The sequence below is a fragment of the Nycticebus coucang genome, chromosome 4 (assembly GCF_027406575.1).
Source record: "Nycticebus coucang isolate mNycCou1 chromosome 4, mNycCou1.pri, whole genome shotgun sequence".
Taxonomy (NCBI): domain Eukaryota; kingdom Metazoa; phylum Chordata; class Mammalia; order Primates; family Lorisidae; genus Nycticebus; species Nycticebus coucang.
Genome location: NC_069783.1, coordinates 100,782,235 through 100,854,323, shown reverse-complemented (window position 1 = coordinate 100,854,323; position 72,089 = coordinate 100,782,235).

Below are 72,089 nucleotides of genomic sequence, written 5' to 3'. Positions count from 1 at the left end.
GCTATTCCTAGATCATTTCCACCTATAGTTTAATTTCGTAACATTGTCCTAATGTGTTAACATGCTCAGCTTATCATGCCATTTATAAGATCAAATGCCAAAATTTTTGCCTTTAAAAATTTATTTAATCAATGAAGTTATCAACTTTGCTTCCCCTTCTTTTTATGGCAACATTTTCTGATATGTATCAAAAATCTCTGAAAAAAATAAAATTAATTTCATATGTGTACAAATTGTATATATGTGCAATTTATGGTTATAAGTTGTATAAATTGCACACTATTTTAAATTGCACATGAACTTTAGGGCCACCCTGTATATAAGACACACACACACACACACACACACACACACACACACACACACACACACACACACACGGCTGTCCAGAAAGTATCCAGCCATTGTTAAATTTTTTTCATCTATTTTTCATATTACATGGCTGGATACTTTCTCAAAAGCCCTCATACATCATAAAATGTAATTTATGTCCAATCTTTCCTCAGTATTCATGGATGATTTATTCAAGGAATCTCCATGGATACCAAAATTCATGGATGCTCAAGTCCCTTATATAAAAATCAAAATAAAGGCTATGTAAATAATTGTTACACTGTTTTGGGCTTTTAAATATGTATTATTTTTTATTGTTGTATTTTAAATTTTTCTTTAGAGATGGGGTCTCACTAGGTTCCCCATGCTGGTCTAAAACTCCTGGCCCCTACCCATCTTCCCATCTTGGCTTCTCAAAATTCTGGGATTATAGGTGAGGCACTATATCCAGCACTGGTAGGTAATTTTTACTAGGCAGCTAAGTGCAGTTAATTCTGGAACATGACGCAGGAACTCAAAGGTTGTGAAGGTCACTCAAGATTATTTGTATTGTGACAGCTATTAGGCCTACATCCACAGTTTTACAAATATTTCTATTTTATATATTATTAATGAACAAATGCAATTAATCTGAAGGACATTTGCTTAGCCTATTTTTTAACCAAACTCAAATTGTTTAGTTTTGAATTTGTGATTTGAAATATCTTTAAAATTTGTGATCTGAAATATCCTGAAGTATTCAGAGGTAAAAAGGTTTGACTCACTCTCAATGGTTCCAAAAATGGTGCAAAGCGAAGTAGAATCCCTCGCTTACTTTTAAAATAATATCAATTTGACAAAGTTAGATGCACCATCTGTTATTATAGAAGTGGTTGTTAAAATTAAGTCTTTAACCAGGATTTCCTGGAGCAATGGTCAAATGCAGAGCTAGAGCACAGAACGTGCAACATGACCCTGGAATATCTTGTGCCAGAAAGTTAGAGAGTGTTTATGAATGCCCAGGGTGTGGCACAAGACACAGGAGGAGGAAAGCATGCAAATGAATGGAAAGCGTAGTGCATATAATCCACTGAAAAAAATAAGAGTTGACAGGTGCACTTTGGCGGTGGGGGGGAGTTTGCACTTATCACAGAAAGCCAAGGAATAAATATAGAAGGAATAACAGAGTTAGGAAATCGTCTGTGGAAGCCAAAACTAGTATATGAAAGTTTAATGAGGAAACAGATACTGGCATGATCTCACGGTATCTTGCTAGAAACTGCTTATGAATTCCAAAGTGAAAAATGGACATTTTATAGTGGAAAAACTGGCAAATACCATGTTCACCAAGGGATCAGATTTAGCAATACCTACAGCAGGAAAATTAGCATTAGGCACCTTCTGATGAGATAGTCTAAGCAGATCACAGCATTACTGCTAGAGTATTATTGCCAAAAACATATAACCTGATTCTAATTATATGAATATATTTGTCAAACCCAAGCTGTGGCATAGTCTACTAAATAACTACCTTGTACTTGAAAACAACATCAAGATCAAGAAACACAAAGACTATTCCAGATCAAAGAAGACAAAGAGACAGAACAACAAAATGCAATGTATAATTCTGGACTGGATCTTGGGCTGGGAAAAACAATAGCTATACAGGACATTTTTAGAACACTTGACAGAATGTGAATATAAACTGTGAATTAAATTATGGTATTGTATGATGTTAAAATTTGTGAGTTGAAATATCCTGAAGTATTCAGAGGTAAAAAGGTTCCACTCACTCTCAAATGGTTCCCAAAATGGTGCAAACACAGAGAATGATAAAGCAAAATGTTTCATAATTTACAAATCTAGATGAAAGGGATGAAAGCAATCCTTGTACTTCTGGCAACTTTTTATCTGTTTGAAAATATTTTAAATTGTTGGGCGGCGCCTGTGGCTCAGTTCGTAAGGCGCCGGCTCCATATACCGAGGGTGGCGGGTTCAAACCTGGCCTCGGCTGAACTGCAACCAAAAAATAGCTGGGCGTTGTGGCCAGTGCCTGTACTCCCAGCTACTCGGGAGGCTGAGGCAAGAGAATCGCTTAAGCCCAGGAGTTGGAGGTTGCTGTGAGCCGTGTGATGCCGTGGCACTCTACCAAGGGCCATAAAGTGAGACTCTGTCTCTACAAAAAAAAAAAACTTTAGAGAGAAATATCAACCAAATGCAATGAGTAGACCTTGTTTTTGTCCTAAATGAAACAAACCAGCTCTAAACAGATATTTTTAAGACAACTAGGAGAGGCCAAATACGGACAAAGCATTATATGATACTAAGAATCATTTTTAAGTCCACATTTACTAGTAATACATTCTGAAATAGTTACAAGTGAAATGATATAATGTCTGAGATTTGCTTGGGATTTTTTAAAATTATTACAGGAAAAATAAAAGGCATGGAGATAAATGAATTAAAATTGCCAAACTGTTAACAATTGTTGAAGCAAGTTGGTGGTTGCATAAGGGTTCATTACACTTATCTCCTCTTTTTGCATGTGTGTGCACATTCCCACAACATTTTTTTAACCTTACAGAGAAAACAAAGAAAAATCTTTTCCTGAAATATTTCTCTGTGGGATGACTTTATAAAAAATGGTTAGTAACCTGGTTGCTTTCATTTTCTCTTCAACTTTGTTTTGCCAGTGAGAGGTACGTTTTAAAGAAAGCAATGCTTCTCTGTGAAAGATATCCAGGGGTGTCAGTCTTTTTGTTTTTCTTTTTTTCTGCTGCACATTGGAAGAAGAATTGTCTTGGGTCACACATTAAATACACCAACACTGACCAAAGCTGATGAGCCAAAAAAATAATCCTCACGTGGCCTGCAAGCTGCAGGTTATATACATACATAAGCATGCTCTTCATGTGTTCTTACATTGCTAAAGAAATGTAACGCTAGGGGAAAAATACTCAAAACATTTGTGTCTGCATTATATCCATTCTCTTAGTGATAAATCTCTGTAATGTGTGGCTCAGACGACTTCACTCATCTGTCCCCAGAGGTAGGCGGATAAGATAATCCTGCCATAAGATTGTCAGCGAGCCATCAGCTGCAAGGGGAGTCTGCTGGCTCAGGCCTGCCCAGGTCGTGGAGGTGGCGGTGGCAGATGTCAGCAGGGGCCAGTATCCTCGGTTCTCTCAGTCGGAGGGTTGGGACTCTCGAACTGCTTTCTAGAAAACGCTAAGCTGGAGTGAGTCCTGAAGATCAGGAGGAAGTTCCTTGCCCAGCCTGTAGGGAAGAAAAGTCATCCGTGGCAAAAGGTGCAAACTCGAGCAAGGGCCTCGGAGCAAGGAACAGCTGGTACCCACAAGTATGTGTTCCAGGCAGTACAGCAGGATGGGAGAGGCAAGGCAGAAGGCCAGCATGGACGGGAGCAAGGATGCAAAGTCACAGAGGACAGGGCCGGCACATGGAGCTGCTTTCTGGAGAAGGGGCTGGGCTGGGCTGGGCCAGGAGACCTTGCAATGCTCAGGGGAAAGACGAAGCAGCCTGCCCAGCTAAGGAATGCAGAGGGGAAGGTGTGGGGAAATAGGACCCATTGAGCTCTCAACAATGAGCCTGTCACAGAGACCAGGAGGACTTCCAGAGACATGAGGAGAGAGCTGGCCGCAGAGACAGCTGGGGTCACCTAAGCAGAAGAAAGATGAGAGCAGGTGCGAAGGACAGAGGCAGGAGGGAAGGCCCGAGGGGTGGCCAAGGAGAGGGGAAGGTGGGAACAGAGCAGCTGACTTCTCACCGGCAAATTGGGGGTGTCTGCTAGGTTTGTGTGTCCGCTGGATTCCAGAATGTGGGATGGAGTTGGTGACCCAGAACCGTAGGGTGCTCTTATGGACTCGGCAGCACTGTGGTTCCATCAGGACACCACCCTAACTGATGGAGCTGTAAAAGTGGGACGAGTTGGAATCCCTCATTCTTCTGTGTCTTATGTGGAGTTCAAAGAATGTGGCATGAATCCCACATAATGATGGTTTCCAACAAACTTTGGGTCAATTCTTCACAAATATTTCTCCAAATAACCTTCACTGCTGAGTGAATGCATAAATCACTTAATATTAAAATTCATGCCTTCATAACCTCATTATCCTTCCACCTACTGACTAAAGGAAAGACACTTGTCCTAAGGATTTTATGACAAAACCACTTTGAATGGAGACTGTAAGTCTTAAATTTCAAAAACTATGGATTGATACAATATCTGACTGCTTTCACTCTAAGGGGGCTTTCCTCAGCACAGTGGGAGAGAGGATGACTGTGACCTTTGTTTCCTAAGGTCTTGGTTTATCATTTTCTTTTTTTATAGCATTAAGAGGGTACAAATGTTTTCAGCCACACAGATCTCTTTTGTAACACTTGAGTCCTGGCTATAGGTGTGTTCACCACCCAAATAGTGTTCACTGTACCTGTTAGGTAGGTTTTGAGGGCTAGGTTCTCAAGACCTCACCCTTCCTTCCTCCCTATTCTCCCTTGCTTGATTTCCTTTGAGTTTAACTTGCCTCTGTGCACGTATGTGCTCATGGGTTAGTTCCAAGCTCATCAGTTCCAAGTTCAAGTTCCACCACATGAATACATGTGCTGTTTGTTTTTCCATTCTTGAGATACTTCACTTAGGAGAATTACTCCCAGTTCTATCCAGATGTTGCAGAAGTATTAATCCATCTATCACATGGCTGAATAGTACTCCACAGTGTACATATACCACATTTTATTAATCTATTCATGAATCCATGGGCTCTGTGCTTTATTACTTTCACTCCATGCAGTGGTGTGAGATAACTATGACTGCACTTGGAATCAGGAGCCCCAGGTCTAATGCAGGACACTCCTTGAGTACCTGTGACTTCATTAAGTTCCCTAACTTCTGAGAACTTCAGTTCCCTCCTCACTGTTTGTACTGGTTTCCTCTGGATTAACAAATTTTCACAAATTTGGTGGCTTAAAAACAACACAAATTCATGATCTGACAGTTCTGAAGGTCAGATGTCCAAATAGGTCTGAGCAGGCTAAACCCAAGGTGCCTGCAGCAACTGCTGTCCTTGTGAAAGGAGGGAGCTTCAGTGTCTAGTAACATGTTATTCACAATACTAATATGGGAGATGGAGAGATTTGTTTTTATATTCCTAAATGTTCTCTAATTTTTTAAGCTTCTAGAGCATCTCTGACCAATAGAAATATAATGTGAATCACTAGATAATTTTAGAATTATCTAGTTGCCACATTGCAAAGAAATAGGTAGAATTAATTTTAATGCTGTTTTATATTTAATCTGTTGTATATACAATATCACTGCAACATACAATTAATATTACAAATATTTAATGAGATACTTTGCTTTTTTCAATTTTTCACTCAATCTTTGAAATTCAGTGTGAGCTTTATGGGGGCAAGACATGATTGCAAGAGGGACTTTACCTAACAATTGCAATCAGTGTAACCTGGCTTATTGTACCTTCAATGAATCCCCAACAATAAAAAAAAAAGAAGAAATTCAGTGTGAGATTGTCACCTAGAACTTATCTCAATGTGTACCCTGGCGGTTTTTTTTTTTTTTTTTTTTTGAGATAGTCTCACTTTGTCACCCTCAGCAGAGTCCTGTGGTGTCATAGCTCACAGCAACCTCAAACTCGTAGGCTCAAAGTGATTCTCTTGCCCCAACCTCCCAAGTACCTGGGACTACAGGCACCAGCCACAATGCCCAGCTATTTTTAGAGATGTTTCTCACTCTTGCTCAGGCTGGTTTTGAACTCATGAGCTCAGGCAATTCACCCACCTCACCCTCCCAGAGTGATAGGATTACAGCCGTGAGCTACCACTCAGTGATCACTCACAGGTAACAATTTGCTACAGAAGCCAACAGCACAGTGTTAAAGGGTATTTCTCTTTTATTAAACAATCACTTACTTACATAATTCAGAAGATCTCAAAATTTAAGTATCCTTGTGAATTTTCATATTTAATACACCTTTAATTCTAGAATTCTTGCTGATCATTAGTTTGTTTGAAAGAGTCAAGGAAGAACTAGATTACAGTATGATTTTTCTTTCTTTAAACCAGTGTCAGGCTTTACACCCGTCAAAGATCAATGGGTTTAATCCCCCAGAGTATAAATGAAGCTTATTTTTTCCCCTTGCACTGGAGTTCACTCTGTTAAGGAAACTGTAAGTGCTCAAAAAGTAATTTTCTCACCTCAGGCTAGCTATTTCTTTACTATAGTTTAAATAACTTTGAAATGAATCTTTGCATCATTCATCATAAATAATTTATCTTAATAAAATTTCAATCTTTACCAATGACAGGAAAGCACTTCGTTTTATATGAGCTGGGTCTATTAGCTCAGTGGAAAAAAAGTTGTGTTTGCTAGTGAAGGCCATATACGCAATGAATAATACCAAGATCCATCTCATAAATGCAAGATTTGGGCAGGACTCTATCAGATGGGAAAGGGGAGGGCGAGTGGGAAGACATAATGCTATCAGTTCTGCTAAAACAGCCAAAGGTTCATGCTTTAATGCTGCTGTCTCATAGCATTATTTTCATGTTGAAAAAAGGCACATCGTAATTTAGAAAATAAAGCCACAGTCCATATCATCAGGTTTCTGTCAACAAAAACATAGCAACCAGCTGGTGTATGATTCATTTTTCATGAGAGTATTTTTAGATTTGTTTTGACTTGTGTTCCAACTGTTCCAGGGTAGATTTTGAGAAATAAAAATTAGTGCACAAAAGCAGAGAGTAAATAATGAGTAGAGTGCTTAGAATCAACTTACTGCTGCCCGTTAATAGTTCAGCAGTCACCACTTATCATGCTAGAGAGAAAAGAGTGATCTTCAGTCTTTGAACACATTCTCCTGAAAGATTGCATTTTATAATATGCATTATCCAACCTGAAAATTGAAATTACAGTACTCAAATTTGTCTTTCCCTAAGACGGTTGGTCTTTAAGTAACAGGAGCACTTACTAAAGAATAGCCACCTTATAGTCATGCTTTCATTTATAAGAGAATGTGTGAAGTATACTTCAGACTCTGGTGTAATAACTAGTTTCAGCCCGACCACCTCATGCTGGATAACTAGAAAGGCTAGACAAAATAAAATAAAAATCTGTGTGAAGATTCCAGAAAGATGGGAAATCCAAGAAAGTGAGCCCAACATTTGATCTGACTTTTCTTCCTGGAGACATTTACCAGTCAGACAACAGAGACTGGGATTCAGGCAGTCAGGACAGAGACCATCAGATGAAAAACTAAGCAAGGCTTGGCACAATCAAGGAAATCAGGGGAGACAACTAAGGCTATTTTCTTCTTGCAAAAACAAAGGACCCTAATAAATACCCAAACTTTTAGTATGAATCCCAGAAGGGCTCTACCGTAGAGAAAAGTATGCCAGAGGTAGACCACCCTCCCGCAGAATGAGGCCCAGCTTCAAATTATCTCAATCTCTGATTTTATTAAGGACCCACCCCTCCGGGAAAAACAAAAGTAAATTCTCTCTTGAGGAAGATAACATCATATTATCATCAGTTTCAGATTAACTGCAATTATACATACCAAATATCTGGCATGTGTGTAAAAACAACCAGGGACACAAAAAAGACAGATGCTAACTGAAAATTAAGAGATAAAAACATATACTAAAGAGATTTCCAAGTGACACCGATGTTAAAATTTATCACTCACAGACTCTGAACTATGATTTATCTTTTCAAGAAATTGAGTAAGAAAGGTTTCAGCAAAAAGCCTAAAATAACAAAACATTATATGAAATTGTAGAACTAAAAAATACATGATTGAAACCCATGAGCGGGTTTAGCATAAGATAAGAGACAGATAAAAATAGCATTAGACAATTAAAAGATAACTCGGCAGAAATATGTCTGAGAGGAGCCTCAGGATAAAAGAGTAGAAAATTCATAAGAGATCATTGAAGACATATGAAATACAATGAAAGGGCAAAGCAAAATGATACAATACACAGTACTTAAAAGAGACTCACAGTTCAATTGACAGTGAACTTCTCACCAGAAATACAGAGGCCAGAAGACAGGGAATATCTTATAATGATAACAGATGAAATAGATAAATTCTTAGAAAAACAACTTGCTAAAACAGATGTGAGAAGTGATAAAAGATCTGAAAAGTGTTATATCTAATACAGGAATCAAAGTTAAAACCTGCTGACAAAGGAATCCTAGGTCTAGATGACTTCACCCATGAATTTCTATGAATATTTATGGAAGAAATAAATTTCTTCAAAAATTGTCTCGGAAAATAGAAAAAGAAAGAGCCACTAAATGTGGGGCTAACCTGACTATCAAAACTCAAGTGTATCACATAAAATGAAAATTATTGACCAAGCTTGTGAACATGGATGCAAAGCCCTTGAAGAAAATATTATAAAATCTAACTCAGCAATATAAAAAAGAACACAACCAATTGGGATTTTTCATGGAATGTAAGGCTTCTTTGACATTTGAAAACAAATCAATGTATCTCCCCACATTAATAGAGTAAAGGAGGAATATATATGATCATATCAGCAGCATGAACTAGATACAGTATGATTAGGCCAGTCTCAGGCTTTACACCACTCAAAGATCAATGTGTTTAATCCCCCAGAGTATCATGTGGTCGTATCAGCAGCATAGCAAAAACACTTGATAAAAGCAAATACTAATTTATTCTTTTTAAAAAGGTACCAAGAACATATATTGAGGAAATAACACTGTCCTCAATGGCGGTAGGAAAACTAGAGATCCTTATACCAAAAAATGATCCGGAACCCTATCTCTTATAAAATCAGCACCAGATGGATTAAGAACTTAAGCATGAGACCTAAAACTATAAAACTACCAAAAGAAAACACAGGGGAAGTACTTCAGGACACTAGTCTAGGTAAAGATAGTATGGCTAAGACCGCAAAAGCAGGGGTAACAAACACAAAGATAGACAAATGGGACTACAGTCAACTAAAAAGCTTCTGCACAGTAAAGAAGGCAATCAACAGAGTGAAGAAAGAAACACGTGTTGAATGGTAGAAAATATTTGCAAACTATTCCTCTGATGAGGACCTAACACCTAGAATATAGAAAAAAATCCAAGTTACTCAACAGTGAAAAACAAAAACAATTAATACCATTAAAAAGTGGACAAAGAACATGAATAGACATTTCTCAAAAGAAGATATATGACATATAAATACCCAACAGGTCTATGAAAAAATGCCCAGCATCACTAATCATCACTGAAATGCAAATCAAAAGCACAATGAGATTACCACCTTATCCCAGGTAGAATGGCTATAATTAAGAAAACAAAACAAAACAACAACAACAACAAAAAACACATACTGGCAAGGATGTGGAGAAGAGGAAACTCATACACTGTTGGTGAAAATGTTAAATTAGCAAATCCACTGTGGAAAATAGTACACAGATATTTTAAAAAATTAAAAACAGAACTACTATATGATCCAGCAATCCCACTACTAGGTATTTATCAAAAGGAAAGGAAAATCGTGTATCAAAGTGATACTCGCACCCTTATGTTTATTGCAGCATGATTCAAATTAGCAAAGATTTGGAATCCTAAGTGTCCACCAAGAGATGAACAGATAAAGATAATGTGGTATATATATATATATATATATATATATGTGTGTGTGTGTATGTATGTCTATGTATATATATATATAGTGTATATATGTGTATGTATACATATATACACATATGTATATTTTATACATATATACATATATATATACATACACAGTGGAATAATATTCAGCCACTAAAAAAATAAAACCATATCATTGCAACAACATGGATGGACCTGGAGGTCATTTTGTTAAGCTAGACACAGAAAGGCAAATATTACACGTTATCACTCATGTGCAGGAGCTAAAGAAATTGATCTCATGAAGAAGAGAGTGGAAAGGGACAGGGGAGGGGATGATGAGAGGTTAGTTAATTGGTATAAATATACAGTTGGATAGAAGGAATAAGTTCAAATGCTCAAGAGCAGAATAGGGTGACTATAGTAAATAACAGTGTATTGTATATTTCAAAGTAGCTAGAAGAGAGGACTTGAAATGCTCCCAATACATAGAAATGACAAATCCTCAAGATTATGGCTACCCTACATCCCTGAACTGATAAGGACACATTCTATACATGTAATAAAATAATCACATGTACCCCATAAACATGGACAAATACTACATTTCAAAAAAAAATAGCAAAGTAGAAATGCAAACATTCACTTAACCTGAAAAAAAATTATAAAAATATATAGTTAAAATGCAAGAAAACAAAATTAAGAAAACAATTTCATTTATAATAGTATCAAAAAGAATTAAATACTCAAAAATGTGACAAAAGAAGTATAAAACTTGTACATTGAAAACTACAAAACATCACTGAAAGAAATTGAGGTTGAAAATAACAGAAAGACATCTCGTGTTTATGAGCTGAAGGACATAATATTGTTAAGATGGTAATACATTGATTTTGTGTCGAATCTGCAACACAATGTGAAAAATACAAACTGCTTTTCTTTTTATCACGCAACTGGCTGGGCACAGTGGCTTCATGCCTGTAATCCCAGAACTCTAGGAGGCTTAGGCAAGTGGATCATTTGAGTTCACAAGTCAGAGATCAGCCTGAACAAGAGCAAGACCCCATCTCTAAAAAATAGCCAGGCACCAATAGTCCCAGCTACTTCGTAGGCTGAAGCAAGAGGATCTCTTGAACCCAAGAGTTTGAGGTTGCTGTGAGCTATGACACAACAGCACTCTACCAGGGGCAAGAAAGTGAGACTCTGCCAAAAGAAAGGAAGGAAGGGGCGGCGCCTGTGGCTCAGTCGGTAAGGCACCGGCCCCATATACCGAGGGCGGTGGGTTCAAACCAGGCCCCGGCTGAACTGCAACCAAAAAAAAGCCGGGCGTTGTGGCGGGCGCCTGTAGTCCCAGCTACTTGGGAGGCTGAGGCAAGAGAATCGCTTAAGCCCAGAAGTTGGAGGTTGCTGTGAGCTGTGTGAGGCCACGGCACTCTACCAAGGGCCATAAAGTGAGACTCTGTCTCTACAAAAAAAAAAAAAAAGAAAGGAAGGAAGGAAGGGAGGGAGGGAGGGAAAGGGAGGGAGGGATGAAGGAAGAGAGGGAGGGAAGAAGGGAAAAGAAATTGACAATGATCCTAAAATTTATATAGAAATGCAAGAGAACAGCCAAAACAATCTTGAAAAACAAGAACAAATTTGGAGGACTCTCACTTTCCAACTTCAAAGCTCACCACACAACAGTATCAAGATGGTATGGAATTGGGGCTAGGCACAGTGGCTAATGCCTATAATTCTAACATTCTGGGAGGCTGGGGCAGGAGGATCATTTGATGTCAGGAGTTTGAGATCAGCCTGAGCAAGAGCAAGAGACCCCTTCTCCAATAAAAAGAGAAAAATAGAAAAATTAGCTAGGAAGGGTGGTGAGCATCTGTAGTTCCAGATACTTGGGAAGCTGAAGCAGGAAGATTGCTTGAGTCCAGGAATTTGAGGTTGCAGTGAGCTATGATGATGTCATTGTACTCTAGCCAAGTGACAGAGTGGGACTCTATCTCAAAAACAAAAAGGATTGTGTGGAATTGGAATAAGCATAGACATATAGATCTTGAAATCAACCTTACATTTATGGACAAGTGATTTTTGACTAATTGGTGGAGAAATAATAGTATTTTCAACAAATGGTAGTGATACAGCCAATTTCCATATGTAAAGGAATAGAATTTGACCCTGACCTCATACATACACAAAAATTAACTTAACATGGGCCAAAGGTTTAAATGTAAGAGCAAACACTATAAAATCTTAAAAGAAAACATAGGGGGAAAGCTTCATGATCTTGGGTTGAGCAAAATTCCTCTGTTACAATACCAAAAGAACAAGCTGCAAAATTTTAAAATAGACTTCATAAAAAATAAAAACTTTATACTTCAAAGATAACATCAAGAAAGTGAAAAGATATGCTAAAGAAAGTGAAAAAATACATGAAGTCATATACATGAGAAAAGGGCTTGTATATAGACATATAAACAGCTCTTATAGGTCAAAAGTAAAAAATTCAAAAACTGGATAAGGTTTGACTCGATATTTCCCCAAAGAAGATACGTGAATGGCCATTAAGTACATGAAAAGATGCTCAACATCATTAGTGATTGGAAAAATGCAAATCCAAATCATAACAAGATACCACTTCACACTCACTACAAGAAAAAAGAGACAGCTAATAAGTATTGGTGAGGTCAAGTCTTCTAATAGGAATATAAAAATGGTGCAACAGCTTTGGAAAAAAGGTTAGCAGTTTTTCAAAATGTTAAAACATACAGTTACTACATGACCCAGCAATCCTAGTCCTGGATCTATACCCAAAAGAAATGAAAATACGTTCCCATTGCACAAAAACATCGTAAATAGATGTTCACAGCACTGTTATTTATAATAGCCAGGGTAGAAAAACCCCCAAATGTTGATCAATTGATGAATGGATGAATAAAATATATTATAGTCCTACAATGGAACATTACTTGGCCATAAAAAGGAATAAAGTGCGGATATATGCTACAACATGGTTGAACCTTGAAAATCTTTGCTAAGTGAAAGACTTTGCTCAATCCATTCATTTAATTTGAATAGTTTTTTCTATGGATTTAAACAATTTTCTATGCACACAGCCATGTCTTATGTGTGCACTGACCATTTCATTTCTTTCTAATCACTAAAGACTACATTCATTTCTGTGATTTGCACAATACATGCAAACCCCTGGAGACAGAAAGAATACTTAATTTTACACTTTTCAAGAGTGAGTATTATGGTATGTGTATTTTATGTTAATCAACCTGTTATTAAAAAAAATAACCATAATTGGGCAGCGCCTGTGGCTCAAGGAGTAGGGCACTGGTCCCATATGCTGGAGGTGGTGGGTTCAAACCTAGCCCCGGCCAAAAACAAAAACAAAAACAAAAAAACAAACAAACAAAAAAAACCCATAATCAACCTACCTAATGGTTAAATATTGAAAAGTTTGTTTTGAGAGAACCATTCAAGCTATCACCAAATCTAGTGTATTAAAAATTCTAAGATGTGCAGTAAGTCATAAAAATAAAATATATAAAGATTCGGAAAAAATGAAATGGTCATTGTTCACATTCAACATGATTGTGTACATAGAAAAAATGGAACAAACCTCTGCAGCATGAAAAAAAAAAAACATAAATAAACTCAAACATAATTCTGAACAAAGTAAACCAGGTACAAAACAATGTATAGCGTATGATTCCATATGCATTTCAAAAAAACAGGCAAAGTAAGGCTCTACTATTAGAAGTCAGGACAATGGTTATGTTATCTTTGTGAAAAGGAGAAGAATGGAAGTTTCTAAGGAGCTTGAGCTGAGGATTGGTTACAAGATGTGTTTATTTTAGAATAAACTATTTAACCATGCACTTATAGTTTGTGTAATTTTCTATAAGTTTGCTATAAAGATCAGATGGTTAGATAGGTAGATAGATAGATAGATACATACATAGATAGACAGATAGATAACCACTGACTATTGAGGACCTGCCTCTCCCAGGATTAGCCTATTCTCATGGGAACTGTGAGTAATAATCTATCTTTTCAATGGCAATTATCTCCTGATCTGTTGGATATACTATGCACCACATTTTCTATTAATACATTACATTTGAAGGCTTGGCACCCATAGCACAGTGGTTATGGTGCCGGCCACAAAAACTGAGGCTGGCGGGTTCAAATGCGGCCTGGTCCAGCTAAACAACAATGACAACTGCAACAATAAAATGGCCAGGTGTTGTGGTGGGGTGCCTATAGTCCCAGCTACTTGGGAGCTGAGGTAAGAGAATCGCTTCAGCCCAAGAGTTTGAGGTTGCTATGAGCTGTGACACCACAGCACTCTACCGAGGGCAACATAGTGAAATTCTGTCTCCAAAAAATATGTATATATATTACATTTGAAAACAATATCTTCCCCTTATCTGACTGTATAAACCCTAGTCTGCATGGAAAGAGGAGGAACAGGGAGACTATGGAATGCACACTCTACTATCAGACAGGACCAGTACTCAAGTTTGTGCACATGATGCACTATACACTCTTCTCATGGTTATTACAGGTTTGCAAAATTATTCCAACAAATTTTCTGGCAAGTGGCTGTACAGTGTATAAAGAAAAGGCTGTTTCTTACACTTAGCATATCATAGTACTGACTAGAGGTAAGCCTAATATCAGGTGAGAAAAAAATCATATTGGTTTTGGCAAAATTTTCCATTGGCATTAAATGGGAGCCTTCCAACTCCTTCCTCCTCCCCACCCACTTTCCATATTTGTAGGACACCATCTCTGAAGTACTATAGTTTTTCAGAATCATATGCCAATGATTTCAATCTAAAGCACTAAGTGATACTAATAGCCTCTAGTAATCGAAGCCTAAAGGATAATCCCTCTGGGAGTAATTGTAATTTAAATAGAAACAATGGACATTGTTTAAGATTACCCAAATTATTAAAATTAAAATCATGCAATCACAAATAATAGGGTTATTTGAGAACACATAAGTATTTCCCCAGGAACCTCTCAAATCAGATTGTGTTAGGCCTCAATATTGGTCATCCCTAAGTAGCTGTTCAAAAGGAAAAATTAGCACAAGTAAATGGGACTTTGGTGTCATCCTACCCAATGACTTTTAGTTGTATTCCTCAGAGCCCTCATGTTCGAGGACAGCTCTATGCCCAGGTAACGATGAGAGGCATTAAAAAAAACTCATCTCCCTTTCATTTGAGAAAAGAATCTATGCTCCAGAGATTTGACCATACCTATATTCTTGGGCCAGGAATTATAAAACCCACTTCTTCTAAAAATAAAGGGAATGAAAATTTACTCACAGGTTCTGTCTCTTTGATTTTAGTCTACTAAGAATTTCTAGAAATCCTCTTCCAAATACTGTAAAGCTTGCCCACAAGTTTACTATGACAGAGGACAGATTCTACTCCCTGTGGAAATCTCTGTGAAGGGGCTCATGTGCTTCCAGAGAAGTGATGAGGACACCCATCACACTTTGGTGATTTGGATTTGGTTGAAAGTTGAAAAGCAAATGCTAGGACTTCATTTAATGCCATAAATTTTTATCACCATGCTATCATAGAACCCAAGAGCCAACTATTTGAGCTGGAAAACACCACTCTACTGAGTAAGCTTCCTTCCTAAGGTCCAAACACAAAAGACTCATACAAACAGGATTTGAACCTGATACCCCCAAAGGATTTTGCCAATGTTTTTAACCAAGTTGCACGCCTTTAAAAAAAATAGCATTAGATCAGCAATAGCCTTAACAGAAGTATATTTAGTCACCTAGTCTATTTGTGCTGCTGTAACAGAATACCACAGACTGTATAACTTATAAACAGAAATTCTGAGTTACTGCACCAAAAAACTGAATGAACATAAATTTATTTTCTTAGAGTTCTGGAAACTGAGAAGTCCACGATCAAGGCACCAGCACTTCCTTTTGGCTGGTGAGGGCTGATCTCTGCTTCCAAAAAGGCACCTCATTGTTGCACCCTCTGGAAGGGACATGTGCTATGTTCTCACATGGCAGAAGGCAGAAGGGCAAGATAGCTGAATACTGTGTGGGCCTTTCCCACTTTATGAAGGATGACTCTTCATGGCCTAATCACCTCTTAAAGACTTCACCTCTTAATCCTATCACATTGGTCATTAATTTTCAACACTTGAATATTAGATACATTTAAACCATAGCAATTGCAATGGACACGATCTAGTATTTTCCAAAATGATATTTCATAGCATTGGTAAACTGCATCAGAATTGGTTCTTTTTATCTTCTTTGAATATAATAAATTATAACAAAAGGTAAAAGGATGACTATGGTTATGAATTGAAAAGTAAAATTCCAAGACTGTAATTTTGTCAATTGACCCTAGTGTTTTGTTATTATTGTTGTTGCTGCTGTAGAGCTGAATAAATAAATTCAGTGGAAACACTTTTAGACTGCACATATTACAACAGTATTCCAGACCAGTTTTGTAGTTTATATTTGCTAACTAAATGCTCTCAATCAGCGAGTCACAAGAAATTCAGCGATAAACAGAGACAACACCGGGAACTCATCTCACATAGTCCTTGCTAGCTAATGGAGTTGGTTACAAAGAAGACCCATCAAGAGGCGTCAGTGTGCACTTCTTTTACATGGGTATGTAAGTCAGCATACTCTCCCTCTCCTCCTGGAAATTAAATAAAAGGAAAAGGAAAAATATTTTAAACTCAATTTTTAGTATAACTATTAAAGTGAATGGAAATAATTTCCTTATTCTGAAAGAAAAGTCAAAAAAATAGATGCCATGTGGAAGGAAAGGCATGGTAAAAGCACAAACAGGTGGAAAAGGGCTCAGCAGGGGCACAATTCAGAATGCACCATAAAAATATGTGCTATGCTGTTGACATGAATAGCTCACCCTAAAAGGGAAAGAACATATCCATTCTCTGTAACAGTGGTTTGAGGAAATAGGAGTAAGTAAAGCCAGTAGCAGAAACATTCTTAGTCTCTGTTATTGGTTCAGAGAAGCAGAAGAAACAGGGCAATAAGGAATCATGTGTGAGTCCCATATTTGCAGGAAACTCTCTTTCTTGGTGGTGGCAGAGATGAGAGAGCCTTTGAATTATCTCCTTTAGAAAACTAACCTGGTCATGCCATTGTCATGCTCTAGTTCTCAACACTTCCACACACACATATACAAATATCCAGCAAACAGCTGGCTCATGAAAAGCCAATCAATTCAATAGTAATAATAATATTTTTTGAAAGAAGTACATAATGTTGCTACAAAGATACTGTAAGAATCAATGTAAAAACCTTATTGAAAAATGCACTTTAATAAGAAAGACCACAAATAGAAATACAGGGATTCAGAGTAGATGTTGTGAAATAAATATAGATGAACTGTGAGTTTGGCAGAATTCAGAAAGAGGCAGAAGAAAAGATTCATCACAAATTTGAACACAAAGTTGGAAGCTGCATAAGGAGACGATATTTGGAGAAAAACTTTAAAAATATACATACATAGAGTTAGAAATGAGAAAAGAGACCGAAATGATTTTTCAGAAAAATAAAAAAGAACTAGAGAGAAAAATAGAGTAGCTGGAAGACCGACAAAGATAATTAAACAAGTTTATGATTGTCCCCAAGAGAAGAAAACAAAAACAATGAAATACATAAATTTAAAAATATAATTTAAGAAATGTTCCTGAAATTAAAGAAGGTTGTTATCTACAAATGACACACTTTTTGCTAGGAAAAAATTAATCCAGAAAGGTCAACACTGGGGCATATCATGGGAAATGCAAAAAAAAAAAGAAAAGAAAAATCACTTACAAAGGAATTCTATTACTTGGTCACAGAAAGATTTATACCAAATAATAGTAAAACATGATACCCAAAGAAAGTAGAATCCATGATATATCCAAGCTGCCCTCAGAAATAAAAGCTACAGATAAATCATTTTCGACATGAAAAATCTCAAACATCGTTCCTAATATCCTTCCTGGAGATGCTTGTAGCAGATTAAACAGTTGCCAAGCCAGAGCTGATTGAGGTTCACATTTGTGAGCAGAAGGACTGGCGATCAGTAATGAGTGTATTGAACTTTAAGAACAAGGCTGAAACCTACCGGGGATTAGAAGTTGGGAGTGATAAAATAAAATGTAAAGATTATACATGCTTTCAAAAACTTAGGAATGGAGAAAAGTGAGTACACTAATAAATAAAAATAAAGACATTTAGTGCTTCACTCATAGGTAATAACTAGGAGTCAGAGGATTTTTCCTAAAGCTAAAAAGATCATGTAATAAAAGTCTAAGTATATTTAACAATACAAGAGTACATGCTAAGAAAGAGAATATTGTTGATTAATATTTGGTAGCAGTGGAGGGAGGGAAGGGAAGAGAAAACACTACATTTCACCTAAGAGGTGATTAGAATTAGAATAACATATAACTAAAGAAAGAGAAGACTGAAGTTATTACCTAATCATATAAATATTGTGGTAAGTACCACAACAAAAATACAAATATTCCTAAAAACCAAAACCACACACACATCACATACACACAAAGACCACAGAAAAGCAACAGTTTAGTGAACAATGTAAAGAATAACTATCAATGTAGAAAACTCAGGGAGCTAGAGGACAAAACTAAAACCAAATATCTTCACTTATAAAATCAAACAAAATTTTATTAAACAAAAATTATCTTTAGACTATATTACAATGTGAAAATCAATTCTATGATACATACAGAAACATGCAATTGGCAAATAGATAAATAAACAACAATATTTATAGGTGTCAGTCCAGCTGTAACTTGTAACTTGGAGACTCTCAGATTCCTTATGAGTTCACTCATAGGACGTGATTGTTGGCGGGTCTCAGTGGGACTGAGGGCCACAGTTCCTTGCCACATGGGCTTCTCAACAGACCTCCAAACATGGCTGCTGACATCCCCAGAGCAGGTTGAGAGAGAGAGAGAAAGAGAAAGAATACCAAGATGGAATCTGAAGTCATTTATAACCTGATCCTTCGTATAGCCAAGGGAAAGCAGCGCACTGTCACAATGATGTGGGGAAGGCTCTGGCATCACCAGAGACTGAGACTGAGACGGGAATGACTGAAGTGCACTCTTCCAGCCACTGCACCACCTGCTGTGTGACAAATGGCTCCTGAGCTCTTCACTGCTCAGAGCATCTGAAAGATGTGGCACATGGTCAACAACAAGGGGCCTCTTAGAGCTTTGGCTAGAGGGTGCAAGAACAGAGGGGCTTAGTTATAGCCCCTACCTAGGCGCTGAGTCCTTGCCACTGTCTGCACTAGCTAACCTCTCATCACTGTAGGGCTTTCTCGGCTAGCAAGAAATGACAGAGGAGTGACCCCAGGGGTAATCCTCCAAAGAAAGCCGGAGTTCCCCCAACAATACTAGGCACCATGCCCTACTCCCACTGAGGTGACCAGCTGGAGGGAGAAGGCGCTCAGTGGCTGCCTTTCTTTCCTGGCACCCTTCCCTTCTCCTGCCAATGTTTCCTGGGATAACCTCTTAGAGAAACTGTTGCCACTGTGTCTCAAGATCTGCTTCCAGGAAACCCAAACAAAGGTAAGAGTGGAGTGTCCTACCTCCCAGGTAGGGCCATAGGGTACATTTCACCTCACTGTGGGCATCTCCAAGCTGAGCATCTGGCCAAATATGGCATTTCCTTTTCCCCCATCATTGTTTAGTCAGTGGCCCTTCCTCAGACGTTAAGAGGCTGCAGCAAGGCCGGACACAGGGGCTCACACCTATAATCCTACTGCTCTGGGAGGCTGAGGTGGGTGGATTGCTTGAGCTCAGGAGTTCCAGAGCAAAACCCCCATCTCTACTAAAAATAGAAAAACCAGTAAGGTGTTTGTGGCGGGCGCCTGTAGTCCCAGCTACTCAGGAGGCTGAGGCAAAAGCATTGCTCAAGCCCAAGAGTTTGAGGTTGCTGTGAGCTATGATGCCATGGCACTCTACCTGGGGCAACAGAGTGAGACTCTTGTCTCAAAAATAAATAAATAAAAAATAATAAGAGGCTGAAGCAGTGGAATTATCTCTGTGAGTGCTGCAGGTGCACACATGAATTGTCTCCAAAGGAGAAGAGCCAGAAAAATAAGTAGCTGTAGTTTATGCCATTTAATCCTCTGAAGGGCTCCAAAAGCCTCGAAGAAAAAGCTTGCCTAATCTCTGTGTCCTAATTTATACTACACACAAGGGAATAATGATACCAAATCTAACAATATTATTTGAAAGCAGAGAGCACTCAACAAATACTGGTTGGATGACTACAAAAATCTCTTTGATTGAAGGCAGGGTGGGACTGATGATTAGCTCCTCATCCTTGCGTACATCACATGAGAGGTTTAAGCTAAGAGATCTGAAAACACCTGAAGAGCAAATCACACCCATTGATCAGTACGACACATTACTCAGAGCAGCAATTCAAGTGATTAAGTGTGGGCTAAGAGCTTAGACTGCCTGGGTTCAAATTCCAGCACAGCCACTCACTGAGTGACCTTAGGAAAGTTACTTAACCTCTGGCTCTTAGTTTCCTCATCTAAAACAATGGGTAACTGGCTCAGCGCCTGTAGGTCAGCCGCTAGAGCACCAGAGCTGGCAGGTTCGAACCCAGCCCAGGGCTGCCAAACAACAATGACAACTACAACCAAAAAATAGTCAGGCGTTGTGGCAGGCGCCTGTAGTCCCAGCTACTTGGGAGGCTGTGGCAGGAGAATCACTTAAGCCCAAGAGTTTGAGGTTGCTGTAAGCTGTGACGCCACGGCACTCTCCCAAGGGTGACAGCGAAATTCTGTCTCAAAAAAAATAAAAAAATAAAAAAAAATGGATAACAGTGACAACTATTATGAAAGATTAAATGAGTTAATACCCACTGTTTGAATAGCACTGAGTAATTTTCCTATCTTCCTCAAGAAGAACAGGGTTGTCTCCTCTGAACTCAGATAACATTCTGTTCATACCCACTACAGTGGGTGCCACTGCACTGTAGAGATAAAATACAGGATACCCAGTTAAATCTGAATTTCAGGTAAACTAGGAAATTTGTTTTTTTGTTTGTTTGTTTTTTGAGACAGAGTTTCAAACTGTCGCCTTGCGTAGAATGCCATGGCATCATAGCTCGCAGCAACCTCTAACTCTTGGGGTCAAGCAATCGTCTTGCCTTGGTTCTTTCTATTTTTTTTTTTTTCTTTTTTTTTTATTGTTGGGGATTCATTGAGGGAGACCCTTTCTATTTTTTAGTAGAGATGGGGGTCTCACTTTTGCTCAGGCTGGTCTAGAACCTGTGAGCTCAAGCTATCCACCTGCCTCGGCCTCCCAGAAAGCTAGTAATAAAGAAGTGAGCCATCATGCCTGGCCTAGGAATTTTTTTAGTATGTCTCATACCTTGCATGGGGCATACTTATACTGAAATAATTCCTAGTTCACCTGAAATACAAATCGAATTGGACATTCTTTTTTGTTGAAGCATGTTTTTCTAGTCTGTCATCCTCACTTTGTGGGGAAGGACCAGGTCGTACTTAACTTCATATTCTGGGAACCCAGAAAAGATCTTGACCCCACAGTAGGTCTTTAATGAATCTTTGATAAATGGATGAAGAGAAAATACTTTCATGAAAGGCAGAATGTTCCCACCATTGGACATCTCCCAAGCTTCAGGACCTGATTATCAGAGTTGTTACGTTTTTGCTACAGAATCCACCAACTTGAATAGGTATATTTTGCTCCTTAGTTAATGCCTACAGGAGAATAAACAAGCCTGAATTCCACACTCTAATTACAGACATCATTTCCTGTCGTCTGGACAAAGGGCACACTATTAGAGAACAGAGCCCAACACACACTCATTATTTAAGAGCTTTCTCTGTACCATGCAGTGGGCTAACAGCAAGGGACTTATAATCTAAATGTAAAAGATAAAAAAATAGATAAACACAGGGAAAATGTTGGCATGGAACTAAGAGAATTGGGACCTTGAGCGTATCGCACATTAGTTGAAAAGAGAAAATGTTTCTTGTTAGGAAGGAGAGAAAATTTCCATTGATGTGCACCAGCCTTATGAGTCTGCATTCTCCTTGCAGAATACAGAGTGCTACAGTTCAGGTCTCCAGAGCTCTGCTTCCTCCTGAAACCTCGGAAGCGCAGCTGCTGTGGCTAAAAGGCTTGATGTGAACCCTGGGCATCATCTTTCCTCATACCAACAATTCTTTTTCTTTTAAGGTAAATACTAACCTCATTTTTGAAACCGGGCTCTTTCCTGAGATTTATCAAGTCAGGAGACTTTCACTATTTTGTCCATATTCATATATGTCTATGCTGTTTTGGAAATACTTGACCTTGGATTTTGTGGACCATTCTGGGAAAGGTAGAATGTAGCAAAGACATGGAAGAAAAAAAAAGGAGAAAAGGGCCTTTGCGAATGGAGGTGTCCTGGTTTTACCATCAGAACTAATAAGCAGTCCCATCCCAGCATCCCAGCTGGGTGTTTAATAGCAGGACTTGTAAAACCTATAGTTGAATTTGGGAAGTCATTTCACTAGCTATATGGGGCTGAGTCAGGGAAATATGGGCATGGAAATAATAATAATAATAATGATCAGTCCCTCAAATGTAGCTACATGTGAAGACATGGGTGAGTTTCTGAGATGAACGGAGAGGATTTCACGTGCTGCTCCCTGGAGGTGGTTTACTGCTGCGCCACAGAGAGTGGTACAGAGACACACAGATCTTCAAATTTCCCAAGGCATTGTTCATCTTTTCGCATCACCAGAATAACTCATTATTCCTCTTCTAAGAAAGTGTGAAGTTCTGTAGGACTTAAATTTAATTAAAAATCCAAAAATGGCCAAATTCAGTTGTCCAAGATTTTAGTAGATATGTAAAAGAGAAGCAGGGAACTCTTTCCCGGGCTGATTAAAATCATAGACGTTTCAAACTGGAAAGGCTCTAGGAGGACACTTTTTCCAACTTTTCATTTTTAGATAAAAAGAAACTGAGCCCCGGGCAAGACATGATTGCAAGAGGGACTTTACCTAACAATTGCAATCAGTGTAACCTAGCTTATTGTACCCTCAATGAATCCCCAACAATAAAAAAAAAAAGAAACTGAGCCCCAGGAAGGATGAGGGTCTAGTAGACTCTGACCACCTCGTGGGCACCCAGGGTCCCACAGTAATCCCAGGTGTGGGGCTCCTAGACATCAGTAAGGATTTGGGGGATGAATGCACAAGACTCATTGGTTGAAGCAAGGTGAGACATATTATCGTTTCTCAGTCCCTTCACGTACCTTGTTTTGCTTCTCAGAGATTTCTTGTTTTCTCGTAGAGAATGTAAGCCCAAGGTGAATAGTATTTTAAATTTTTCCTGACTCTGAACTTTGAAATAAAAGCTCTTCTTGAGCCATATTTCTAACCTTGGTCCTTGGCATTTCAGATAAGTGAGAGGTCAAGGTGTCTATCTGTGTGGCTGTTTCTGTGTCTCAAGGACATATATTTGCTGATGGTGGGACTGGGTGGCACTCACAGACCTGAAGGCCCACAGCTAGTTGGAAGCAGAGTTGCACGAGAACCCAGACCCCTAACCCCCACCCGGGGGTTGATCAACAATTCCCAGCTGCTTCTCAACTGTGGCAGACCAGGATCTATTCTCCCTATGGCAGCTGCCCCTCAGTGGGAGGATGGCAGGCAGCCTTGGGATTAAATAGCAAACTCATCAAACAGTTCCATCTTTATCCTAAACAGTGTTGCATTTCTATGCTGATTCAGTCAGTCAGGAAAGTGCTCCGCGGTGGCAGTATGCCAGCCTGGGTGCTGGGGTGGCTCTGCCTGGATGGGGGAGAGGGGGTGGCAGGCCTGCCTTCACAAAGAAGCAGGAGCATCTAATAATCAGGGGAGGTAGGCGAAAATCACACAGGAGGAACCTTCTCAGTTTCACGGTGAGTTCTTACAAAATGCAAAGAGTGACTGATCCACTTAGGAGGGGGCGGGGGCACCCTGCAATCTGGTTTAACACGTCTCTGCACTTCATCTCCTGGGAGAGCCCTCTCTCACTGTAGGAGTCAGGAGAATCATCTTACACTTACCAATTAGGATTCGTGTTCCTCCAGACCAGGATTTGGTTTAAGTTTACTAAAACGTCCAGTGGAAATGTTTTCATCAGAAGGAAAACCTAAGTCACTGCCAGGTGGAGATACACATTGAATGCTCACTGGTGCAGAAGACGTGGCGGGGGAAGGAATGAGTGGGACTCCGTCTTGCACTATCTGCCACTGAGCCGGCAGAATAAAACACAGAGCACGCGTGTGGTAGGCACATGGTAACACACATGCTGTAACACACACGTGTCATAACACTCACACATGCGGTAATGCAGACGACACTTCCATCATATGCCTGTACCATAAAAAAACGCAGCAGCTCTTTAGGGAAAGGCAAGATCACTATTGCCTGGGACATCCCTGCATTCACTCAGCTACTTTATCAAGGCTCTACTGTGTACCTGACACTGTTCTAGGTACATGGGATGCGGGAATGAGCAAGACAAAAATCCCTGACCTTATGGAATGTCCTCTCCAGGCCAGGAGACAGACATTACAAACAAAGACAGATGTACGTGCAGTGAAGGGATTCTAGGGAGGGTTAGGGGACAGAGTGCGATGGAGGTTTAGGGAGACTGCTATTTAGACAGGGCAGTCAGGGAAGCCCTGTGAGAAGGTGACGTGGGAGACACGACCTAAATAAACTGAGGGAGTGAATATGAGAAGAAAATGACCCATAGAGGTAACTATAGCTGTCCTGGTTTGTGGGAGGAACTGCAAAGAAGTCGAGCAGCTGGAGCAGAGAGGGCATGAGTCAGATTCATTCCTGGATGGGCTGCAAGGTGACTGCAGTTTTAGAAGGACTTTGTCATATCCTCTGCTCAAGATTCTTCAGAGATCACCCTGGGGACCGTGCAGAAACTGGGTCTGGAGTAGGGTGCGGCACAGGGACAGAGGCAGGGCTGGAGATACGCCCATGAGTGTCATCACAATATGCGTAAGTGTGCGCAGGCCTGGGTAAGACCAGAAAAGTGCAGAGAAGGGAACCCAGGCACTGCACCACGGAGAAGTCATGGGGAAGAGAAGGAACTGGTGAGATTCTTAGAAGGGCAGCTGAAGAGAAAAAAGAGGAAAGATGAAAGCGCGGCATCCAAGAAGCCAAGGAAAAAGACTGAGCCATTGATAAATTGTGTCCAGCACTCGCCAGGGCATTGAATGAGATGAAGACTCAGGGGTCCCTAGGGTTGGACTAGACAGGTTTCAAGAATAGAGTGCCACTGCCTGATGATGTTGTGTGCCAGACAGGCCAAGGGAAATGAAGACCAGTAACTGGGCATTATTGCTGTAAAGGAGAACAGAGAAATGGGATCCTAGGTGAGGGAGGTGTGAGGTCTAGGAAGGGTTTTCTCTTTTTCCTACTCAAAATTATTGCAGCGTATTTGAATGCATAGGGCACTAATTCATCAGAAATGAAAACTGCATTTTTCATGAGTAAGGGGGAGTACTTGCTGGCTTAGATCCCCGAAGCAGGTGAGTGGGAATGGGGCTGTGGGCCTTTGATAGAAACAGGCAGCATCCATTTGTAGGTACTTTGACAGATACGTAGGTGCAAAAAAATGGATTATTCTCTCTACTTGTGTTTTCTCTGTAATGTAAGAAGTGAGGTGATTAACTGTTAAGGAGAGGCTTCAGTAGAGAGAAGATGTGGGTGTAAATTACCAGAGAATTGATGCGGGATTAGAGCTGAGAGGTGATAGCAATTTGGAGTAATAACTTTAAAGTGAAATGAGCCAGGGACACCTCACAGAGAGATGAAATCTGAGTTGGCCTCAGAGGAAAGAATAACACTCAGCTCAGAGAGACTTAGGACACTGAGTTAAAAACAAAAAAGTTAGAAATGTACTCCTGAATACCTTGACATGCAGTACAACCGTGCTTGTTCACAGTAACAATAAATACTAGCTCAGGGCTTCTCTGGGCCACCTAGGAAGAAGAGTTGTCTTGGGCCACACATTAAATACACAAACACCAACAAAAGCTGATGAGCAACAACAATAAACAAAAAAATCAGGGCATAATTTTCTTGATATCTACCACCACAGATAAGCAAAAATGTCCTCACTTAATAATCCTAATTATGCAATGACCTGTTCAGAGAGTTCCTTAAAGTCATTGAGCAGAACCCAAGTTTGTACTCGCTAATATAGAAAATGTACATATCTAAGGAATAAAACATCTTTGGGGTTTTTAAATCATTTTTATTATAAAAGTAAAGGAAAAGTTGGCTCAGCGCCCGTAACACAGTGGTTACAGCGCCAGCCACCAAAGGTGGCGGGTTCGATCGCAGCCTGGACCTGCTAAACAACAATGACAACTGCAACAAAAAATAGCCGGACGTTGTGGCAGGTGCCTGTAGTCCCAGACACTTGGGAGGCTGAGGCAAGAGAATTGCTTAAACCCAAAAGTTTGAGGTTGCTGTGAGCTGTGACACCATGGCACTCTATGGAGGGCAACATAGTGAGATTCTGTCTCAGAAAAAAGAAAAAAACAAGTAAAAGAAAAGTGGGCAACATAAAACTAGTGAGAAATGGGACATTGTATCTGAGAAACTCATGCATCACTATCTGATAGGATGGAAGTAGTTGCAATTCTCAGTGAGTTCTCAAGGTGCTCATCAGATATTTTGGTTCTAATTTTACTCTTTGTGTGCTTCATTCTTGAAAATAGTTGCTCACAAATGATGGTGCCAAAAAGCAATGACGTGAATAAGGTGTGGTTGTGAAGTAAGGGATATTTGTCTCTGGGAAGATGAGGCCTATGAATGTCTAGTAAGGAGACATAATCAAATTTTTCTGTAAGTTGAAAGTCAGTTTGTAGCTCTCTGCATTCCATTTGAAAATCGGCAGGTAACACATTTATGACGACTTAAAAATGGAGTCACAAATAGGCAAAAATGTTGATTATTTTCCCAGAATTCTTAAATCAAAACACAAGGCTGCATATTTTTCACTGTTCACAGGACACTGTTCAGCTGATGTGTCAAAATGCATAAAACTGTTTCCCATAATTTGAGCTTGTCATAATTTCAGTTTCCTTTGGAACACTGTTATGGTTTGAAATGTTGCAAATTGTTTTCCACCTTGAAGACACATCTTTGACTCATTTAAATGAGCAGTAAAATCCACTAAAAATGCTAAACCTGTCAGCCAGTTTTCATCAAGTTCTAACACAAATGTGGTTTTTGATATCATAAATGACTTGACAACATGTTGCAAATCATAAAATCTTTTCAACATTTGGCCTTAACTTAGCCATCTTACTTCTGAAATGTAAATGATGTCATAGTCAGCATCCATACATTTAAGGAATTCCTGGAATTCTGGAACTGGTGATGATTTAATCCCTTGGCCCTTATGAAATTCTTGATGATGATTTGCATGATGTTATCCATTTTTTAAGCTTTTGCACATCATTACCCCTTGATGTACTATACAATGATACGTATATTACATCAGACATGAATTTGGGGCAACAATTGCATCATCCTCTATTAATTTCACAAGTCTCTCTCTATTACCTCCCACCACCAGGGCACCATCAGGGACTATACCAGATATGTTGACAATGGACAAGAAAATCATTTTACATACATTTTTATTGCTTAAGACAAATCTCTTGCTTTAGTTGTATCTTTTAAAAGCACCAAAGTGACATTATATTCTCCATCAACACCTGTAATAAAGATGGCAAGTTGAGCCATAGTTGTAGCATCAATGCTATTATCCATTGCCAATTCATAAAATTTAAAATTAGCAGCTTTATCTTCCAAGCTTTTTTCTATAGATTTTCCAATTCCTTCAGTTCTCCTGGCTGTAATCTGATGAGACAAACTGATTTTAGAAATATCCCCCTTTGGGGTGGCACCTGTAGCTCAATAGGTAGGGCAGCGGCCACATACACCGAGGCTGGTGGGTTCAAACATGGCCCAGGCCAGCTAAAACACTAATTAAAACTGCAACAAAAAGATAGCTGGGCATTGTGGCAGGTACCTGTAGTCCCAGATATTTGGGAGGCTGAGGCGAGAGAATCACTTAAGCACAACAGTTTGAGGTTGCTGTGAGCTGTGATGCCACAGCACTCTACTGAGGACAACATAGTGTAATTCTGTCTCAAAAAAACAAAAAAGAAAGAAAGAAAGAAATATCCCCCTTTTGTTCAGGGCATGCCGTGCTTTCCATACATTGCATAATAAACTCACCATCATTAAATGGTTTTGATATTTTGGCTATCAATTATGCTAACACATAAGTAGCTTTTACAATGAAATCCATCTGAGTGGTAACTTTAAAAAAAATTATTGAGAAGATAGACTTTTTTCAGTTCCGCTATTTTGTCTTTAGGACGCAATCTTTCATATTCATTGAATTTGGCAACATGTTTTTGTACCTAATGCTTTTTCAAATTATCCTTGAAAACTTGTACAAATACCCTACAAATTAAGCAGAGTGCCTTATTATTTGCCTTGACAATAAAGTAATCATCTGTCTACTTTTCATTGAACAATCTTCCTTCATCCACAATTTTTCTTTTGGTGGGGTTCTGTTTCTTTTGAGATGTTGTAGAAGCCATGCTGGGATTTAAAAAAATAATAATAGATAAGGTACTGCATTTAGTTTTATTATGAAAATTAATTGACAGGAAAACAGAAAGCAAGGTTTGAGCTCTTCCACATCTTGGCTGTCGGTGCAGGATGAGGTGAAGTAGTAAAGCATGGTGGGTGATGTCAGAGGTGCTGCTGAGGTCTGGAAGTACCCTAATAATCCAGTAAGAATGCTCACCTGACTCCTAAATAAATTTACACACCCAATATTGCACTGATATGTTGAAATATTATTGATAATTGCTGCTTCACCAAGTCACCACGTGCACATGTAACATCTGATGATGTCAATGCTACCGTCTGAACTTAGAAGATAACACATTGGAAGACGCACACCATGTAAAACTGAAGCCACACATGCATATAACTAGTGAGAGTGTATGTGTGTTTATTTTATGTGACATTGTGATACCACATTGTCATCTACAATGTTAATACTAGAGAACCAGGCAAACTTGCAATCAAGTTCCACCAAACAAAATCACAAAAGATGTTAAGTAAGTTTACTATTTTGTGTTGGGCCACGTGTGGCCCATGAGCTGCAGGTTAGACACATAGCACTAGATAAATATCTGTTGGTTCAGGGAATGAGTGAATGCCAAGATGTCTTCAGAGAACAAGGCATGTGGCCACTTTAGCTAGGAGTTCTTTGGGAGGCATCAGGGTGAAGGTTGGAGAATAGATCTGAGAAACTTCAGGAAGCTCTCAAACTTCTAGATAAAGGTTTGGCTTTAAAACTTCAGGCCAACAGAGAGCCATTGTCAAAAATTGCTACCAGTAACTCAAAGACAGTACAAGCTTGGTTATGGAAGTTCTGTACTTCAAGGAATATACAAGGGATATTCAACAACAGTTATATACAAGAAAGTAGTCATTCTTAAACAGTTCAACACCATCCAGACCACATAAAGCTGATTGTATTCTTCAGGGTCAGGTCTAAAAAGGAATGATCTTACTTGGGAGCACAATATTCTTATCTAATAACATTATTATTAGTGTTATTATTATTGGGGATTCACTGAGGGTACAAAGAACCAATTCACACTGATTGCATTTGTCAGGCAAAAGTCCCTCTTATAAATGTGTTCCTCCCCCAAGAGGTGTGCCAAACATGGTGACTCTCCACCTCCTCCTTCCCTCCCTCTCTCCACTCCCCCATTCCCCACCCCCCACCATGTACTAGGTCATCAATCGTCCTCAAATCAAAATTGAGTACATTGGATTCTTGCTTCTCCATTCTTGTGATGCTTTACTATTTAAAAGAATGTGTTCCACCTCCATACAAGTTAGTACAAAAGATGTATAGACTCCATCTTTTTTAGTGGCTGAGTAATATTCCATGGTATACATATACCATAGCTTGTTAATCCATTGCTCGATTGGTGGACATTTAGGTAACATTATTTTTTTTAAATGAGCATCTTAAAAATGAACATATCCAGCTTGGTGCAGGAGTTCACACCTGTAATCCTGGCACTTGGGTAGGCCAAGGCAGGTGGATTTCTTGAGTTCAGGAGTTCCAGACCAGCCTGAGCAAAAGTAAGACTCCATCTCTAAAAAAAAAAAAAAAATTGCCAGGTGTTGTGGTGGGCGCCTGTAGTCTCACTTTCTTGAGAGGCTGAGGCAAGAGGATCACCTGAGCCCAAGAGTTTGACATTGCTGTGAGCCATGTTGACACCACGGCACTCTACCCAGGGCAACAGAGTGAGACTCTATCTCAAAAAAAAAAAAAAAAGAAGAAGAACATACGCCCTTGGATCTTTTTCTGAGCTACCATATCAGAATAGAATAAGAAACCATTTTCATGAGGCTCTTCAAAGTAGAGGGAGAAATGTGGATCATAGGGCAATGTGAAGCCACATCAAAAACTATCATCATCCCTCCTTTCTGGGTCAAAGGGGCCTCAGAGTGGTGATTCATAGACAACACGTGTCTGCAAAACTTTGTTGTCTCTGTGGTCTTAAATGACATTTAATTGGTTTTCATTTTAACTCAATAGAGTTTCAGGGAGGAGAAGAGAATGTTATTATTAAAAAGTTAGGAAACCTTTTCAAAGGGAACCTGTTCCAAAAAGAGAAGTTAATCATGGGAAACTCAATCCTCTGACCCGGGGAACACTTTTTTGCCACAGCTTTCATCCAGAGGCACCTACATCTCACAGGAACATGATCATCATGCAGGGTGAGCAGGGTTGTGTGATGATCATCACAGTTTGGACTCGAAGACCCTCCCAAGACATTCTTGCTCTAAAGGTGGTCAGAGAAATGAGACCACAGCCGAGTGAGAAGTGGAATCTGGGCTCCTACCCCTAAGGAAATATAGCGATTTAGTATCGGGAGAGGCCCAAGAATCCTCCTACAGCCCAGCCAATGAGGGGTCCTTTCTATACAACTCTCTTGGAGTTAAACCCAACCCACAGGACAGAAGTACTCAGGCACCATGTTTGGGTAGGAAGCTTAAGAAATGGAAAGAGCAACAGAAATCATTCAGCATGTCACCATAAATAAAGGTTACCAAATAAAACACAATAAATAGAACTGAAGGTCTTTGAAAAGGGGAATACTCCCCATGAGGTGTGCAACCCTTTGCCAGGGACATTCACACTCAGCTATCCTCTCCCTCTGTCCCCTGGTGCCCTGTAGCCTGCACACCCAAAGAAAAATCCTCCCCCCTTGGAGGGCTCCGTTCTTTTTATGGACACCACCAGGTGCCCCTGGGAGATACCTTCAGGATAGGTAGCAAAGGGACTATGTTTCTTTTCTTTTCTTTTTTTTTTTTTTTATTAAATCATAGCTGTGTACATCAATATGATCATGGGGCACCGTACACTTGGTTCATAGACCATTTGACACATTTTCATCACATTAGTTGATATAGTCCTCCTGGCATTTTCTTAGTTACTTTGCTAAGACATTTACATTCCACATTTACCAAGCCTCACATATACCCTTATAAGATGCACCACTGGTGTGATCCTTTCAATGTCCCTCCCTCTACCGACCTCCCCCCTCCCTCCCCACCCTTTCCCCCTTCCCCCTATTCTTAGGTTGTAACTGGGTTATAACTTTCATGTGAAGGTCCTAAATTAGTTTCATAGTAGGGGTGAGTACATTGGATACTTTTTCTTCCATTCTCGAGATACTTTACTGAGAAGAATATGTTCCAGCTGCATCCATGTAAACATGAAAGAGGTAAAGTCTCCATCTTTCTTCAAGGCTGCATAGTATTCCATGGTGTACATATACCACAATTTATTAATCCATTCGTGGATCGATGGGCATTTGGGTTTTTTCCATGAGAAAAGGGAACACTTTTGCACTGCTGGTGGGAATGCAAATTAATACATTCCTTTTGGAAAGATATATGGAGAACACTTAGAGATCTAAAAACAGATCTGCCATTCAATCCTGTAATTCCTCTGCTGGGCATATACCCAGAAGACCAAAAATCACATCATAACAAAGATATTTGTACCATAATGTTTATTGCAGCTAAGTCAGGGACTGCGTTTCTTACCATCCTTTCATTGTCATGGTTATATATCTTCACTGCAGAAAAATTAACTGTCAGAAAAGACTAGAAAACAGAGTCTCCCTGAGTCCCCTGACTCTCACCCACCTGTATTTTACATTGTGTGGTGTTATTTTCTTTTACTTGCCACTCTATGGATATTTATGTTTTTTACCATCAACTCTTTACAGATCCTATCATGTTTTTCCACATATTTTTATAGCAGGATCATTTTTCACATTTAAATCAGTTCCAAAATATTGATTCATATTCCCCATGTGAACTTTCCTGAGGCAGGATCCCTGTGCTTCCTCCAAAGGGATGCACATGGCTTCCTTTGTTCTTATTCTGAGACGATGGAAGTTAATTAAGAAATTTCATATAATAGGCAAACTTTCTTAAAATTGTCTAAGAAAACTGACTACAGCCAAAGAAAGCTACACCCTGTCTGTAAACACTGACGAGTGCCATTACCATGAGACAGCATTAGACATAATAATGGCAGCAGCAAACTCTCCCCAACATCTACCATGGGCCAGGCACTGCTCTGAGTCCTTCACTTGTGTTCACTGACTCACTGGCATGGTTAATTTTATTAGTTACATTACTAACTAATACATTAGTTATTTTACATTAACTTCACTGGGCTAAGAGGTGCCAAGATAGCTGGTAAAACATTACTTTCAGGTTTGTCTGTGAGGGTTTTCCAGAAAAGATTAGAATTTAAATCAATAGATGGAGGAAAGGAGATGTGCCCTTGCCAATGTGGGTGGACCTCATCCCACCTTTTAGGACCCAGAGAGAACAAAAAGGTGAAGGAAGGACAAATTGTATCTTCGTGAGATGGGACATCCATCTTCTGCCCTTAGACATGAGAGCTCCTGATTCTCAGACATTTGGATTCAAACTCAATCACACCACTGGCTTTTCCTGAGTCACAAGCTTGTAGACAGCAGATCATGGGCCCCATAATCATGTGAGCAATTCTCATAATAAATCTCTGGTTCTCTGGAGAACCCTAAGTAATACACCCACAAAACCTAAAATATTTACTATCTGGTCCCTTACAGATAGTTTGCCAAATCTGATCTAAAAAGAAAGGTAATATTTCCCCACACACACTCTCCCCCACCACCACTGCCATCAATCACGCATTTTTTCTGGAAGATAACACTGCTCACAGTTGCAATAGAGACTTCCTGACTGGGAGACAGTTTTAAGCATAAATGTATACCTAAAAATAATTTTCTACGTAGGTGATATTATATTATAAGTCCTGTTCTAAGGAAAACTTGCCTTATTCATGCACTTGTCTTGGAGCTCTGCCAAAGTCATCAAAAGTTAACACATCCTTTTCGGTAGCTACAGAGTATTCCATGGTGCACATTCAACCATAATTTCTTTACTTTAACTGTCCTTTCATAGGGAATGAGTTTTCCAGTGTTTTATAATTATAAGCAATATAAAAAATAATAATAAATGTATATTTCACACAAGCAAAAATATTTTTGTAGAACAAATAATTCGAAGTAGAAATACCAAACCGAAGGGCATGGCTTTAAACATTTTATTTTGATACTGTCAAAAGTGCTTCATTCATTAAGAAGATATCAAAATTTAACCTCCTAACAACTGAATATACAATTACCCATTCCCTTCTAGGCCAAGGAACATTATATAAATACTATTCATTTTTCTTCATTCCAGCCAATATGATGGGTAAAAAATTTATCTTGTGATTTCTTCTGCCTTTTTCTGACTATGAAAAGGTGACCCTATTTAAAAAATTGTTTTGGCCATTTGTGCTTCTGTAAATGGACTATTTACAACCTCTGTGTATTTTTCTATGACAAAGTTTAAAGACATGTTTTGCTCACTCTGCACAGCATTTGTCATTCTTTTCAAACTAAAACAATTGTCAACATTAAGAAATTGGAATATTTAACACTGTTTAAATCCATATTTCCAGCTTCTCTTGCAAATGTGAAGGCTCTGACAAGACTGTGTCCCCATCGTCAACAAAGAGCTAAAGCAGAAGAAAAGCTCTTCCTCCAGTGGGCGGGGTCTCCCATGGACCCCACGACCCTCTGCTCCTGCAACAGGTCACTGATCCTCTCCAGTGAGCTGCCTAGTCCAGCACTGGGGTTTGCAACTACTGTTCTATTGGCTTCTTCACCTTTTTGTCTTAATGATTTTTAGGCGCTCTTTGCATATATAAATTTATTCAGGTGTCACATCTATATATTACACTATTCTCTCCTATTAATTCCCTTTCTGAAAACTTTGTTCTTGCTATCTACTGATACCCAGAAGCTTTAAAATCTTCCCATAGTGAAATCTGTCAGTTTATGTAACTGTAGAAGAATTGAGTATTATAGTTGCTTAGAAAGTCTCCTCAAGCAAAGTTTACAAATAATAGAATTTTCTGTATTTCCTTATATATGATTCTTATTATTATTACAGATTGACCATCCCTGAGCCAATTGCTTGGGATTAGAAAGGTTTCAGATTTTAGACTTTTTCAGATTTCAAAATGCTTGTGAAATATACATCACTTGAGCATTCCTATCCAAAAATCTCAATTCTGAAATGCTCCAATGAGCAATTATTTTTCAAAAAACTTTGTTAACATCTTTCATTTGTTATCTTCTTTTATCTTCAGTACAACTTCGCAACCATTTTATATTTAAAAAACAATGTTTTATTGATGCATAATAGGTGCCCATAGCTTTAAGATATATGTGATAATTTAATATATTCATATAAATTGTAAAGCTCAATTTAGTATACTTTGGATATTCATTACCTTAAATATTTGTCCCTTCTTTATGCTATAAACAGTCAAATTTTTCTCTTTTAGCTATTTTGAAATGTGCAATAGATTACTATAAAATATAGTTACCCTACAGATTATCAAACACTAGATCTTATTTCTTCTATTTGCAGTCATTAACCAACTTCTCTTCTAAACGTCCTCCTTTTCTCTTGACCTCTGGTAACCTCCAGTTAACTCTATCTTCGTGAGATTCACTTTTGTAGCTACCACATATGAGTTAGAGCATTTTTCAATACCTTCTTTCTGTGCTTGGCTAATTTCACTTAACCTAATGACCTCTAGTTCCATCCACGTTGCTATGAAACAGGATTTCATTCTTTCTTATGCTGAATAATACTCCATTGTGGATATATACCATATTTTCTTTATCAGTTCATCCACTGATGGCTACTTACTTTGGTTCCATATTTAGGGTATTATGAATAAGGACCCAATAAACATGGGCGTACAAATGTCTCATCAATATATTGGATTCTTTTGTTTTGGATAAATACCCAATAATGGAATGGGTTGTGGTCATGTGACAGTTCTATTTTTAATTTTTTAAGTAACCTCCATACTATTCTCCATAGTGGTTGCACTAACTTACATTCCCAATAGGATATAAGGGACTCCCCTTTCTCCACATCTTTCCCAGCATCTGTTATTTCTGTCTTTTTGATAAAGCCATTTTAACTTGGGTGAGATGATATATCATTGTGGTTTGATTTACATTTCTCTGATGATTAGTGATTTTGAACATTTTTTTAGGTATCTGTTGACCATTGGTATGTCTTCTTTTGAAAAACATCTATTTAGAACTTTTACCCATTTTTAACTGAATTATTTATAGCCAGCTCATCTTTGATAAAAGAATATGCAATAGGGAAAAGATAGTCTTTCAATAAATGGTGACAGGAAAGCTGGATATTTGTATGGAGAAAAATGAAACTAGACCACTATTCTTACCATGCACAAAAATCAAATCAAAATGGATTAAATATTTAAATCTAAGACTTAAGACCATGAGACTACTAGAAGAAAAACCAGAGAAACTCTCCAGGACTTTAGCCTGGGCAAATATTTTTTGTGTAAGAACTCAAACGCACAGGCAACCAAAGCAAAAATAGACAACTGGGATTAACATCAAGCTAAAAAGCTTCTTCACAGAAAAATTAACAATCAACAAAGTAAAGAGACAACCCATTAAATGGGATAAAATATTTGCAAGCTATTTATCTGACAAGGGATTAATAACCAGAATATATAAACAGCTCAAAAAACTCACTAGCAAAAAAAAAAATTATAACAGTAATTCAATTAATGCATGAGCATTTTCTCTAAACATCATGTTGGGACTCAAAGCATTTTGAATTTGGAGCATGGCAAATTTTTCATTAGAGATGCCCAAACTGTATTATCATTATATGTTTGGTTCTTTCCTGTTTCTGGAACTAAGTAATGTTTTGCAGGTATTGTGATAGCCAATTGTCCAATTTGATTTTTAGAGTATTTCATCATTTACTAATTTGTTTGAAAGGCCACAAATAGGAAAGAGCTCTCCTGTGCATTTTTTAACCAAACTGTATATCTGGAAGGTTATTTCTTATTTGCATACATAGATATACCTATTGCTAATATTTGTAATAGCAATATTAATAATCCAGTATTCAATAAGACTATTTTGTAATTTATATAACCAGACCCATTGTTGAACAACATTTAGATTTTGTCTAGTGTTAGGCTTCTATAAACAGTGCTGCAATAAATATCTATGTTTCATAGTACACCTATGTATGAATGTCAGCAGAATCAATTTCTGAGTTTAACTACCAAATTTCAAAAGTATATGTATTTGTGAAGAATATGACCTAATTGCCATATGAAGCTAGACTTACACTCCCACGAGCAATGGATGGCAATGATGGAAATGCCTTTTCCCCACTCCCTGTATATTATAAAACTTATTAATCTTGATGGCTCATCTGATCCATTGAGTAGATGAAATGATATTTTTACTTATTTATGATATTCATTATTTTATTTTTTAAACATTACACAATTTTTTATTATTAAATGAGAAAATCTCATTTGTTACCTCGTCACATTGCTATATTCATTATTTTAATTCATATGTCTTTTATTTTCATTAAGAGTTAGCACCCTTTTATGTGGTTGAGCCACTTGGATTTCTTTTTTAATACATTTTAATATACATTCTTTGCATGTTTTCTAAGATCTTTTTCTTATTAGTAATCTAATAATCTTTTATGAAATGATTAAGTCCTTGACACATTCATGGCTTGACTTCTAACTTTTTTTTAAGTTTAACTTTTTGCATTTTCTGCTTTGTTTGAATTTTTTTAAATGTAGTCACGTGTATTAATATTTACTTTTTATGGCATCTGAGAGTATTATTCAAATGACCATCCCATCTCTTAATATTCTCTTACTATTCTTTTTTTATTAATTCTCCCAGGCCAATACTTATTTTTTACATTTAAATCTCTAATTCATTTGGAATGGATTTGGTGTTAAGAGATCATAGTCTATTTTTGTTTTGGTTGTCTTAACCATTTATTAAATAATCCATCTCCTCCCTAACTACTTTAAAATTATCACATAGCAAATTTCCTTAAATATTTGGGACTATTCAGGACTCTTTATGCTATTCCATTAATTTGTCCATTCTTTTGCTGGTACCAAACTATTTTAATTATTGTGGCTTTGTAATTACACTGTCATGACTCAGAGACTGGAAAAGGAGCTCTGATCCTTGAATTGGTATTTAGTAAACACATACTGTCTTGGTTTTAAAAAAGATACAAATTTTAGATCTCACCCCTGACTTTGTGAAGATAAGAAAGAGGCTGCTGCCCTTGTCCTCTAATCCACAACTCAGTAATGTTTCATTCTGTAGGTCAGAGGCACTCAACAAACACTAAAGAGATGTTGGTATTGTGGGGAGTGAAGGGTAAGAAGGGGACTTGCCTTGGGAAAATCTCAGGCTATTCCCTGATCCTCTCTTCTCCAGTATGGATTTCTAGGGGCCAAGGGAACAATCCTGCTTTACCCTCTGAAATTTCACTAAAAATCACTGACAAGAGGCAGAGTAATTTCTGCTCCATGCTGAGTTCCCTCTCTGAAAAATCACATCACAATTATATTCTTTTTTTTTTTTTTTATTGTTGAGGTTTCATTGAGGGTACAGAGAACCAGGTTACACTGATTGTATTTGTTAGGTAAAGTCCCTCCTGTAATTGGGCAGAAATGGAAACACACTCGTATAATTATCATCATGTATTGCAAACACACTGCCCTCCTATGTTAGCAAATGTACAGCATCCACCCCAAAGCACAACTCAGTCTCCCTGTTATGCACTCCCTGTAAGAATCAACCTGTTTGTGAGAGATAGTGTCTGTGTCCTTGGGTTGAAGTTTCGACTTTGTAGTTTAAATTGCTAGCTTTGCTGTGCTTTGTTCATTAAGCCTCATGATCATCATCTGGTAATTTTACCAGTGAAAATGTCTAAAAAAAAAAAAAAAAGAGGCAGATTAATAGAAGAAAAGGCATACAGATTTATTATATCCTAGTTTTATATAACACAGAGCTTTTAGAATGAAGACCCAAAGATATAGGGAAACTGTCCATTTTTCTGCTTAGATTCAACAAAGTATACCCGGCTATGTAGAAACGACTGGACCAAAAGGGTCTGAGTCAGCTGTACAGACTGAGTGGGGAAACCCAGCCGGGCCTAGGTTCTTCCTAGCCTCTCTGTGCAGCATTCTTCCTTCTGGGTACGGGCAGGAATCTCTCTGCAAGGGGAGGTGTCTTATGACCTACAATCAAATAAAGTAAGACAGATCATTTCTTCATGGCCAGTTTTTACATGGAAAGTCAGGGGAAAACGTAGAATAATATTTCTAGGTTTTATTGTTGGCTTAAGGAAAACAGATTCTACTTTCTATGACCCACGCTGGAGTAGAGGGATTCTAGTTAGCCTCGGGAGAATGAAAGGCCAGAGACAGGAGAGTAAAAGAAGGTCAGACAGAAATGCTTCTGAAACTTTCATTTTGGGATATTGTTTTCTGAGGCCCTACGGATTATATCTCTATATAGACTTCTGGTACATTTATTTATCTGTACCTGGCAATACCATTTTGAAGAGTTCCAAGATAAAGGCCACTTCTTGACATTTCTTGCTTTGGGTCTGGCAACAGTAATATCCTAACCTGCTCATTTCATCTCCAAATTCTATGTGTGCAGTTTGTATAGAATATCCTAGACAGCTGAGTCACCAGATTATTCTGATTGTGTCATTTTGTTCAAATACAGAGAAAAATTAAACATTTTGTTCACTCTTCTGAAAATAGCAGTAGAGTAACAATCCCTTAGATAATTGCTTTTAATAAAGCCTCAAAGAGACAGCAGGAGAAAACTTTCAGCTAGCTACTCTCTAGGGAACTCTGGGCGAGAAAATCACACATGCAGACCTGCCATTAGTCCCACTCCAAGCTTCCTATGACAGATGTAAGAGAAATGAGTATCTTCCCAGCAGTCATGGATGGAAGCTACAAGTGAGGTCTGAAATGCAAACACTAAAGTTGAACTCCTTTTCAGGGAAGATCAGCAAATGACAAATAACAACATAAAAGATAACTGTCAGTGACTTCCCTCCAATAACCAAAAGAAAATTACACAGACCTCTGGAAGCTTCTCCTGCTCAGAACTGAACTCACAGACTTAGCACAGCTGAGAAACTCACTCTAATACTGCTAAGGCTCTCTGGAAGTCTTTGGGGATTATGTTTCCCCTCTCCTTCTTTTTTAGGGGGAGCTTTCCTTGTTCAAAGCATTTGCGAACTAGGTCTGTCAGCGAGAGGGACTTAAGTCAAACCTGGAGTCAGGAGAGCAAATTGGTATTTCCCAATACAGTTATTCATCTAGATCAACACATGATAGATAGTTTGCTGGCTGGCTGCCTGGATGGATGGATGGATGGATGGATGGATGAATAGGCAGATAAATTAAATATGAAGAAAGACAGATAAAGTTAGATAGATAGTGAGAGAAAGAGAAGTTATACATCTAATATTTCAGATTCATCATCAGCTGGAAAAAGGGATGAAAAAGTTGTGAAAGTGTCACCTCCACAAAGGAGTGATTCATTTGCTTGGCAGATATCAGCCAAGTTGGTTATAGCAAAGAGATTTTTATTACTTAGCACAAGTAAGGAGCATTCTGGGGATAGTTCCCATAGCAGTGTGTCCCTGGACGAGAGGGTTGGGCTTGTTTTATAAGCATAGGGTAAGGAGGCACGAACTGATTGGATCTCACAATGATGTGATGGGGGGGGCATGATTGCCCTGGATCCTATCATGGGGTGACAGCAGGCCTTGATATGACTGGATCCTGGATCCTGTCACAGGGTGTCCACTTCTTAATTCTGTCCCCACCTCTCAGACCAAACACTCAGGTTCCACCCATGGTTGGAGGCTTAGTTTGTCTGGGCATGCTCAGGTTACGTGATCTTCAACCTGGAGGTTTCATGGCAATTGGAAAACAAATCACAGCTTTGTAACTAAAACTCACTTAAGATGGAGTGATCTGGTGCACCAAAGGAATCAGAGGAAAGTAGGAAGGAGGCAAGAATAAAACCATGACTGGGGAAGAGGGGCTAGAAACCGTTGAGGCGCTGTGGGTTTTCAGCAGAGAATGATGTAGACTTTAATCATAAACTTAGATTTTACTCAACAACATAGCTTTCTATAGTACTGCTCAATATTTTAATCCTACCAAATACATAAGGTGGTAGAAATACACTGGCAGCCCCCTTCCTACCTCTACCCACATGCACCCCTGTCCCCGCCCTTACCCCAGGCTCCCACTCAGTACTTTAGAATTTGGTATTTGTCCTTGATTGTCTTCACCCCTCAAGTACATGTCTATACATCCATATACAATGTGTAGTATGCCTGCTCAGCTTCCTATGGTTAAATTCAACATATAATTGAAATATATGCCTGGCTTTGGTTTATTATTTTCACTGGTTTGTAATATTACATTATATGAATAAACCACAATAAATTATCTAGTCCTCTGCTGAGACATTTACATTGTTTCCACATTTTAACCTCTTGTAAATAATGATGAAATAAATCTTCTTTGATATTGTTCTCTTAGCATGTGTGTGAACATTTCAATACAGCATAAAACTAGAATGAGAATTTCTAGGTCGAATAAAAACATAGTTTTTCAAGCCTCCTCTTAATAATAATTCCCTTGATTTATCTATATATCATCAACAGCAAAAATTACTGTTAAGGAACAGAGATAAGCAGCCAGTGACTATATTTTAATTCAACAGTTTATTTCATTCATTATAGACACTGCCTAGTCTTGTTTCCACATAAAGAACTATGAGATTAGAAATACTTTGAGTGGGCGGTGCCTGTGGCTCAGTCGGTAAGGCACCGGCCCCATATACCGAGGGTGGCGGGTTCAAACCCGGCCCCGGCTTAACTGCAACCAAAAAATAGCCAGGCCTTGTGGCGGGAGCCTGTAGTCCCAGCTACTCAGGAGGCTGAGGCAAGAGAATCGCTGAAGTGCAGGAATTGGAGGTTGCTGTGAGCTGCGTGATGCCATGGCACTCTACCGAGGGCTATAAAGTGAGACTCTGTCTCTATAAAAAAAAAAAAAAAAAAAAAAGAAATACTTCGAGTTATAAAGCCTGCTAGAACAGGGTTGAAATAGGTTGTGTTTCTCTGTGAGACAATACAAATCCTGATAGCCTGACATGTATAATTCAATCATATTCTTCCCAACCAACCTGTCATTTAAGTACAAAGACAACTGCAAGGGGGGAAATACCTCTTCCTCACCTGTCACTGGTTCATGGCTGAGACCCCTATAGCAAAAGACGGATTGATAAGAGAAAAGCACACAAGGTTATTTAATAAAGTTTTCCATGACACAGGAGACCTCACAAGGAAATGAAAACTCAAAGAAACAATTAAACTTAAATACTTGTATGCTAGGTTTGAAGACGTAGTGGACTGTTGTGGAGAAATAAAAATGAACAAAGGGGTCTGACCCTATGGCAATAAATTGGGGGGTACTCAGCAAGGCCTTCTCATTCAAATTCTCCTCTGCTTGATAATGTCTTTTCTTCAGGCACAGGGAGAGCACCTCTCACACATGAGTCTTATGATCTGCTTCAGGGTAAAGTCAAAAAATGCTTCTTAGATTTTATTTTATTAAATCATAGCTGTGTACATTAATGCAATTATGGGGTACAATGTGCTGGTTTTATATACAATTTGAAATACTTTCATCAAACTGGTTAACAATGCTTCTTTGATTTTATGATTGACTTCAAGGCAGGAAGTGAAAATGACCTTCCTGTTTCAGGTATTTTCTCAAATGCCACCATGCCATATTTGGGGGGAACATTTTCCTGAACCCCATCACAGTACTCAGGCATTTTTAAATGTGTCATGAACCACAGCTCTGAGGAGCCCTCCTAAAGGAACCGTCTTGGGACTAAAACCAGTGACTAAGAGATGACGAGAGTTAGCATGGGAGCAGGACAGAACCCACTCAGACCGATCCCAACTACAAAGCAGTAGTAATTATGGTTCAACATGTACATATTATACAGGGACCTGCTGTACAAGGAGCATAAATGCAAATGTCTAAATGTGGAGGGAGTCACAGAACTAAGCAGCAGAATGTAAAATCATTTCCTTCTCTAATGCATGCAGGATTGTGTAGATACTTTTTAGAGCCTATAGAAGCCAAGGGAAGCCAAGCTATCTAATGCTAATCATGGACTTAGTGGGAAACTCAGTGAAGTCTATCTGTCCAGATTCTTTGCCTCTCTATGTAGACTTCTCTCTGTGCATAGGGAAAGCCCCTCTCTGGAATGAGGTTCCTATGACCAACAATCAAATAAGGTAGGTCCAATTTTATGCAGAATATTTTTAGGTTTTATAGCTGTCTTTAGGGGAAAGAGGCTCTGGTTTCTACACCCTAAATGAGGTACTCTCATTTCCATGGCTAGCCTTCAGGGAGAATGGGGTGAGAGACAGGAGGGCAGGAGAAGGGCAAAGGAAATCTTTTGCTTCTGGGGTTACAGTTGAGGTATTGGTTCATCTTAGGGTATTGCTTTCTGAGCCCAAACAAGCCCAAAGACAATTTATGTCTTTATTCCACAAATATTCATTGAGTACTTACCACACACCAAGCGTGATGCTAAAGACTAGGAATAAGATGACGAAAAGAAGACACTATCCCCATGTCCACAGTCATGAGTAGAGTGGAAGGGAAGAGAGACATCAAACAACAGCACACAAATAAAACTAAAATGATGACTGATAAACAGTATATGGTAAAGGCACTGGAACTTTGAGGATACATGTATTGGGCAGAATTTGCCTCCTTAAGGGAGCTGGAAAAGGCAATCCTGCTGACTGATACAGTCTTCAGTCAAGACCTACCTACAGAATAAGATAAGAGGTGATGAGAGGATGAGAGAGATGGGGAGGAAGCGGCGGACACAGCAGCAGGACAGGGCAGGTAGAAGACAGAGCCAGAGAGAAGCATCAGGGGTTGGGGAGCTTTGCGATCAGAAAGAAGAAAAATGTCACTATATAAACAGCACCTAGAAAATGATTCCAAGTCATAAAAGCAGTGATTTCATATCTGCCAAGGTCCAGTAGTAGCTACCAAAAGTGGCTCAATTTTTTCAACCAAAAAGTGACAAGTGAAAAAGTAAGAAGGAATAAGTCAATCAAATATAGGGTGTGGATTTTCTTTGGGTCTTAATTTAAAAAACTAAGTATAAAATGACATCTGTGACACAATTGGGGCAATTGGACACTGACTAGGTAGTAGGAAGGAGTTGTTTTTAGGTGTGATCTAGCATTGGGGTTACATTTTAAAATGAACAAGTCTTTAGCTGTTGAAGAGACATTCTGAAGCATCTGTAAATGAAATGATCAGATGTCTGAGATTTGAATTAAAATAATCCAGCATAGGGGGAGAGGAAAGAGGGGTTAGAGTAAAAACTGAGAACCAGTGGTGATGGTATCTGCTGTGGGAATCATTATACATTTCTCCACTTTATGAATATTTGAAAAAATTGGGGAAGGACATATACATTTCTACCCTTATAAAAGGGATGGTGGATTCTGAAAGTGGGGGGGCACTCAACCGGCAGAGATCTCACAGAGCACCAAGGCTTGTATGAAAGGTTTTTATTGGCAAGGGAGGGATGCTGCAGAGTAGCACCAAGGAGGAGAGAAAAGAAGAGGGGGGGGGAGAAAAGAGAGAGAGGAGAAGAGAGAGAGGGAGAGTGTGTGAGAGAGAGCTATATAGGTTCGATTAGGGGAAGTCTTAAAATGGTGATGGGATGGTAGAATAGCCAGTAAGGAGTTTCTGCTTATTCAGAAGAATGCAGCATGGTGGCAGGGTTTGAAATTTTCAGCAGGTAGCTGTAACTTTAAGAGTGAGACAGCTAATCTTGGTCTGTAGAAAGTAGGAGGGGGCTTTGTCTGGGGGTGGGGCTTTCTCTGGGGCAATTACCTAACATTCCTGGCTTCTTGATATATTAAAAATAGGAGGGTTGGCCTTGGGATAAGGGACATAGAGTTTTCTCTTCTGTAGCTTCTTCCTGCTGAGAGGGGCTCATAGTTTTAATTGCCCAACTAGACGACAATTATGATCGTTTTCATTGGGAGGATGTAAGTTTTTGCTTTCAGATTGTCCTTTTAGTGGTGGTTGTTTTGAAGTTGTGTTCAGGAAAGTCTTGTGGTCCTGAGTAGAGTGTATTCATTCACAAGGAATAGTTTCTTTTGTTGTAGGTTTGAAGTACCTGTTGAGATAACTTTGAGAGTTGAGTTTGAATAAAATGAGTTATTGAGTAGGAAATGCCAGCTGTTCATGTGTCTATGTTAGCCATGATTTTCACCATTGTTAGTAAGGGAAGTATGGTAACTTGGGCGGTTCATTTTACATGAATTGTTGGATAGAGAGAAAGAGGAGGCAATGGAATAGATTTATCTTCTGTAATAATTTTAAAATTAGGTAGTAACATAACTACGGAACAGAGACTCTGAATGTGGACAGGGGGAATTCGGTATAGTTTTTCTCACAGAGAAACTGAAAGGAAGGATGGCACTTTCTGTGTAACTTCTTCTTTTTTTTTTTTGGAAGAGAAAGTGACCATATTAGAGCACTTTGATGGGGAGTGGTGTTGGTAAAGTTGAAGTAAAGAGGGTATGACTGGATGACTTGATTGAGTGAGGGCATAAAAGGTTTAGTTTTGTGTGTAAGTTGTTAAATTAAGAGATGTAGGGTTTGAAAGGTTGAAAGATAAAATGTTAGGAATTATGACTGGGGCAACCTGAAGTTTAGTGTGTGAAGAGACTTTTTAACTTTTCCTGAAGATTGAGGATAGAAAGGAATATGGAAGTGCTATGGGATATATAAGGCTTTGGTTAAGGTTTGAGAAATGGTGGAGGTGAATTTAGATTTATTGTTGGCTTATAAAGAATAGGGAATAATGTTTTTAAGTATAATAGAGGTAATAGTGGTAGTCCTCTTGTTTGTAGTAGGAAAGGCTTTAATTTAATTTGAGAAGGTATCTATTAATATTAAAAGGTATTTATAACGTTTGATTTTAGGTATGTGTGTGAAATTAAGTTGCTAGTTTGTTTTAGGAAGAAGTTTCCTAGCCTGGTGAGTTGGAAAGTGTGGGAGGCGAGACTTTGTTTGCAGGTTGGAGTGCTGGCAGATCTTATAGGATGATGTAAGTTGATGTAGAAATTCTGAATCTATCTGTGAGAGAGGAAAGAAAGTTTTGAGAAATTGTAGTAAAGTTTGAGAGTTGGGGTGAAATAACTTGTGGAGATAGATGTGGAGATAGACGAGTGGGAGGTTGATTTGTTTTCTTTTACTGTAGCAGTAGTAGGAACAGAAGTAAGCAGGAGGTGAGAGGCGGTGTCAGGAGATGAGCATTGGACAGCAGCTGTACATGCTGCATGGTCAGCTCAGTTGTTATTCTTTGATATAGATGAGTGGTTAAATTGATCTGAATGGCAATGTACAATGCTTATGGTCTTAGGTAATTTAGAAGTTTTTAGTAGTTTGATAATAAAGTGACGGTTAAGAGGGTCCTTCTTGTATGTTGGAGAGGCAAGGAAGAAGAGTGTTTAGTGTTTGAAGGTAATCGTGAGTGGGTGACAAGTTAGAGGGAGTAGGTAAGAGAGATGTAGGATTTAGTGTGGGACATGTGTTAAAAAATAATGATGGGTTGGATAAGAGAGAGGTTTGAAGGTTAAGAATGCAGCATGGTGGCAGGGTTTGAAGATTTTTGTATGTCAAAAGATCATATAGAGAATAAGGGGATAAGACAGTAGTAGGGGAACCAAAAGTGAGTTTCTTTGATTCTTGTATTAGAGTAATTGTGGCTGTCAATGTCTTGAGATAAGGGGTTCAACCTTGAATAATGTAATCTGTTTTGAGAGATAAGTAACTGGAGCAAAGGTGGGGCCTAGCTGATGTTTAAGCACGCTGAGAGTAAATCCACGGGTTTTTGTGTGTGTGTGTGCCATATAGGAGGAAGTAGGAGAAAGATTAGGAAGGTGGAGGGCTTGAGCTTATAATAAAGCATGCTGTAGAGATTTAAAAGAAATGGAAATGGAGGTTAGGAGAGGCTTATGAGGGTTATTTCGAGTAGCATTATATAAAGGAGTAGTCAGTAGAGAAAAGTTGGGAATTTGTGCTCTGAGGTATCCAGGTAACTCTAAAAAGGAGAGGGGTTCTTGTTTTGTGGTGGGTAGAGGAAAGTTGTGAAGAAGGCTTTTTTGTTTATGGTAATAGTTTTGAAGTTTGGGGATAAAAGGACATTAAGGTATGTGACTTTCTGTTGGAATAATTGAATTTTTGAGGGAGAGATCTGGTATCTACTGTTTGCCAGGAAATTAAGGAGGGAATAGGTGTTTTGCCTAGAGTCATGTAAGGTGGGATTATAGAGTAGGAGGTTATCGACATACTGAATTAAGGTTGAAGGAGAGAGATTATAGGATTGGAGGTCTCGTGATAATGTCTGATCAAATAAGTGTGGGTTGTCACGAAATCCCTGGGGGAGTATAGTTTAAGTAAGTTGGGAAGAAATCTGAGAAGTAGGGTCAGTTCATGTGAAGGCAAATAGGTTCTTGCAACTAGGGTGTGAGGGAATGGACAAGGCATCTTTGAGGTCTAGTACGGAGAAATAAGTGGTTTAAGGTGAGATAGTTGATAGAAGGATGTATGAATTAGGGACTATTGGATGTATAGGAATGATCACAGAGTTGATGAGTCTTAGATTTTGTACTAAGTGAAAGGTGCCATTAGGTTTTTTAATTGCTAGTATGGGAGTATTATAAGGTGAGTGGGCAGTTTGTAAAAATCCTTTCTTTCAGGAAATTTTGTATAATAGATTGAAGTTTTAGGAGACTAGATTGGGAAGTAGATAATGATATTGAGAAGGAAAAATAGAGGGCTTTTTTAGTTTAATAAGAATTGGAGAGTAGGAGGCAATTAAGGGGGTTTTAGTATCCTAAATTTTAGGATTTACTTGACCTGGTGGAATAGGCTAGAGCGACGGGTCTTTGATAGTTTGGTAAAAGACAAGGTAGAGTGAAGCAGAAGGAGATGGGTCAGCATTTATCAATTTAAGATTAAAAGTGAGAGTGGTACTTAATTTGGAAAGTATGAACTGGACAGGAAGACAACATCAAAAAGGAATGTATAAATGAGAAATTGCCAATCATGCAGTGTAAAAAAGGAGTTGATGTAGACGGTGGGAAAAACCCTTTACCCTGACAATAGAGGTGGGCAACAGGGAGGTAGGACCACTGAACCCTTCAAGAATTGAGATGCTAGTTCCTGTGTCTAATAGAAAGGAGATCATCCTACCTGCCACCATCAGGGTTACTCTTGGCTCTGTAGAGGTAATCTTCGTCTGGTGAGAGAAGCCAGGGTCCTGTTAGTCTTTAGAAGAGGCAAGTCCCACTAAGTCTGCTGTAGGTGCCGTAGGTTGGCTGGCCCCATGTCCTCTCTGGGCCAAGGGACAGTCAGCCTTCCAATGGCCCTTTCTTTTGTAGAGAGGGCATGGCCCTGGTGGGCGCCTAGGATTAAAGTAACATCATACCCAGTGGTCTTCTCCACTGCATTTGTAGCATGGTCCGGGTGGTTGAGTCATGAAGCGGCCTTTGGCCCCTGATGACTTAGGCAGGTTAAGAATGATGGTCTCGGTGACACTGTAATGTTGTGAGCTAGCATTTGATAATTTGGGGGTTGAGATTTTTTCATTTTCCCTTCGGAAAATATCATCTCGTCTCATGTAAACTTTAAAGGCTGTGTTTAAAATTACACCCTGGGGTGTCAGGGGTCCATGCTCCAAGCACTTTAGCTTAGATTTGCTGTCGGGGTAACTTTGGTTAAAGAAATAAGTTATGAGAATGTTTTCCCATCAATTACTTTAGGATTTAAGTTAGTATATTTAATAAAAGCCTCGGTAAAGCATTGGAGGAAAGCTGAAGGATTTTAAGACTTATTTTGTATGAGTTTCTGTAATTTATTATAATTGACAATGCAGGTAATAAAAATGTTTCTACTTTTTTTTCCAGCATGATTATTATAATTTTAATTTGGCTGGGATTTAGGGACTGTAGTGTTACCTGTAGGATGTTCATTGCTTGACATATGAAATTGATTTGCAGCCTCTTTCGCCCTCTCCCACACTCATTTCACTTGTCAGAGGTTAGGGTATTGGTTAAACTAATAAAAACATTATGTTAGTTAAGTTGATAGGACATAGTAATACATTGTTATACGGTGGCATTGTAGGATTATTATTATTATTTTTTTATTGTTGGGAATTCATTGAGGGTACAATAAGCCAGGTTACACTGATTGCAATTGTTAGGTAAAGTCCCTCTTGCAATCATGTCTTGCTCCCATAAAGTGTGACACACACCAAGCCCTACCCCCCTCCCTCCATCCCTCTTTCTGCTTTTCCTCCCCCCCCATAACCTTAATTGTCATTAATTGTCCTCATATCAAAATTGAGTACATAGGATTCATGCTCCTCCATTCTTGTGATGCTTTACTAAGAATAATGTCTTCCACTTCCATCCAGGTTAATACAAAGGATGTAAAGTCTCCATTTTTTTTAATAGCTGAATAGTATTCCATGGTATACATATACCACAGCTTGTTAATCCATTCCTGGGTTGGTGGGCATTTAGGCTGTTTCCACATTTTGGCAATTGTAAATTGAGCTTCAATAAAGAGTCTAGTACAATTGTCCTTATGATAAAAGGATTTTTTTCCCTTCTGGGTAGATGCCCAGTAATGGGATTGCAGGACCAAATGGGAGGTCTAGCTTGAGTGCTTTCAGGTTTCTCCATACTTCCTTCCAGAAAGGTTGTACTAGTTTGCAGTCCCACCAGCAGTGTAAAAGTGTTCCCTTCTCTCCACATCCACGCCAGCATCTGCAGTTTTGAGATTTTGTGATGTGGGCCATTCTCACTGGGGTTAGATGATATCTCAGGGTTGTTTTGATTTGCATTTCTCTAATATATAGAGATGATGAACATTTTTTCATGTGTTTGTTAGCCATTCATCCGTCATCTTTAGAGAAGGTTCTATTCATGTCTCCTGCCCATTGATATATGGGATTGTTGGCTTTTTTCATGTGGATTAATTTGAGTTCTCTATAGATCCCAGTTATCAAGCTTTTGTCTGATTGAAAATATGCAAATATCCTTTCCCATTGTGTAGGTTGTCTCTTTGCTTTGGTTATTGTCTTCTTAGCTGTACAGAAGCTTTTCAGTTTAATGAAGTCCCATTTGTTTATTTTTGTTGTTGTTGCAATTGCCATGGCAGTCTTCTTCATGAAGTCTTTCCCCAGGCCAATATCTTCCAGTGTTTTTCCTATGCTTTCTTTGAGGATTTTTATTGTTTCATGCCTTAAATTTAAGTCCTTTATCCATCTTGAATCAATTTTTGTGAGTGGGGAAAGGTGTGGGTCCAGTTTCAGTCTTTTACGTGTAGACATCCAGTTCTCCAAACACCATTTACTGAATAGGGAGTCTTTCCCCCAAGGTATGTTCTTGTTTGGTTTATCGAAGATTAGGTGGTTGTAAGATGTTAGTTTCATTACTTGGTTTTCAATTTGATTCCAACTGTCTATGTCTCTGTTTTTGTGCCAGTACCATGCTATCTTGACCACTATGGCTTTGTAGTACAGACTAAAATCTGGTATGCTGATGCCCCCAGCTTTATTTTTCTTACTAAGAACTGCCTTAGCTATACGGGTTTTTTTCCAGTTCCATACAAAACGCAGAATCATTTTTTCCAAATCTTGAAAGTACGATGTTGATATTTTGATAGGAATGGCATTGAATAGGTAGATTGCTTTGGGAAGTATAGACATTTTAACAATGTTGATTCTTCCCATCCATGAGCATGGTATGTTCTTCCATTTGTTAATATCCTCTGCTATTTCCTTTCTGAGGATTTCATAGTTTTCTTTATAGAGGTCCTTCACCTCCTTCGTTAGGTATATTCCTAGGTATTTCATTTTCTTTGAAACTATGGTGAAGGGAGTTGTGTCCTTAATTAGCTTCTCATCTTTACTATTACTGGTGCATACAAAGGCTACTGACTTGTGGACATTAATTTTATATCCTGAAACATTACTGTATTTTTTGATGACGTCTAGGAGTCTTGTGGTTGAGTTTTTGGGGTTCTCTAAGTATAAGATCATGTCATCAGCAAAGAGGGAGAGTTTGACCTCTGCTCCCATTTGGATTCCCTTTATTTCCTTGTCTTGCCTAATTGTATTGGCTAGAACTTCCAGCACTACGTTGAATAGTAAAGGTGGCAGAGGACAACCTTGTCTGGTTCCAGTTCTAAGAGGAAAAGCTTTCAGTTTTACTCCATTCAGTAAAATATTGGCTGTGGGTTTGTCATAGATAGCTTCAATCAGTTTTAGAAATGTGCCACCTATGCCTATACTCTTCAGTGTTCTAATTAGAAAAGGATGCTGGATTTTATCAAATGCTTTTTCTGCATCTATTGAGAGGATCATATGATCTTTATATTTGCCTCTGTTAATATGGTGGATAACGTTTATGGACTTGCATATGTTAAACCAGTCTTGCATCCCTGGGATGAAGCCTACTTGATCATGATGAATGACTTTTTTGATGATAAGTGGTAATCTATTGGCTAGGATTTTGTTGAGAATTTTTGCATCTATATTCATGAGTGAGATTGGTCTGAAATTCTCCTTTTTGTTTGGGTCTTTTCCTGGTTTTGGTATCAGGGTGATGTTTGCTTCATAGAATGTGTTGGGGGAAGATTTCTTCTTCCTCAATTTTTTGGAATAATTTCTGCAGTACAGGAATAAGCTCTTCCTTGAAGGTTTGATAGAATTCTGGTGTGACGCCATCTGGACCAGGGCATTTTTTGGTTGGAAGATTTTTTATTGTTTCTTTGATCTCAGTGCTTGAAATTGGTCTGTTCAGGAGCTCTATTTCATCCTGGCTAAGTCTAGGGAGAGGGTGTGATTCCAAATATTGATCCATTTCCTTCACATTGTCAAATTTCTGGGCATAGAGTTTCTGGTAGTATTCAGAGATGATCTCTTGTATCTCTGTGGGATCAGTTGTTATTTCTCCTTTATCATTTCTGATTGAGGTTACTAGAGGTTTTACTTTTCTATTTCTCATTAGTCTGGCCAGTGGTTTATCTATTTTATTTATTTTTTTCAAAATACCAACTCCTTGTTTCATTAATTTTCTGAATGATTCTTTTGTTTTCAATTTCATTGATCTCTGATTTGATTTTGGATATTTCTTTTCTTCTACTGAGTTTAGGCTTAGATTTTTCTTTTTTTCCTAATTCCATAAGATGGCTTGTGAGATTGTTGATGCGCTCTCTTTCTGTTTTTTGAATGTAGGCATCTAAAGCGATAAATTTTCCTCTCAAAACTGCTTTTGCAGTATCCCACAGGTTTTGGTAGCTTGTGTCTTCATTGTTCTTATGCTCAAGGAAGTTAATGAGTTATTTCAAAAACTTTGTCTTCTACCTCTGAAATTCTTTCTTCTGCATGGTCTAGCCTGTTGCTGATACTTTCCATTGCATCTTTAAATTCCCTAATTGATTTTTTCATTTCGTTCAGCTCTGCTATATCCTTTTTATATTCTTCATAGTGTTCATCTCCTATTTGATTCTGTTTTTGGATTTCCTTTTGGTTATTTTCCACTTTATTAGCAATTTCCTTCATTGTTTCCATCATTTCTTTCTTTGTTTTCATCATGTGTATTCTAAATTCCCTTTTGTCATTCCTAACATTTTTTTATAGGTGGAATCCTCTGCAGCAGCTACCTCATGGTCCCTTGGCGGGGTTGTTCTGGACTGGTTCTTCATGTTGCCTGGAGTTTTCTGCTGATTCTTCCTCATGAGTGATTTCTTTTATCTGTTTCCTTGCCCTAATTTTTCTTTCACTTCTTCTTTGCTCTTTAAGTTCTCTTGCCTGTGGACTAAGGGTTCGCTGAGTCCTTTTGGTACAGGACCAGAAGGGTGAGAAGGTTGAAGAGCAAGAAAGGGATGAAAGAAAGGAGGACCAAGTGAAAAGAAAGAAAAAATAGAGAAAGGAGAGGGGGTGGGTAAAAGGAATATTGACAAAAAGAAGAGAGGCACAGAAAGAGGGAGACAGAGCAATATAGGTGTACAGTAGGGTACTTTGACACAACCTTAAAAAAAAAAAAAAACACCTTCTGGGGGTGCCCAGTTTGGTGGTTCCCTTGAAGTCAGCAGCTCTTTGCTAACCTGATCAGATACAGTACCCTACCTCCACCAAGTAGAGAGGAAAGACAAAAATGCTATAAATCAAACCAAAACGAGCAAACAGAAAACTTTATGGGATAAAATTGGGTGAAAGACCAAATAATAGCAGTAAAAACACTAGCAAAAATGACGTTCTAGTTATTGAAAAAGGCAGAAATGGGAAATTATAGTTAAACTAGAAAAATTGAGAAAGAAAAAAGATCTGTATGGAAAAGGTTAAAATTAAAAAACAAAACAACATCGACAACATCAAAATAAACAACAACAAAAAAACAAAAACAAACAAAAAACCCCCACATAACCAAAAACAAAGCAGTATGTATATGTTGTTGAATATTGTCTGGGCAACACGTGGTATTCTGGGGTATGAGATGTTAATCACAGTTCTGATACAACTGGAGGCTGCTGATTTCTCAAACCCCAGCAGGTAGACACCCTAAATCTCTCTTCAGCCCACTTAAAAGGCACTTTGAACTTGTAAACTTGCTGAGCAGTAGCTTTCCCAGGAGAGTGCTTGTTGCTGGAATCACTGCTGAAGTAGCTATCCACTTACCCAGTGTACCAAAACCAGTCTCACTCTGCCCCTGAGGGTTAGGGCTGCAAGGCAGCTCAGACCCCACCCTTAGGGTACTAGTCGCTTGGTTACCAGCTCCCACCCGATTCTAGCTCTGTGACCCTGAGGGCAGAGCTTGCCAGGGCAGATCACTCACAATGGCTCCCTGTGGCCCACAGCCAAACACTATTAGCTCCGTCTGGCTCAGCGACTCAGACTGGGGCCCTAGACAACGGCCAAAGTCCTCCACACTCCTGCTCAGGCTCTCCCCAAGTCAGTTCAACTGAGTGCCAAGTCCAAAGACACCAAAACAGTTCACAGGTAAGGCCTTTCTGGTTTGCAGTCTCACTGCTACTAAACTTACAGTTGCAGGTGGGTTTAGACCGATTGAACACATGCAACCACTTGCCGTTTTTCCACTATTTTAGTCCTCCTCTTGGAGTCCAGAAGTCTCTCACTGACTCCCTGTTTCCTCACAGGGGTGATGATAGGCAGATCCCACCAGACAAAGATGCCTGGAGTCCTATCTCCCCAGACTCATGGTGCCCAGATGCAAGGAAGCTGTTACTCAGCTACCATCTTGCTCTCTCTCCCTGCATTGTAGGATTATTATATGGAGGAGCTGGAGGAAAAAAGGAGTAAAGAGGTCTGGAAGTGTTTCTTGGAGCAGCTGGTAGTGGACTGAGAGACTATATGGAAAAACTGAGACCTACTTGGAAGGGAGGAGTTAGGAGATAAGCCCATATTGGTTGACAGGTAGGAGGGACAGAGGGTAGAGGCAACTGTGTGGTTAAGGGAGGAGTTGAATATGGCAGGCAGGAATAAGAATTACTCCGGTTTCGGAACCGGTGGCCACTAGTCTGCATGGCGGAGGTTCATCTGCTGGTTCAGGGATCTATGGAGTAGGAGAGCCCTTTATTACAAGAATTTTGGAATTATCTGAATATAAATTACGCTTGGTTTTAAGATATGAGAAGCCCTGAACATAGGGGACCTCACTCCATTTGCCAAGACGCTCACAATAGTTATATAAATTTTGAATTAAATAAAGTGGTTAAACCTGGGTAGAGAGTTTCTCAATTCTATTAGGTGGCATAATAAGCACCCCAAGGGGGTGTTAGGTGAGATATAATGGCTTGCACCCATGGCAATTCGTTGCAGGAATCACGCAAGGATCAGACAAAGGGTGGACGTCTCCATGGCTTTGTTGCTGGCCAAGAAAACGAGAACACGGTCTAGGAGAGTTTTCATGGTACCCAGATCTGTGTCAGGCCCTTGGGGCCAAGGAATCTTGAGACCTGGTGCCAGGAATTTTCGTGCAAAGGCATGGAAGCTCTGGGCTAAGTCATGCAAGTTAATGGGAATAGGGAACTCAAGCCTTGAGAAATGGGTGAATCACCAGGAATGTAAGCAATCCAGCCCATGATTAGGGAAAATTACTCCCCTAAGGATACTCACCAAGTCTGGATGAGGTCGGTGTTGAATGCTGGTTAGAGCGCCTTGGCAATGGACACAAGCCAATGCAGTGGTGAATGCCGGGAGTGCGAGAAGAGGATAGGGACCCCCCAGGAGCTAAAACCCCTTGGAAGGGGTAGAAGCTACCCTACGGAGTGTTCCCTAATTACATCCCACTTCTGATGCCAGATGAAATGGGGGGCACTCAACCAAAGATCTCACAGACCACCAAGGCTTGTATGAAAGGTTTTTATTGCTGAGGGAGAGATGCTGCAGAGCAGCACCAAGGAGGAGAGAAAAGGAGGGGGGGAGAAAAGAGAGAGAGATGAAAGAGAGAGGGGGGAGAGAGAGGAAGAGAGAGAGAAGAGACAGAGAGAGAAGAGAGAGGAGGAGAGAGGCAAGAGAGAGAAAGCTCCATGAGAGAGAACTACCCTGTTTCCCCAAAAATAAGACAGTGTCTTATTTTAAGGTGTGCTCCCAAAGATGCGCTAGGTCTTGTTTTCAGGGGACGTCTTATCTTTCCTGTAAGTAGGTCTTATTTTCAGAGGATGTCTTATTTTCAGGGAAACAGGGTATATAGGTTCAGTTAGGGGAAGTCTTAGAATGGTGACAAGATGGTAGAATAGCCAATAAGGAGTTTCTGCTCTGGCCGGAAGAGCCGTTAGGGGTAGGCCATAAGTTTGAAATTTTCAGCAGGTAGCTGTAACTTTAAAAGTGAGACAGCTAATCTTGGTCTGTAGAAAGTAGGAGGGAGCTTTTTCTGGGGGAGGGGCTTTCTCTGGGGCAATTACCTAACAGATTCTAAGAGAGGCAAGCTTCTGTACCTCAGTTTCCTCATCTTTAAAATGCGGCTGATTTTGATTTGCATTTCTCTAATGATGAGCATTTTTTCATATACTTGATATCACCTAACCCCAGGGAGAATGGCCAACATCACAAAATCTCAAAACTGCAGATGCTGGCATGGATGTGGAGAGAAGGGAACATTTTTACACTTCCAGTGGGACTGCAAACTAATACAACCTTTTCTGGAAGGAAGTATGGAGAATCCTCAAACAACTCAAACTAGACCTCGCATTTGATCCTGCAATCCCATTACTGGGCATCTACTCAGAAGAAAAAAATAAATCCTTTTATCATAAGGACATTTGCACAAGACTGTTTATTGCAGCTCAATTTACAATCACCAAAATATGGAAACAGCCTAAATGCCCACCAACCCAGGAATAGATTAATGAGCTGTAGTTTATGTATACCATAGAATACTATTCAGCCATTTTAAAAAATGGAGACATTACATCTTTTGTATTAAAGTGGATGGAAGTGGAACACATTATTCTTTGTAAAGCATCACAAGAATGGAGAAGCAAGACTCCTATGTACTCAATTCTGATATGAGAACAACTGATGACCTAGAACATGGTGGGGGGCGGTGCAGAGAGAGGGAAGGAGGGGGGGGATGAGGGTCACAGGGTGTGACACACCTCTTGGGGACAGGACACAATTATAAGGGGGACTTTACCCAACAAATGCGATCAGTATAACCTGGTTCCTTGTACCCTTAATGAATCCCCAATGATAAAAAAAAATTAAATAAATAAATAAATAAATAATTTTTTTAAATAGGGCTGATATCACTGCACTGTGCTAATGTGAGAGAATATGTATATTGGAAAATACACACTGAAGTGAAAGGATGACAGTGATGTTATATATACTACCTCTTCTCAAATGGTACAGAAAAAAACAAATTTTATATACTAAATTAAGTTGAGCCTAAAGCTGCTTCCTTACATATTTAAAGTTCAGCATAAAGGTATCTCTACACACAGTGAACTATAACCTACCTGGATCTGTAAACAGACGCCACCTGCTCTTGTACCAACCACTGGTATACCAGTCCCAGACAGCCAAATGTTCAAACTGTGCTTAAATGAAACAAACACCCCGCTCTAGCCAATACTGTTGTTTCCATCCCTCACTTCCACTTTCTTTTCCTGTTTCCATTCAGGAATATTATCTGACCATGTTACTGTCCTGGGGTTGCTCTGAACTTATTCTGGTTCTAGGGGCTGCCTATTTTGCAAATCATTCTTTGCTTCATTATACTCTGTTAAATTTAGTTTGTCTTTTTTTTTTTTTTTTTTTGAGACATAGCGTCACTCTGCCACCCAAGCTAGAGAACCTGGGCCTCACATAAAACTCTTGGGCTTAAGCGATCCTCTTGCCTCAGCCTCCCTAGTACCTGGGACTACAGGCACCTGCCACAAAAGCCCAACTACTTTTTCTATTTTTTTTTTTTTTGTAGAGACAGAGTCTCACTTTATGGCCCTCGGTAGAGTGCCGTGGCCTCACACAGCTCACAGCAACCTCCAACTCCTGGGCTTAAGTGATTCTCTTGCCTCAGCCTCCCGAGTAGCTGGGACTACAGGCGCCCGCCACAACGCCCAGCTATTTTTTGGTTGAGGTTTTGCCGGGGCTGGGTTTGAACCCGCCACCCTCGGTATATGGGGCCAGCACCCTACCGACTGAGCCACAGGCACTGCCCCTACTTTTTCTATTTTTAGTAGAGACAGGGATTGACTCTTTATCAGGCTGGTCTGAAACTCCTGAGCACAAGCAATCCACCTGCCTCAGCCTCGCAGAGTGCTAGGATTACAGGAGTGAGCAAATGCACCCAGCCAATTTAAGTTGTCTTAAGTTTTCCTTCTAACATATGTATTCAGACATAGAAAAAGAGAATGAGAAGGTAAATGTGGCAACATGTTCACATTTCTGGCAGTCTCTATATTATATTTGCAGCTTTTCTATAAATTTGGAACTATTTCAAAATCAAAAGGAAAAAATACACATAAAAACAAAACCAAGAGGGAGCTTTTATACTAAACTCACTCAGAAACTTTTGATCAAACTCCAACTTCCACAGTGGCAAAAGGATTAAAAATGTCCACTGGACATTCAGAAGAACTCGATACCCAAAATTTTACCAGGCTTATCAATATTCTCTATTAATATGAATGGCTTAAATTGTCCTCTAAAGAGGCACAGGTTGGCTGACCGGATACAAAAACTCAGGCCAGATATTTGCTGCATACAAAAATCTCATCTTACCTTAAAAGGTAAATATAGACTCAGGATGAAGGGATGGTCATATATGCTCCAGGCAAATGGAAAGCAGAAAAAAGCAGGCATGGAATCCTATTCGCAGACGCAATAGGCTTTAAACCAACTGAAATAAGGAAGGATAAGGATGGACACTTCATATTTGTTAAAGGCAATACTCAACATGATGAGATTTCAATTATTTATATTTATGCACCCAACCAGAATGCACCTCAGTTTATAAGAGAAACTCTAACAGACATGGGCAATTTGATTTCCTCCAGTTCCATAGTAGTTGGAGATTTTAACACCCCTTTAGCAGTGCTGGATAGATCCCCTAAAAAGAAGCTAAGCAAAGAAATTTTAGATTTAAACTTAACCATTCAACACTTTGACTTAACAGACATCTACAGAACATTTCATCCCAACAAAACTGAATACACATTCTTCTCATTAGCCCACGGAACATACTCCGAAATCAACCACATCCTAGGTGATAAATCTAACCTAAGCAAATTAAAAAAATTAGAAATTATTCCTTGCATCTTCTCAGACCATCGTGGGATAAAAGTTGAACTCAATAACAACAGGGAACTGCATACCCATACAAAAACATGGAAGCTAAACAACCTTATGCTGAAGGATAGATGGGTTATAGATGAGATTAAGAAGGAAATCACCAACTTTTTGGAACAAAACAACAATGAAGACATGAATTACCAGAACCTCTGGGATACTGCAAAGGCAGTCCTAAGAGGGAAATTTATAGCACTGCTAGCCTTCCTCAAGAAAACGGAAAGAGAGGAAGTTAATAACTTAATGGGACATCTCAAGCAACTGGAGAAGGAAGAACACTCCAACCCCAAACCCAGCAGAAGAAAAGAAATAACCAAAATCAGAGCAGAATTAAATGAAATTAAAACCAAAAGAATTATACAACAGATCAATAAATCCAAAAGTTGGTTTTTTGAAAAGATCAATAAAATAGATAAACCTTTGGCCAACCTAACCAGGAAAAAAAAGAGTAAAATCTCTAATTTCATCAATCAGAAATGGTAATGATGAAATAACAACAGACCCCTCAGAAATTCAAAAAATCCGTAATGAATACTACAAGAAACTCTACTCTCAGAAATATGAAAATCTGAAAGAAATCGACCAATACCTGGAAGTACACCACCTACCAAGACTTAGCCAGAATGAAGTGGAAATGTTGAACAGGCCTATATCAAGTTCTGAAATAGCATCAACTATACAAAATCTCCCTAAAAAGAAAAGCCCAGGACCAGAAGGCTTTACGTCAGAATTCTACCAAACCTTTAAAGAAGAACGAGTACCTGTATTACTAAACCTCTTCCAAAATATAGAAAAAGAAGGAATATTACCCAACACATTCTATGAAGCAAACATCACCTTGATCCCCAAACCAGGGAAAGACGCAACAAGAAAAGAAAATTATAGACCAATATCACTAATGAATATTGATGCTAAAATACTCAATAAGATCCTAACAAAAGAATCCAACAACACAATTCAAAAAAATTATACACCACGACCAAGTGGGATTTATCCCAGGGTCTCAAGACTGGTTCAATATATGTAAATCTATAAATGTAATTCAGCACATAAACAAACTAAAAAATAAGGACCATATGATTCTTTCAATTGACGCAGAAAAAGCTTTTGATAATATCCAGCATCCCTTCATGATCAGAACACTTAAGAAAACAATAAAAAAAATAAAAAAAGAAAATTGGTATAGAAGGGACATTTCTTAAACTACACAGCAAACCCACAGCCAATATCGTATTGAATGGAGTTAAATTGAAATCATTTCCACTTAAATCAGGAACCAGGCAAGGCTGCCCATTGTCTCCATTGCTCTTTAACATTGTAATGGAAGGTTTAGCAATTGCAATTAGGGAAGAAAAGGCGATCAAGGGTATCCACATAGAGTCAGAAGAGATCAAATTTTCACTCTTCGCAGATGATATGATCATATATCTGGAAAACACTAGGGATTCTACTACAACACTTTAAGAAGTGATCAAGGAATACAGCAATGTCTCAGGCTACAAAATCAACACCCATAAACCTGTAGCCTTTATATATACCAACAATAACCAAGCCAAACAAACAGTCAAGGACTCTATTCCTTTCACAGTAGTGCCAAAGAAGATGAAATATTTGGGAGTATACCTAAAAAAGGACGTGAAAGATCTCTACAAAGAGAACTATAAAACATTAAGAAAAGAAATAGCTGAAGATATTAACAGATGGAAAAACATACCATGCTCATGGCTGGGAGGAATCAACATTGTTAAAATGCCAATACTACCCAAAGCAATATATAATTTTAATGCAATTCCTATTAAAGCTCCATTGTCATATTTTAAAGATCTTGAAAAAATAATACTTCATTTTATATGGAATCAGAAAAAAACTCGATAGTCAAAACATTACTCAGCAATAAAAACACAGCAGGAGGAATCACGCGAGCAGACCTGAGACTGTACTATAAATCGATAGTGATCAAAACATCATGCTATTGGCACAAAAACAGAGAAGTAGATGTCCGGAACAGAATAGAGAACCAAGAGATGAATCCAGCTACTTACCATTATTTGATCTTTGATAAGCCAATTAAAAACATTCAGTGGGGAGGGCGGCGCTTGTGGCTCAGTGAGTAGGGCGCCGGCCCCATATGCCAAGGGTGGCGGGTTCTGACCCAGCCCCGGCCCAATTGCAACAGAAAAATAGCCGGGCGTTGTGGCAGGCGCCTGTAGTCCCAGCTGCTCAGGAGGCTGAGGCAAGAGAATCGCGTAAGCCCAAGAGTTAGAGGTTTCTGTGAGCCGTGTGACGCAATGGCACTCTACCCGAGGGCAGTACAGTGAGACTCTGTCTCTACAAAAAAAAAAAAAAAAAAACATTCAGTGGGGAAAAGATTCCATATTTAACAAATGGTGCTGGGTGAACTGGCTGGCAACCTGTAGAAGATTGAAACTGGACCCACACCTTTCACCATTAACTAAGATAGACTCTCACTGGATAAAAGATTTAAACTTAAGACATGAAACTATAAAAATACTTGAAGAAAGTGCAGGGAAAACTCTTGAAGGAATCGGCCTGGGTGAATATTTTATGACGAGGACTCTCCAGGCAATTGAAGCAGTATCAAAAATACACTACTGGGACCTGATCAAACTAAAAAGCTTCTGCACAGCCAAGAACATGGTGAGTAAAGCAAGCAGACTGCCCTCAGAATGGGAGAAAATATTTGCAGGTTACACCTCGGATAAAGGTCTAATAACCAGAATCCACAGAGAACTCAAACATACTAGCAAGAAAAGAACACATGATCCCATCTCATGGTGGGCAAAGGACTTGCAGAGAAACTTCTCTTAAGAAGACAGATGCAAGATCTACAAATACTTGAAAAAAAGCTCATCATCCTTAATCATCAGAGAAATGCAAATCAAAACTACTTTGAGATATCACACAGTAAGAGTAGCCCACATAACAAAATCCCAAAACCAGAGATGTTGGCATGGATGTGGAGAAAAGGGCACACTTCTACACTGCTGGTGGGAATGCACACTAATACATTCCTTCTGGAAGGATGTTTGGAGAATACTTAAAGATCTAAAAATAGACTTGCCATTCAATCCTATAATTCCTATACTAGGTTTATACCCAGAAGACCAAAAATCACAATATAACAAAGACATCTGTATCAGAATGTTTATTGCAGCAATTCATAATTGCTAAGTCATAGAAGATGCCCAAGTGCCCATCAACCCACGAATGGACTAGCAAATTGTGGTACATGTATACCATGGAATATTATGCAGCCTTAAAGAAAGATGGAGACTTTACCTCTTTCATGTTTACATGGATGGAGCTGGAACATATTCTTCTTAGCAAAGTATCTCAGGAACGGAAGAAAAAGTATCCAATGTACTCAGCCCTACTATGATGCTAAATTATAGCTTTCACATGAAGGCTATAACCCAACTGTAGCACAAGACTATGACGAAAGGGCCAAGGAAGGGGAAGGGAGGGGAGAGGTTAGGATAGAGGGAAGGTAATAGGTGGGGCCACACCTATGCTGCGTCTTAGAATGGGTACAGGTGAAACTTACTAAAGGCAGAATACAAATGTCTACATACAATAACTAAGAAAATGCCATGAAGACTACGTTGAACAGTTGCATGAGAATATTTCAGATTGTATATGAAACCAGCACATTGTACCCCTTGATTGCACTAATGTACACAGCTATGATTTAACAATAAAAAAAAAAGAAAGAAAAAAAAGAAAAATCTTCCCTAAAAATTGGCTACGGACACTATATTCCTTAAATATTTTCACTTTAACCTATTATCTTTATGTGTGAATAACATGCAACTTCCTTTGAATCATATTCCACGGTCATAATTTATTTCCCTCAATGTAGACATTGCCACATTGTCCTGGCATTTCTATGTGGATGTCTGAAACCCTCTGGATTTTTTTGTCCCTGAGGTATCTTGAATTTTTTTGGCCTGGGTGCCAAAAAATAGTCTTTCTTCATTCTTGAAGTTTGATAAATCTGCCTTTATATTTATAGATCTGCATTAATTCTTTCATGGTATACATTGTGTATTTTTTAACTTCAGAATCTATTATGCTTATATTTTGTAGAAAACTTCCTTTGTTATAACCCTGATAACTTTCTCTGTCTCATTCTTTTTTCCCTTATCTTAGGAGACACCAATCATCCTTATCTTGTTCATCTTGTCTGTCTTCCACCTCTGTCATCTTTTCCCTAGTTGTTTTATGTTTTCCAATCATTTATATTTATTTACACCTGCAACGATGCTTTGTTTACTTTCTTAGCTCTGAAATCTCTCCCTTTTCCTCTCACTCTGGTTTCATTTCATCTTTGACTCTTGCTTCATTTAATTCAATATTAAGTTTTACAATAGCTTGAATCATCTATGGATAAACTGTCTCTGGTTATTGATGTGGACTTTCTTCTAGATTGGCTTTCTAAGACATCCATCCACATGCTCTTTTCCTACCTTCCTTTTTTGTGTGTGTATACATAAACTACATATTTTTATCATTTTTATGCCTGAGTCAGGTAGCTCAGTCCAGATCTCCCACCTGCATGGTTGCAGGGAGGTTAGGTTTCCTTTGACATTGTTTTTAAGCTCTATAAAGTATCTGTCTTCCACTCTCAGCATTCAGTTTGAGTGGGTACTGAGAAGTTGTTTCAAAAACTACTTTTCTGCTCTCTCAAGAAAGAGATCTGAAAATGAAAGAAAACAAAGAGAGCTCCATAGCAGTCCTATACTGTGCACTAGGGAGTTAATATCGATGCTCCAGGGTAAGAAAACAGTCTAGCAAAGCTCTTTACATCTTCCTGCTTCTCTCTCCTGGCCTATAGCAGAGCTGGTGCACCCACAGAGGCTCAGGCCTCCCACACACACACACACACACACACACACACACAGCAGAGTGCTCAGGAAATTGCAAGCCCTGTGGCTCTCCCTGTCTCTGCCTCTGCCGTGCAATGGCATGAGGAGCCTCTGCTCTGGGCCGGGTTGCCTTAACCTTTTTCAAGGCTTCTCACTCACCAGCTCCACCTGCTTCTCTCCAGTGGGAGGATATCAGTGACACTCACCAAAATGCAGGGTTTGGCACCAACTGCCTGTAGTGCCTTTTACACGAGATCCCCTGCTGTCTTTCCTGGGCTCTTACATTAGCTTTGGTTTAGTTTGGTTTTTCCTTTGTTTGTTTGATTGCCACTAGTTATTTTTAATTGATATACAGTAATCCCCCCTTATTCATGGTTTTGTTTCCCACAGTTTCACTTAGCCATGGTACAGTACAATAAGGTATTCTGAGAGTGAGAGAGACCATATTCATAGAACTTTAATTACAGTATATTGTTATAACTGTTCTAGTATATTATCAGTTATTATTGTTAATCTCTTACTGTGCCTAATATACAAATTAAAACTTTATCATAGATATAAATGTATAGAAAAAACAGAGTCTATATAAGATCCAGAATTATCTGAATTTTCAGGCATCTACTGGGGGTCTTAGAACATATTCCCCACAGATAAGGGGAGACTATTGTATTTTATTTTGTTCATTTTGCAAAATTCCCTTAGGTATTGAAAGAGGAAGAGTTTTCTATTGCTACCATCTTAACTCGGGAATCCTCACTTTAAAACTCAAAGGAAATGGAAGCTACGTGCGGATAGGTCATAAATGAGTAGCAGGTGCTGGGTCCCCACTCGGCAGCCCTGGCCACTCCTGCTTATGCCTGTGTGTGAAACTGCGAAGAGACTACTCAGGGATTGACCACATGGAAGTGGAAGCAGCAGTTCCAGATTGTAAGCCAAGGAACAGCGAAGGTTGGGATAACTTAACATCAGTTCTCCTGGATGGGAAAACAACCAGATGGTGTGAGACGCTGTCTAATGCTAACAAAGCTCTTTTCCTGCCTAGATTATTAACAAACAGGAAGTACTCATACATAGAGACCAGTCTCACCACTGCTCTGCTCTGTATCCGAGAGGGTGTGCCCTAATATTCCTTTGACAGTTCCTTCCTGTATGAAGTATAACCATGATATTTGGTTTAACTAAACATCCCCGAGGAAATGCCTTAATAAATACAAAGTGCTTTAGGGGACCATTAGGGCTGTGCTCTGGTGATTTTTGTAGCACATAAAGCAAATTTGAGAATATAAAGTCTACGATCTACAACACTAATGGTGTACATAATGCTACCTGTGTTTAAAACCCTGGAGTTCTCTTGGCTACCTCTTCTAACTAAGCCTTTGAAAACAATTTGGCGAATACTGATGGTCCCATGAGCTGGCTGGTAAGGTGTCTTCGAAACATTTTGTGGCTCACACTTATGAGTGTCTTCTCTGGTGCAAAGTCATTCTTGGAGTCCTGAATGGGTTAGACACTTGAAAAATGTTTAATTCTTTCAAGCTTATAGATGACCAGTATATTCCAAATTAATTAGCACTGACACTCTTTGAGCTTCAGCTGTATTCCAGGCACCCCATTTCTGAGTCATTTAAAAATCCCTGTCCTCTGATCAAATGAGAGTTCTCGTAAGACTTGGGAATGGTAAATAATTTTCCCAAGGGTACACAGCAATCAAGGGGCAAATTCAGAATCCAGATGCAAACCTTTCTGCATTGAAGCTGTACTTTGGTCTTGCAACTTGCCGTTGAGTGACTTAAATTCAACTTACATTAACTTTCAGGTCACTGTCTATGTAGAAGTGAGAAATGTGTAATTCAGAGACCTGATGCAATAGTTTCCTTGACAGTAAAAAAAAAGAAGAAGAATTATATTAAGCAATGATACACATCTCTAATATCTAACTGTCTCAAAGGAAATTTCACCTTGACCTTATCTAGAATCACAGTAATCTCTGTTGATGCATTTATAAACTTGCCCCTGCCCATTTCTTAAACTGTGTAATGAATAGCCACAGTTTCTTGAGAAAGGCATGGCCTTCTGTGGACTTTGTTCTTGGCTCACATGGCTTGAGCTAAGTGACTCCCAAACAGGGCCTTGCTGAGGCATCTCTGTGACTCTGACCCCTAGCCAGAGCCAGAGCAGAACATCAGTGGTGTTGGTCTCGCTTTGTGATGCCGCATAGGAAGGTTTTTACTTTGCTGCCTTGTTTTTTGATGGTTATTTTATTTTATTGTTATTTTGGTTTTGCCCCAGTGTTCTTTGGAGCGAATCTGTACAATTTCTTTTCTTTTCATACTGAAGTATTTTTATTCAAATGAGTTGAATGCAGCAATGCAATTGCTATAAGCCAGACAGATATATCACTTGTAAAATTCCTCCACATAAGTATTTCTCTATCTTCACTCATCTCATCTTTCTTAGGTTTAACCTGTGTTTCCATCTAATAATCTGTTTTGATCACTTCCCTATAAAAGAAATATTTTAATAAATATTCAATAACTCATATTTTAAGGGCTCAATAAGATGAACTATTAAAAGCTTTCATGGCAAATTCTACTATTTCAGGATATATTTACTACATCTATCCTTGCATTCTCAAGCATTTTCACATGCTAATGAATCATGCATTAAAATATTACCAAATGAAACAAATTCTGAAAATAGAATGAAGTGTAAAGAATTGAAAAGTTACTAGGCTTTTATCAAGGACTCATCCTCATCCTATGCCTTTTTAAAATGTTTGTCTGTCTTTGGTTAGACCTTCAGAGAGGGACCCAGACAAAACCATCAGGCTGGTAATCTGAGCTACGTGACAAGCTCTTCATATGGACCTATATTAGCTACTAATAGCTATTAGCGCAGAAAAAGATGAAGTCATCACAAAGCATTCTGCTCAGAGTGTCCTTCTCTGCTTTATGACTGTGCCCAGTCTAAAATGAATGATGATATAGCTTCCATCTCCAAGGTGCTTCCTCTAGGGAGCCCAAAGTGCTGTACAAATGTTTTCTTATTGATTTTCATTTCTCTGGCGCAGTGTTTTGAAGGCATCAGAGGAAAGCAGTGCAATCCAGGCGATTCAAAGTCCACGGGGAGACCCAGCTCACCCTCGTTACCCGACGGAAGCCTGGCCCCAGCCTAGGTACAATATTGCCCTTTGTTACTGTCTTCTCATCAATAAAAAGAGGCTTAGCCACTGAAAAGCTCCAATTCATAATACGGGTCAGGGGTTTTATATGCCTACAATTTGTTCAGTTCTCAAAAACAGTTTTTAATTTGTTTTTTATTTGTATATATTCATGGGTGTTCTCAAAAATTTTTTTAAATGGCTGATGTTTCCATTTAATAATGGTAACATCTCAATACAGAAGACACTCAGAGGGTTATCATAGCTAAGAATTTCTCCATTTGGAAAAGTTTCTTTACCTCTGTTCAACTTGCTTCCTTTGTATCTAGAACACAACAGACAGTGGTGAACACTGAAACTCCATGTATAAACAGAAAGGAAAATTTGTAGAAATCCCAAAGGTAACAACACTTCTTTGGCCTTAGTCAGCTTAAAAATACAGAGGGTGCCAAAACAACAACAACAACAACAACAACAAAAACATATATACACACACACAGATACACATTTTAAGCAAGGAAAAAAACTATATTAAAAACTGTATTAAAACTGTAATACTCAAATCCCATTTGACTTCTGCAATTATAAGAGGTGCTCAAACATGACTTGTATTCATCTTTTATTTTCGGTATATATTGAGTATTACAATTTTAATTTTTTTCTTGCTTAAAAATGTGTATACATTTTTTGGCACCCTCTGTATATGTATCGTTCTTCTTTCATAACAAGTCAAAAGGAAAAAGAAAAGCCTAAACAATCGCATTTGACTGAAACAGGAACACAGATCAGGGAGAATTTTCAAGTGTGGCCTGGCCTGCTGTGAGGAGAGAACCACAGAGGCCTCAGACCAACAGCTCCACACATCAGCTGTTGTTCATTTATTATCCAGTTTCTCCTTTCCTCAGAGGAGAGCACAGAGCCCTCCTTCATGCTCAGTATCCCATATTTGGGTTTCTCAGTGATAGCACTATTAACACTTTGGACCAGATAATTCCCTGTTGCCAGGGAGAGCCCTGTGCATTGCAAGATATTGTGTGGCATCCCTCCTGTCCACCCACTCAATGTCAGTAGCCCCCTTTTGAGTCATGGTGATCAAAAACATCTCTAGACATTGCCAACGTCCTCTGTAGATCAAAGTAATTGCCCCTGGTTGAGAACTACTGTCCTATATCTACAATTATGAAGAGTTCTAAAAACTAAATTTCTTCCAAGAATTAACTATCATCAAATGTTACCAAACATGCCATTGTTCTCTATGGAATGAACCAGAATATCAAAAGAAACTCAAGAGGCTCCCACATCAAAAATACTTTTACATCCAACCGCAGAAAATGGCTTTCAAAGAAGCACCTACCTTGAATGCCTTTTCCAGGGTAAATTACAGGAGGCTTTTCAAGCTAAAACTCTTGGTTCACTAAGGTTTTAGAGATTAAGAATGTTTCTCTCCTCCACTTCCTGACCCTAATTATAGGTGTCATTAACTAGTAATCAATTTTAAGATGAATTGCTATGCCATTAAGAATGCATTAGGATTATAAAATGGCTTAGTGCTTAACCAAACAAATTTACATACATTATAATCATGTTACCACTACTAACAATCACCTGTTGATGGCTAAATTATAGATTAAATTATAGATTTCTGTTAAAGAGTAAACTTAAATTTCTTTGCATTTTCATATTTTTGATTGTGGCAGGTCATTTTAAAACATAAGTAATCCATCATTATGAGTTCTTTTAATGTGACTTAATTTGTTTGATTTTATAAGCAGTGCTTATTATAATTAAGTTGAATGTTACTGTTACCAGTATTAATTTATTTATTATTTTCTTTTCTTTGAAATGATCGGCTGTAGCAAAAGTAAAGTCCCAATGAATTGAATTAGGTAGGTACAGGCAGACCTACGATAGCAAAAAACAACAAAGGTGGCATTTTCCAAAAGAAATCACCTGACAGGACCCTGCTGGTACAAATATTTGGGTGCTGCATTAATAAGAAGATACAATATACAAAGCAGAACAAACATAACCCTGCAAGAAAGAATGGCACTGCAGGAGATATTCATTCTGAATTTTAAAATAGGATAAAAGAAAACCTACAGGAGGCTGTGAGTTGAAGCCAGGAGCCTTAACAGAAGGGGATCATTAGCGCTGTGCTGTTACCAGGGAGAAGTCAGGGATCATGTCCTTCATTCCTATTCTTAGGACTTTCAATTTAGGTAATATTCTAATTTTATGCTGCCTAAAGTAGTGTGATGTAATAAAAATAGCACTGGATTTATAGTGAAACTGCAACCAGGGCCTTACTAGGACCGAGCCTTGTTTGAGCTTTAGGTTTTCATGAGTTCCATGGAGCCCCCTCACAGATGGTGGAGGAAATGGTCCGTGAAGTGCAATTCAGGAAACAGATATTAAAGCAATACCTTTCCCAGGCACTGCTCCATCCATGTTACTTTCCTGTCCTTATCTTTCTTGACCTTCTTAACATTTACTAATTGAACTAATAATACTGAATCTTCCAATCCACAAACGCAGTATATCTCTTTGCTCTGTACTCTGAATCAGTATTAGTCAACTTTTCAAAGAACCAGCTTTTGTTTCTTGTTAATTTCTCTATTGTTTTTTTCTGCTTTGATTTTACTCATTTTAGCTTGTAACTTTACTTCTTTTATTTCTGCTTGCTTTGGGTTTAACTGCTTCTTAGTTTCTAAGTTCTGAAGTTTGATGACGAGTCTGTGACCTTTCTTTTCTAATATAATCATTTAATGCTTAGCTGCATCACACAGATTTTAATTTCCTTTGACATACCTTCTTTCTCTTTTAGAGAGAGGGTCTCACTCTGTCACCCAGGCTGTATAATACATTGGCACAGAGGCATAATTATGGCTCACGGCAGCCTCAGACTCCTAAGGTCTCGTGATCCTCCTGCTTTAGTCTCTTGAGTTACTGAGGTTTCAGGGATATGCCACCAAACCCAGGTAACTTTTTCTATTTTTTGTAGAGATGGGGATCTCATTCTTACCCAGGCAGGTCTCAAACTCCTGACCTTAAAATATCCTCCCGCCTCAGCCTCCCAAGTTGCTGGGATTATAGATGTCTGTCTTTTTTGACTCAAGGCTTATTTAGAAGCATGTTTTTTAGTTTCCAAATACTTAGAATTTTTAGAGTACTTCCTGTTATTGATTTCTACTTTAATTATATTACAATGTCAGAACACTCTTCATATGATTTCTATTCCTTTAGATGTATTAAGGTTTTTGTAAGGCCCAGAATATGATCTATTTTGGTAAATGTCTCACATGCACTTAGAAAAATATTATGTATTCTGTCAGGTAGAATGTTCCCTGAGTATCAAGTAGGTCAAGTTTGTGATGTCGCGCAGGTCTTCATTATTCCTGTTGACTTTCTGTCTACTTGTTCTCTCAGTTTCTGAGAGAGGTAAAAACCATAATTGAAGTTTCCAACCATAATTGTGCATTTGCCTATTTTTCTTTTAGTTCCATCAGTATTTATTCCACATAGTTTGAAGCCCTCTTGTTTGGCATATCTACCTTTAGGATTCCTAAGTGTTCTCAGAGAACTGGCCATTTCATCATTAAATAGTGTCCTTCTTTATTCCTAATCATATTTCTTGTTCTGGAGTCCACTTTGTCTGATATTAATATAGTTGCTCTGCTTTTCTTCTGGTCAATGTTTGCACCATGTATTTTTCCAACCTTTTACTTTTAACCTTTATGCATGTATTTGAAGTGGGTATCTCGTAGACAGTAGGAACATCAATCTTGCTTTCTTATCCAATGCGATACTGTCTTTCAACTGGTGCATTTAAACCATTCCCTTTTCTTGTGACCACTGATAGACTAAAATCTGTCACATTTCTAGTTGTTTTCTATTTCCTCTTTGTCCTCATTTCTTGCTGTCTTGGATTAATTGACCATTTTTGTTATCCATTTTATCTTCATTCATGTTATTCATCTTGCTTTTTTTCTTTGGAAAGCATTTGTCAGCATTTAGTGAACCTTTTCCCATGTGCCTTCAAGCCACCAACACACACCCTGAATCTTCTCAGCAATTCTGCTAAGAATTTGGCATCTTTATGACAGGCTGCTTTGGGAGTCTTCCCTTATTGGAACTTTGCAGCAGCCAGATGGCACCACATCAATGACACGGGAAACTCCAGTCTTGGTTTTAGCAATGTTTACCTGTGTCTGTTCACTTACCAAGGTCCTCAGTTTATCAAAGTTTACAGTTTGATAGAAGCTTCTGTTTGGGTAGAAGCTCTTGTTTCTCTTTAAGTGATAATGCCCCATACCAACTTTCCCAAAGTAACTTAGAGGACATTTGTCAAAGGTAATCAAGTGGTGTTGTATACCACCAACACTACACTACCTCCCAGGTAAGTTTGGTGCTTGCCAATGTGGTCAGGCTCGTTTGGCCCCAAGATTCTGTGTCTTCCTCAGTCCAGATGGCATGTCAGTGGCCAAACTGAAAGGGCATAGCTGTTTTTTAAGAACTTGTGATGGAAGAAGCCCAAGTGCCCATCAAACCATGAATGGACTAGCAAATTGTGGTATATGTATACCATGGAATATTACACAGCCTTAAAGAAAGATAGAGACTTTACCTCTCTCATGTTTACATGGATGGAGCTGGAACATATTCTTCTTAGCAAAGTATCTCAGGAACGGAAGAAAATGTATCCAATGTACTCAGCCCTACTATGAAGCTAAATTATAGCTTTCACATGAAGGCTATAATCCAACTATAGCACTAGACTATGAGGAAAGGGCCAAGGAAGGGGAAGGGAGGGGGGAGGTTAGGGTGGAGGGAGGGTAATGGGTGGGGCCACACCTATGGTGCATCTTAGAATGGGTACAGGTGAAACTTACTAAAGGCATAATACAAATGTCTACATACAATAACTAAGAAAATGCCATGAAGGCTACGTTGAACAGTTTGATGAGAATATTTCAGATTGTATATGAAACCATCACATTGTACCCCTTGATTGCACTAATGTACACAGCTATGATTTAACAATAAAAAAAAGAAAAAAAACACCAATTTTTGCCAAAAAAAAACTTGTGGTGGTTGCCCTAGTGTACATCTTAATTGACCAGAGTCTACCTTCAAACATTATACCGCTTTGCATATAACATAAAAACCTTACTTTAAGATAAATCAGCCCTGGATTAAATCAACAACAGATAGAAAATGTTTATTAAAAACAATAAAAAATAATAAAACAACAATAAAAATGATACAAAAATATCATATAGCAGCTATTTACACATAATTTGCATTGTATGACATATTACAAGTAATATAGAGAAAGTATTCAATAGGATGCGTGTAGGTTATACCCAAATGCTATACCATTTATATGAGACTTGACTGTTGATGGATTTTGGTGT